Source organism: Leguminivora glycinivorella, chromosome 18 (genome assembly GCF_023078275.1).
Source record: "Leguminivora glycinivorella isolate SPB_JAAS2020 chromosome 18, LegGlyc_1.1, whole genome shotgun sequence".
Taxonomy (NCBI): domain Eukaryota; kingdom Metazoa; phylum Arthropoda; class Insecta; order Lepidoptera; family Tortricidae; genus Leguminivora; species Leguminivora glycinivorella.
Genome location: NC_062988.1, coordinates 14008921 through 14081009, shown reverse-complemented (window position 1 = coordinate 14081009; position 72089 = coordinate 14008921). Strand labels below are relative to the sequence as shown.

Here is a 72089-nt window from a genome sequence, read left to right as displayed (position 1 = left end):
TATTTAAGTGTCGTGCCGGAGGCGGACATAGTTGGTATTCCGAAGACCAGCTTAAGGCTGAAGACATATTGGCGTAGCTAGAAACGGCATGCTAACTTAACAAAAGGCGGAATGAATCGGTCAACAAGTCTAAGCTACCAGAACTAAGCCTGCCTTCCTTCTCCGGTGACCAGTTAAAGTAGAGCGAATTCTGGGACCAATTTGTCGCAAATGTGGACTAGAGGAATCTACAGGAATCCGAAAAGCTTGCGTAAGTTATGTATGTACCTCTTGAGCAGCCTTAAGGATTCTGCGTTAGAGACCGTGTTAGAATTAGCGGCAACCAATGCTGACTACCCTGTTGCAGTTGAAACCTTGAAGAAACGATACGGGTCAACGCACACCCTCATCGATGCTCACAATTCAGTCCTTAACAGGCTCCGGAAGGCAGATCCCACTAGTGCGAGTTGCCGGAGCGTGCTGGATAGCATAGAGCACAACATCCGGGTGTTGGAAAAACTCGGAGAGCTGATTGGGGGGAACCACGTAAGATCTTACTAATCCACGTAAGGTATTATCGAAGTTTACTAATAGTACTTAGTCAAGTGGCCCTGGATTGAATACCCATCAGATCTACCATCAAACTTTGGTTTGGCCTTTGGTCGGTTGAAGAGTATCCTGAAAAGTATGACTCTTAGAAGGAACAACTTGACCGAAGAATTATTGAGGTTGTTGCGATCAGACTTGGACAGAGACCACCCACCCAGTGCACTCCCTCGCTCATCATAAGGGAAACAAGATGGCAAGGGCAATATAGTCTACTCTTGTGTCGACACGTTCCTAAATTTGTCCGATTCTGCTTTCGTCAGCCTTCATTCGACAACTTAGTCTGCACTTCATAACCAACCACATACATGCTATTTTAGATTATACTCCAATAACTGAAGGCTCTGCCAGCAGCCTAAGGGAAATTGTTTTAAATACGCGTCAACACCTAGGCTCTCTTCAGGCCTTAGGTCAACCAGTTGAAAACAGATTTGATAGTTTTAACTATTATTATAAAAAAAAAATATATTATTATTAAAAAGGTGGATCAATGCACAGTCAAATGTAAAAATACGGGTGCGTACAACTTATCAAAAATATGTCCCATAGCACTTTATGTCGGCGGAATAAGGTCTCGGTACATATTTTTGAGCGGATAAAATCGATACGTATTTTTGCACTTGACTGCACGTGCATGGCTGGAGGGCTTCTTGTCATTTGTAGAGAGAAGAGCAAGCAGCTTTAAAGAGAGCCAAAAAAGTGAGAGTAAGTCACATTCAACTACGGGGTTTCGTGCCATCACCCACGAAATCATTTTCCGACCGGAGACGATTAATAAAGTCAAGAAACCAGTACTAACTAAACATTTTCTTGATATTTAAGACTATTCCACCAAAACACTGATTTAAACTTTCACGATTATTACACATCATTATTTTTAAAATCGGGACTTAATCGCGTATAACTACATATTAAACTGACCTCCAACGTTTCAAGGACGGCGTTGTCCCCGTGGTCTCGGAGAAGACTGGCTTGAAATGACATCAACACCTTCTGACAGCCGCGCGAGTTTTCGAACTACCCGCACTTGGTTTTGATTGACCAAGTGCGGGTAGTTCGAAAAACTCGCGCGGCTGTCAGAAGGTGTTGATGTCATTTCAAGCCAGTCTTCTCCGAGACCACGGGGACAACGCCGTCCTTGAAACGTTGGAGATCAGTTTAATATGTAGTTATACGCGATTAAGTCCCGATTTTAAAAATAATGACTATTCCACCATCTGCACCTACTTTTTAGGGTTCCGTAGTCAACTAGGAACCCTTATAGTTTCGCCATGTCTGTCTGTCCGTCCGTCCGTCCGTCCGTCCGTCCGTCCGTCCGTCCGTCCGTCCGTCCGTCCGTCCGTCCGTCCGCGGATAATCTCAGTAACCGTTAGCACTAGACAGCTGAAATTTGGTACCAATATGTATATCAATCACGCCAACAAAGTGCAAAAATAAAAAATGGAAAAAAATGTTTCATTAGGGTACCCCCCCTACATGTAAAGTGGGGGCTGAATTTTTTTTTATTCCAACCCCAACGTGTGATATATTGTTGGATAGGTATTTAAAAATGAATAAGGGTTTACTAAGATCGTTTTTTGATAATATTAATATTTTCGGAAATAATCGCTCCTAAAGGAAAAAAAAGTGCGTCCCCCCCCCCTCTAACTTTTGAACCATATGTTTAAAAAATATGAAAAAAATTACAAAAGTAGAACTTTATACAGACTTTCTAGGAAAATTGTTTTGAACTTTATAGGTTCAGTAGTTTTTGAGAAAAATACGGAAAACTACGGAACCCTACACTGAGCGTGGCCCGACACGCTCTTGGCCGGTTTTTTTATGTGCTGTCACTGCTATGATATGTCATTTTCATAGGCTAATTTTATTATAAATATCATTTACAGGGTACAGGGTTCAATGGTAAAATAAAAACAAACACTACTAAATTATAATAACTTTTAATAATATTAAACTTGTTTCGTTTACTTAAAAATATTGGTGGATTACCAGGGGCCCGTTTCTCGAAAGGTACAAGCCTTGTATTACAAGTGTGTTTCCATGACAACCCATACGATTTGACAGTTCGCGCACTTGCACAAGGCTTGTACCTTTCGAGAAACGGGCCCCAGATCGCATCAAATACGTAATCATCAATGTGATGAAATAAGTTCTCAGGAATTTTATTTAAAATATGATAAACCTTCAGCAAGCGAAACTGCCGATTTAATAAAAGCATTTTTTGGTCACCAAACTTGCATGAAGTGATATTATTAGGTATTAATTTATACCGATCTACCAACCTTTTATGTTGTTTTACATTAAATGCCTAAGGTGTGGTACCTACCTATGTATACTTTTAGTTAACTTTCTAGACTTTAAAGCTAATAAAATAAATTGATTACCTAATTGTTGTTGTATAGATAACGTGCAATGTTTGCAGATAAAGAAGAATATGGGTGATTCCATAAAATTCGGTTAACTTTGTGTTTAGGGCATTTTAATGGATTTATAATAAATATATTAGGTATCTTATGTTATAAATATAAACGCCGTTTGATTAGGTCGTCCGATTTGGTATGATACTGCATTATTTATTACAGAAAATAATTATCAAACGTCTTAAAACTCAGTCCCTACCATGTCACATTTCCAAATTTCAGATTAAGTTTCTTCAGTATTCATGAGTTTTAATGTTATCATTAGATTTTTTGTGTTTAAATTAAACCAATGTACTTATATTACACAATGCAACACCCTGTAACATTTTTATGGAAGAAAATTACGTTTATTATAATATTTTTTATTCTATAATATTGTTATACGTAATTAGCGTCCGTACCTAGCCACTTAGAAATTTTAAAAATACGCGGCACTCGAGCGAAAGCCGTTCTGTTACACTACGTCATACAAATAACACTATTGAAAAATTTATATATTTGCTGCGACTGTCATACAGATACATACACATAGAGACTTGCTCACACTAACACAACATGTACACAGACACTTACATGAACGTACTTATAATAAAGCGTTGCACAAACTTTTATAAAAGGTTCTGGCAGAATATCAGCGATGTGGCTTGCCATGGGCTTGCCGCATCATCATGCTGAGCCAGCGCCAATTCTCTGCCACGACACATGGTCGTATCATTATTAGTTTAGATTTTTTAGAATAGATTGTTTTTTCTTAATTTTAAGTTGCATGTACTTAATTGTTTTGTAATTTAAACCATGTATGTTGTGGAAATGAATAAAGTTTTTATCTATCTATCATTCTAAAGGTCACAGCTCATTAGAGCCACCCGGCATCCGACCCTCACCGCCTTGCCACGACCGGTTAGTATTCTTCGTATGGGCTTGCGCTCACTACATCAACTCCGTACCAACACAGCAGAGCAGGTTCGCCTCGCTCACGAGGTGTCCACGCGCGGGCTGCGAGTAGACTACTCGACGGTCGCAAGTAACACTGTCGGATCTACAAAATCGTCATTTTCGTTTTATTGCATTAATGATCATAAAACATCCAAATTTATAATATGACATTTTCAGAATTTTACATTTCTCTCTATTTTCCGTTTATGTCACAAGAACGTCGCATCTTACACAGCGTCCAGTGTACAATGTCGGATGTCGCGTTGTAACAATGTTAGCGGGAGCGCGGGTAGGGCGACGCGGTCGTTTGTGCCAGTACCCAAAATATTGTATGGATAACCGCCGACTTCGCGAGCTCCTCAGCACATATTTAAAAAGACAAGATTTTTGATTTTTTAAATCATTATGGCAAGTAATCGGTCCAAACGGATGTTACAATCAGTCTTGGCTGGAGGCAGTGATAATATTCCACGAAAAAAGAAGAAACAAAATGCTGTGAATTCAAGTCACATCGTTTTTCCTGAAGCTAATATGGGTAAGTACAATGTCACTAAAGTAAAAATATTACAATATTTGTTTATTGTTTAAAAATACCATACGTAGTGCTTCTCGTGGTTTATTTAGTTTTTTTTTGACTAGGTTGGTATGCCCATACTATAATGTTGGTTGTGGTAGTTGCGACAATAATCATTGGATTATGAAAATTTATTGTGTTGTATGTGGCATTTCCGACATTGTTTAGTGGAACAAAATTATAACTTAGGTCGTAAATAGCATATCCGACGTTATTTTATGGATATAGAGTTACTGCTTATGTTTTATGTTACACTACCTTCATTATTTACGGAAAATGAATTATTATTTAGGTCGTAAGTGACACATCCGACAATTTTGTATGGATTCTATCAGATTATTTCTAGTTTTAAGTGGCATAACTGACTACTTACTTTAAAGAGACTTTGTATTATTTATACCTGCTGAATGTTTCACACTTATCTAAACTTATCATTTGTAATGAAGTAGTTAGTACTGAGCATTTGCCATTGCACTTGTATAACGGCTTTAGATAGGCGTATGCCTTAGAGTAAGCTACTATTTAGTTTATTACTTTTTATATACTGTGATGTTTTTAATCACATCAGTGAAAATTTATAATTTACGTGTTTTAAGGTGCACCAGAATCGCCGATTCCAGAGCACAATGAAGATGATTTAATCCAGTTACAAGATTTACTCGGAGATGTTTTTAATGACGAAAATGAAAATGGCAATTGTGACAAATTAATAAATGACGAGGATGTTTCACCGATTCTAGATGAAGAAGAAATTATACCACCATCATCATCAGATTTAGAAAACTACGAAAGTTCTACTTTAAGAAAATATATTGCTTGTTCAAGTTCAGAAAATAATCCACAAAATGCGTCGGATACACCTGTTCCTTCTCCTATTCACTCATCGCATCATAATTGCAATAGCCAATTCTGCTCGAATTGTTTGCCTATTCAGAATGATTCTCCATATCCAAATTTTGATGCTCCAACGCCATCAACGGTTGCATCTATCGGCAGTCCTTACACGCCTTCTAGAAGCAAACCACGTAAAAAAACTTATAAAACTGACGAGAGCAAAAAAAGAAAAGTCCATAAAGAAAATTGGCAATCGACGCAAAGAAAAAAAAATAAAAATGAGGGTAAAAGTTTTACGACTGCGAAAGGTAAGCTAGTAGATGAAAAAACTATAAAAGATCCTTGTACTTTAAAATGTCGTATGAAATGCTTTGAAAAATTTTCCAAAGAACAACGATTAAAGATTTTCAAAAAATTTTGGTCAATTGGTGATCGCACTCTTCAATGGAAATATGTTCTCAAATACACAGAGAAAGTCAAAAAAGCTCGTCACACTATAAAAGAGACAAAACACAATCGTCAATTTACCTACTCTTACTATCTGCCATCTGAGGAAAAGAAAACAGTAAAAGTGTGTAAAACTATGTTTTTAAATACAATATCTTCAGGCGAAAGGATTGTCAGCACTGCGTGGAAAAAAGATCGGGGATATGATATAATTGAGCCAGATAACCGTGGTAAACACCATCACAAAAAAACAGTAATAGATGAGGAGATGATCAGGAGCGTCTGCGATCATGTAAATTCTTTTCCTTTGGTAGAATCTCATCGCATTCGAAAAGATTCTAAAAAAAATATTTAGACGGAATCGACAGTGTTTCCCAAATGTTTAAGTTATATTGTGAGTGGGGTGATCTTAAAATTTATTCTAATAGAGCATCGACTAAAAGGCAGTACCGAGATATTGTCAACGAAAAGTTTAATTTAGCGATTCATCGTCCAAAAAAAGATGTGTGTGACGTGTGCCATTCTTTTATGGGCAAGAAAACCCCTACTGATATTGAAATAAAAAAACAGGAGGTACACTTACAACATAAAGAGACTGCTCATTTACAAAAAATGGAAGACAAAAAAGAGGCGTTAGAAAACCAGAAGCTAGTAGTTGCCACATTTGACTTCCAAAAAATTTTGACCACTCCGCATGGAGAGGTTAGTATTTTGTACTATAAACGTAAATTACCTACTCTTAATTTTACTGTCTATAATTGCGGTGATAAAACAGCGAAATGCTATATGTGGCACGAAGGCATTGCGAAACGTGGATCCAATGAAGTGTCTAGTTGTCTGTACAATTTTATAAAAGAACATGCTCAAAAAGGTGTCGAGGAATTTCGCTTTTGGTCTGACAACTGTGGCGGTCAAAACCGAAATCGCATTGTTTTTACGTTGTATATGCTGGCAGCCAGAGAATTTAATGTCACTATCACTCACCGATTTTTAGAAAAAGGTCATACTCAAAACGAGGGTGATAGCGTCCACTCCGTGATAGAAAGAGCTAGTGTGCGTAAAATGATCTATGTTCCTGAGGAGTGGTACTGCTTAGTTCGTTGGGCGAAGTCAGAAGGTGAGCCATATGTTGTTCAAGAAATGGGCACTAGTGATTTTTATGATATCAAAAAGTTGTTGAAAACTAAATATTGGGCAAAGAACACATCTAATGAAAAAGTGCAATGGAGTCGTCTTAGGGAAGTGAAGGTGAATAAAACAGAATTCGACAGGCTTGAATATAAATATCAAATCGGCAAATTGCCAAAAACAATTGTGGTTGTTAAGTGTCCAACTCGCAACAATACACAGCGATTAGCAAAAGAATTTCAACTCATGAATGCTTATGATGGACCACTTCCCTTGACCTATGCTAAGCATAAAGATTTAGTCGATTTGTGCAATAGTGGTATAATCCCGGAAAAATACCATCAATTTTATAAGGCTCTCCCTCACCAGGAGAAAGGCCAAAAGAAAAAAAGAAACGTGCCAGGTGATTTGTATACTGATAGTGATACTGATTAAAGGTCGCGTTTCTTGAAGGTATTTTAACTTACAGTCCTTTTTGCTAATTAGTTACCTACATATTTTGTTGAATACTCGTTTAATAGTAATTTGCGATTTAATGTTGATTTGAATCGATAATATATGTAATATATTTATTTTTTATTTTTTCTAAATCAATATAGTTCTCATATTTTCGAATAAATCATATATAAATTAAAATTATTGTCATTTGTTTTATTTTAAACACAAACCACAACATCTAGCTGTCGTATCTCACCACTAGAAGAAATGCACAACACAGATAATTTTGTCGTAAATGACACATGCGACCCATAATATTATCTATTTTCCAATAAAAAAAGGCGTTAGTGACACATACGACCATTTTATATGAACCATGTCCAAACAAAAAAGTAGTATGTGACACATCCAACAAAATACTTTAATAATCTCCAGGCAAAAATGTCGGTTGTACTATTTCTGAGGTTTCCTCAAGTATTTTCTTATTTTTACTTATACACATTTTAAGAGTATCTAAAAATAGTAACTATTCCCAAATTTTATAATTTAATATCATAATTTGACAATTTTATAGAGCAAAAACCTGTTTGCAAAACTTTGATTGGCTGTGCTGGAAAGTAGTCATTTCGCAGATCCGACAGTGTGACTTGGGACCGTCGTAGTGCGAGTGCACGTGTGCGTGTGGATTGAGTGAGCACCTTCCGAAAATAAAAAAAAATATGCTGATCATTTAGTAAAAGTTCTAAAACAATTGTAAAACGAATCTCTGAATTTGTAAAAAGATACAGTCATTAACATGTGCTCACTCAGTTCTCACAAACTACCAACGCACATACGGGTATATGAGCCATCTACGCGGCCAAAAGTCAATTTTACAAAGTGTTTCGGGAGTTTCGGGGCCCACTCGGACCGCAACAGAATGTCAACGAGTGGGCTCAATTGAAAGCAATGCTTGCGGATTTTGGCCCAGACAAGTCCGTGGACCAATGGAAGCACGTAAGTTTACGTATATTATCGAACAAACCTTTGTGCTTACTTACACACAAGTCCGTCGTTTATTCCCTGCCTAAGCTTTTTTTCACAAAAGTGAATTTTGAACATAAAATTTACCTAATAATATTTTTCAGACGTGGCGTGATTTAAAAAAAAGGTTCGTGCTGATGGGGGGCGCCTCCGCCTCTCGTTTCAAAGAACGGGGAACGTGGAGGTCGTCCCCAAACTCAGCACCACGACCCAAAAAATACTTGGCCCAATGGGGTCGGAGTGCGCCACAGGCATTGGCGTGGAGCACGAGACGGGGATTGGTACTGCGCACACGTTGCGACGCAACTTTTTTGTCGCAGGGTTCGGCGACAGGCCTGCGACGCAACTGTCTCCTTCCCTATTGGTTTCAATGCAAGTGCGCACACGGCGACAAAACAGTCGCCGGTCGGTTGTCATTTTGACAGTTATCACTGGCCTGGCTTGAGCGAACGTATGTTATTAGTCGAAATAAATATAATTTTAAATGCAGATTGTTGAAGACGACATTGATATCTGTCGTTTAATTGAAGAAGTAGAAGAAAGACCGATTTTATATGACAAGAATATAAAAGAATATTCCGACAATATTGAGAAAATACGATGCCGAGTTGTAAAATTCTAACCAGTTCATCAAAACTTTTACGGTCGCCTTAGTCACGAAAATCGTGACTCAGAAGACTTTTTACGTGACTCAAGAGACTTTTTCAGTTATTAACCCTAAATACTTGTATACTGCTGTAAATTTAACAATTTGATAATTAGTGTTTCACTTGCAGGGTTCGAAAGGATAATTATCAACGATAATTATCACGATAATTATCACGATAATTATCGTGATAATAACAGGTGGATAATTATCAATTGATAATAACAAAAAATTGCGTCTGTGAAATAAACTATATTCTAACCCAAGTAACAATTTCTGGTCCTATAGTGGTCGAGAGCACCAAATTAAATCACATTAAATAGTCCTATAAATAGTCTATATTGGTACTGTAGAGCCGATTTGGCGCAATTATGCAGCCATTTAGTGATATAATAGGGCTATAGCAGTATCATCCGTGACGTTTAAGGTCTATAATGGTGATGTGATGATGACTATTGTGCTAATTTGTTGACATAGAGGACACAGTAACGCTATTATAGTATCAATTTATGCTATAGTAGCATTTGAGATTCCGTTATACAGGTTTTTTGTTCTGTAATAGCAGTTGCCGTCCCTTTTAATGCGAATGAATGAAATTTCTAAAATTTTATGTGTGTAATATTTAACAAAAACTGTTCTAAACGAGGAACTTTATGAAAAGTGGCGTGTGAACTTGTGAAGTTTAGTGTCAATCAAAATAATTTGGATTTCGTATAATTCCACCATTACTGCAAAAAGGTATGCGATGGAAATTTTACCGTTAAAAGAATATTAGTTTAATGGAGTATTTTAAGTGCGCCCTCGATTTATACCTGTTTTGAATAAAATAAATAAATATAATTTAATACAATAAAATTATTGGCACCATAGTTTCTACTATGAATCCAAGAAAAAAAAAAAATAAAAAAAATAAATAAAACGTTTATTCAGAACGTAAAGCTTAACCCTATTACATATCTTCTGCCAAACCACTTTGTGGTTTGTTGGCAGACGAGGCTCCCATACACTTATCAAGCTAAAATACCTCGTAGTTTTTAGATATATGTATAATATTTATATATATATATATATATAAGTTTTTGCTACGCATACACACACACATGTACATATACGTATACGATGCATGTATGCGTAGCCAAAACCTAGCTTACCTTAACCCTTTACTTCATGCGCTTTATGAGCGATTACCTCTTAATCTAGCAATTATGCGTTTCAGCGTTTACCTTACACTTACAGCGTTTACTTTACAGTTCAAACTAATATTTTCTTATCTATTATGACATGAAGTAGGGAGTTAATTCTCTTATTTAAGAAGTAAAACATACGCTTTTATAGTTCGACTATGTCACTTATCATACGCATTCACTGCCATAAGCCCGCCATTGTGGATTCAATTAGGGTTGCATGAGACTTTAACTATGATCCAGTTTAACTTATAAGTTCTTTATATAGAAAACAATACTTGTTTTCAATGTTTTACTATAGAAAGATCTTCTAAACAGTTTTTTTTTTATAAAACATATAGTAAACTCAGCTATAACGCTATTGTGTTTTAAAAGAGATACCGAAACCATTATTCCACAGTTCTGTGATATAAAAGAGTAATTGTGACGTATACGGCGATGAGATATAAAAGGCATTAGAAAACGACTATTAACGCTTTTCAAAGCTATATAAACGTATCCTGAAAACTTCATTATACAGCAAAATAGCTCTATAATGGTATTTCATATCACTACTACAGTGTTAAATACTGTAGCAGTGTTTTCCAAAGCCACTATATCCCAAAATAGTGGTATAGTTAGGTTTTAATTTCTGTTAAAATACGACTACTAAAAATACTATAAGCGGCTTGTTGGGAACCTTAATAGCGCAAATTGATAGCATAACAGTGATTTCTAACACCATTATATAATAATATTGTTATATAGTAGTCATATTTGATCCTGTTATAGACCAGGCCTATAGCGGCTGTATAAAATGGTGATATAAACGTTTACATCACTTCCTAATAACACCTTTTAGCTGTATAACGCAACAACTATAGCGGCTTGTCGGGAACCTTAATAGCGCAAATTGATTGCATAACAGTGATTTCTAACACCATTATATAATAATATTGTTATATAGTAGTCATATTTGATCCTGTTATAGACCAGGCCTATAGCGGCTCTATAAAATGGTGATATAAACGTTTACATCACTTCCTAATAACACCTTTTAGCTGTATAACGCAACAACTAAAGCGGCTTGTCGGGAACCTTAATAGCGCAAATTGATTGCATAACAGTGATTTCTAACACCATTATATAATAATATTGTTCTATAGTAGTCATATTTAATCCTGTTATAGACCAGGCCTATAGCGGCTCTATAAAATGGTGATATAAACGTTTACATCACTTCCTAATAACACCTTTTAGCTGTATAACGCAACAACTATAGCGGCTTGTCGGGAACCTTAATAGCGCAAATTGATTGCATAGCAGTGATTCCTAACACTATTATACAATAATATAGATCTATAGTAGTCATATTTGATCCTGTTATAGACCAGGCCTATAGCGGGTCTATAAAATGGTGATATAAACGTTTACATCACTTCCTAATAACACCTTTTAGCGGTATAAGCTTATAGAGCTAAAAGGTGTTACTGGAGGCTTTTATACGACAAGCGGTCACGCCGAAAACCTTTATACGACATCTATAGTAGCTTTTGGCGTCGAAAACCAAAATTATAGCACTAAAATGTTACTTGGGAAGTATCCAAACGTGTATTTCTGCGCTTGTTGCGTCTATCCGAACGCACGTCTAGCCGCGACACGGGGATTCCCCCAATTCACAAAAAATGTCAGTTGGTGTTATGTAAAGTCAAGTGAACTCGAATGTCATTGGTTTATTAAGTTAAATATTGTTTAGTGTGTTGAATTTGAACAATGCCGCGCGAGAAAGATCCAGTGTGGTCATTCTTTAGTTGCACGAAGACAAAAAATACTGGGTTATGGGCTCGGTGCAAAAAATGTGACAAAGAGATGCAAGGAATACTAAATAGAATGAAATCTCACGTAAAAGTATGTCAGCCGCAAGTACACATAGCAGAACCAGATCCACAGCCATCATTGCCATCAACCAGTTCCAGTTCAGTTCAGTCTCAGTCACATCTGACTGGGCAAAACACAGGTTTGGCATTTCATGTTTCTTTATGAACAGTTATATTTACAATCATAAATTATAATAATTAATCTCAAATTGTTGATACACGAGAACGAGAACAAAGATCAGTTTATTAAGTCAGTTCAAAGCTCACACGCAGACGCAATAAGAGGCCAGTAGTTTCAAGCAGCAGCAGCGCGACTCCGCGCGGCAATTTCAAATTCTAGTACCTAAATAAATTTGTATTTTGTATCGCTAATAAGAGTGATAAGAGTAATAAGACTTGTACGCGCGACGGGTCGCGTGATTATGTGAAATAACTGTCTCTAAGTAACCTCAACCTCAGTTTTTTTTTAAGAATACCTAAATAAATTAGTTTTTTTTTTGTTTAGGCAAAACAATAGAAGCTAGTGAAGAAACTGGAAGTAGCCGAAAGCAGTTATCTACACAATCGAAAATACTATGTCTTAAAAATTCCGAAGTCATAACAACAACCAAGGAATATAAGCAAAAAATTGATATGCAGGTCGGAAAATACTTTTACGCGACTAACACTCCATTCAATCATGTTGAACACGAAGAGTTTAAAAAATTATGCGCCCTTTTACGTCCTGGGTATAGACCTCCATCAGCATATGAAATAGGCAATCCCATATTAGAAAAAAATTATGCTGAGACAATGACTATATGTAAAGAAAAACTTACGAATCAAACAGTTTGCATGTCTCAGGATGGCTGGAGCAATGTTCATACTGAACCTCTGGTTTGCAGCAACATTGTTACTGCTCAAGGCGACTCAATTTTTGTTGATTGTGCGGATACAAAAGAAAATCCACACACAGCTCTTAATTTGAAGGACATCGCACTAAAATCAATCGCTAAAGCTAAGCAGGAATTAGGCGTTACTGTTAGAAGTTTTGTCACAGACAGTGCTGCTAATGAGCGATTAATGCGGAGTCATCTTGAGAAAACTGAAGACGTGGACATAATACAATATGGATGTTCAGCTCACATCTTAAATCTACTGGCTAAAGATTTGGAGATCCCTGCCGTTACCGCATCGATAATGAAAGTAATAAAATACTTTCGCAACCATCACATTCCAGCAGCTCTATACAAACAAGCAGGTGGTAAAAAGTTAGTCCTCCCTCTAGAAGTACGTTGGAACACGATGAACGACGCTATTCGCTCGTATCTGGATAACAGAGGAATTTTAGTTCAAGTTAGCCAAGACCATAAAGACAAAATCGATAGGGAGGTTATAAAAATTGTGAATGACTGTCAGATTACAATGAATGCTGTAGATTTCCTTAAAACATTGTCACCCATTGCAACAGCTCTCGACAGGATGCAACGTAATACTACCACAATAGCTATAGCTGTTGAAATATGGAATAAACTCGAGTTTGACCTGTTGGGTAACAGTGCATACCAAAATGCAAAAACAAAGAAAATCTTTTTGAGTCGTAGAGCAATGGCACTGCAAGGCTTACATTACGCTGCAAATATGGTAGATCATAGGTTCCTTGGTCGAAACCTAAACAATGAACAGAAAAAACAAGCGTATAACTTCATAACTGCTGGAGAAGTTGATGAAAACTTTGCTCCTTTCATAATGGCACTAACAGCAAAAGCTTACCCTTTTCCCAAATTCATGTTTGGCGAAACGTTCAAGAACACCTGCCCTATTTTGTGGTGGACTTCCGTGACTCTAGAAGATGAAGAGAGATGGCCACAAAAAGAAAAGTTCGTAAAGTTTTGTGAACAGTTATTAACCGCAATAGCTTCAACTGCACCATTAGAGAGATGTTTTTCATCATTTGGGCTAGTGCAGTCAAAGCTAAAAACAGACTGGGCAATGAAAAGGCTGCAAAGCTGGTATTCTTGTTTAAATATTATAACCAAGAGGATAAAACCAAGAAGCAAGATCTTAGTTGGATTTTAGAGGAACAAATAAGTTCTACTGAAGCTGTAGCAACGACAATGCCAATGGAAATAGAATCACCATCGGATGAAGATATTCCTTTGGCTTCTTTGGTCAAGTAATTTATGTTCAAATCTGACGAACACAGATTTTCATTAAATCTACTGTTAATTATTAGTGTTGATTTGTGTAGTATGTTATGTAAGAAAAATTAACAATTTTTTGTTTTTAAACAATAAACCACTGATATTTCTTCTGAAACAATTTTACAAATGATCTTTTAATACTGGTGATAATAATCGATAATTATCCGATAATTATCGGATAATTATCGGATAATTATCCGATAATTATCACGGGTCGTTATTATCTTGATAATTTCGAACCCTGTTCACTTGCTGAACTAGTACTAAAGCAGGATACTTTTATTTCTTGTCTGCAACCTCCAATCTCAAAGTTTTTATACACGTATCCCAGTCGCGGATGTAATGCCACCCTGCCACTATAATTTTTAAATTTATATTTGAATTACATTAACAACATTTTAACTTTATTATCAAGTTAATTGTATAAATATTTAAAGAAATCGAAATTATCTAGGTTAAAAGTAGATTCGTTTGTTTCAGTAGCAATGCCCCTTACAGTGGCAGAAAGACAAAAACGCTATAAAGAAAAACTAAAACTTGACCTTGAAAAGTATGAAAATTACAAAAAAAAAACAACGAGGACATTATCATGCAAGAAAGAGACTAGTCAATGATTTAACTCCACAAGAAAAATACAATGCACGGGTAATTTGGAAACTAAGGCAGCAAAATTTAAGACGGACGGGAATAGGAAAAATTTAAACAGAGTTCTTACTAACACCCCTCCAAGCTCTCCAACGAGGATGGAACTAGGGTATGCAAAAACCGGTTAACTTAAAAAACCGGTTAATAACCGAGACTTTTCCTTCAAAACCGGTTAACCGGTTATTAACCGGTTTTGAGGATTTTTAGTAAATGGCCTTACTACGCAATAATTACCATTATCTTTAAAAATTCTGACGTTTATGATATCGTAGCAGGTATTACTTGCACGATGAAGATCATTTTTATCCACTTTTTGGAAATTTTGTAAAATGCGGAAATTGCTAAAAAAGGCTTGTGTGGTTTGAATGTGATTCGTCAGTTTTGCGTTTTCTAAGCATGTCGCGAAGGTCTACAGCTCCCAGAGCCCCTAGTAATACAAGCAATTGATGTAAGAAAACCAAGATCTCCATTTTACCTTTCTTTTATTTATTTATTTATTGGAAAACCAACAGCACATGAAACATGTTAACAGAAACAATTGAAAAAATATAGTTTGAAATATACGGTAGACTCCCGTTACAACGACGCTCAAGGGACCGCTGATATTACGTCGTACTAACCGGATGTCGTACAAAACCAATTTCATTTCTTTCAATTAAAAGTAATATCTACATCTCTATTACTAAAACATTTCAATCAATAGGTTTATTTACAGGGTATTATTATCATAGTATTAAATACCTTATTTTATTGTGAAAAAGTCATTTTTAGTATGCGTGCTTGCTCATCATTTGTAAACTAGTAAAGCTAGTTTATATGCAATCGAAAAATACAAATTGTGTTCTATTTAGCTTATAAGATTAGACCCGAGGCGAACAAATTGTTAAAATTTTAAAAGCAATACTCCAAAAAGTTACATGGCCACAATGTAATCTTGCTACTTGTTGTAGGCAAGACAGGGGGCCGTGCTTGGTGGAAATAGCTTTGTTTCCTCAATTTACTAGTAAAACTAAAAACGTTGTCGCTCGTCGTTGCAACCGGACTTGATGGATGGATTCTGTGTAAAATGTGTCGTAAAAAGCGGCTGTTCGTTAAAATCGGAGTCGTAATAAACGGATGTACTTTCATACTATCACATACGAAAACCAAATAAATACCTGTGCTTATGTCGTTGTAAGAGGTTGGACGTTAGGTCTATGCGGAGTCGTAATATACTAACCGGACTCTACTGTATTGTATAAAATGTATACTCGGTAGTAGACTTGGGACTAATTTTTAAAATAAAATCATTACAAATAATAATTTTGTCAATGAAAAGTAATCAATAAATCTTTATTATTACAAAACATTAAATAATTACGTATTTTGGAACCTTTTTATGCTTAATTTCCCAAATTTTGAGAAATAAATATAGTTTCGGTTATTAACCGGTTAGAGACTATAAAAACCGGTTTTTAACAGAGGCCAAAAAGTCTCGGTTAACCGGTTTTTCGGTTAACCGGTTAACCGGTTTGCACACCCTAGATGGAACCTAATGTCCCCCAGCCAGATAATTTAGAGCATATCAATATTATCAATATGGTACCGGAAGATGTTTCTGGCGTCGACAGTTCTCAACGCTACAACGAGCGATGTAGCGTTTTGAGGGAAGATATATTTGCGATCTTTGAAAGTGTTATTATCAATATCAAATAATATTGTGAGGAAAAACGCACATTTTTCTTTTTGCAAAAAAAGTTGATTAGGTACAAGAAATAGTTGATCCGCCCATTTACGCCGTCGTCGTCTTCACTTTTTTCCCAGCATGAAACTGTACAAGAGAATGGAGATACAAGAGAATCTGCGAAAACGGAAAGGATGAAAGTGCAAATATCTGCATACACTGCAGGGTATTTATGCACAAAACTCACGAAAAAAATTAATTGTGATGCTTACTCCAAATCTTAAACCACCAAAGAACACCAGGGGATCTATGAATATATACAACACAGGGAATATAAAAGATTTAAAAAAATCATAATTTAAGTTATCCCAATGGAAAATGTTTTGATACTATATAGGGAATGTGCCCAAATCATTCATAATTATTTAAATAAGGTTGAGGAAAAATATGTATCAAAAATGCATCCATTCCATATGGCCGCATTAAAGAATATAAAGCTCGCCGCCTGAAAATTAAATGTACCAAAACAGACGAATAAATATTTAAAAAATCTTTTGTATTTTTTTTCTTACCTTTAGTAAAATAATATTTCCTTGTGAATATGGCCGTTTACCATGCTATTCTATTGTAGGTACAGTCAGCTGCAGAGAAAAGGGGACCTCAGTCGAATATCCAGGATTCGAACCCGCATTCACCATGCGCAGACCCATCATTTTACCGACCCTTTTGCCTCTAGGCTATCGGTACAATTGGCAATCACTGCGAAATCTTGATTACCAATTTACATTCAATTCTCAGCAATACACAAAAAATAGGTGTTATAATGACACCACCCCTTATCGGATTTTTCTGAATTATAAAATTTTTCAGTACACCTGGATCTACATATACTATTGACGACGACACGACTCTACTGAATATATTTCGCAAAACTTTTTGATGACGAACTTTTAGACCTCATAGTAAGACATAAGAACAAATATTCCAATTTATTTGGACCAAATTACGACAGAACACTCACGACTCATAAAATGGTCAAATACCGACAAGGATACTTGTTTTCCTTGCAATACTGATCGCTTGATCGCTTTTTCTTTGGTGTATGGTATCTTTGGTATCTATTTCAGGTTTTGCACTTACCTATATATAAACACTATTATGTACTTTAGCATGTAGTTGCGCTCTCTCGGAAGGGTTTCCACGGAAGACCAGCGTCGAGATTCTTAAGTGGTATCTTGACATTAAGCTGAGTGGAGACCCTTTCAGTGACGCTTAATAATAAACTAGTACTGTCTATGTAATTCCTAAATTTAAGCGTTTTCTGAATAAATTTCTTCTATTCTATTCTATTCTATTCAATACTCATGCTTCAAGGACTAGAACCCTTGAGCGTAGAAGCTGACTACTTCAAGGAGTATCTTACCCTTATTTCAAAAATTTTATAACATACAATAGATTTACACTACTTAAGCGACTGTTACATTTTACTGACAACACACTGACACGACATGACTGACACACGGACAAAAAACTTCGGAAGATACAGCCTGTACTGGATTCAAGTGGTGAGAAACTCAGCAGGATGTATATAAAAAAAAAATAGCGGTCGACAAATCGCTCCTGAAATTGTACGGTCGGCTCTAGTTCGTTCGCTAAAAAGTTGCCACCAAAGCCGCTTTTTCGTGTATAAATAGATTTAGATTACTTAAGCGACTGTTACATTTTACTGACAATACGACTGACACGACATAACTGACACACGGACAAAAAAACTTCGGAAGATACAGTCTGTACTGGATCACCTGAATGAGAAAGTCAGCAGGATGTATATATATTCCCAACCAAAATATAGCGGTTGACGTATCGCTCCTCAAATGGCACGGTCGGGTCTAGTTCGCTGAAAAAATGCCACCAAAGCCGATAAAGTTGGCGTTGAGAGGGTAGCATACTTGAGGGAAGACAATTGAGGAGGAGTGTTAGAGCAAAGAGGTTTGGGCAATTGTTGACAGGCTGGCTGGTTTGAATGTTGAAGGATATTTGAATAGAATGTTATGACAAATATCATACTATAAACAACATTGTCAGCGGAGGCTGTTTTATAGATTAATTATTGTTTTGTGTTTGTACATTAAGTATTTATTAAAGAATTTTCAGTATATCTAGTGTTTTCTGTGAGTGCACAGCTACCCTAGCTACACTAGCTACCATTCAGTAGGTATTTCAAAAATTTAATGTCATACAATAGATTTACATTACTTAAGCGACTGTTACATTTTACTGACAACACGACTGACACACGAACAAAAAAAACTTCATAAGATCAGCATGGATCACTTGAATACGAAATTCAGTAGGCTGTAGGTATATTCCGCTTTTTTGTATACTGGAAAGGCGGACAAGGGAACTGACAACAGCGCAGACAAAGGCGTACAGAGAGAGGCGACTCGACATGTTGACGAACCGACCGCCCGACCAACGAATTCACCGCCGTTCGTTGCCGCCAATAAAAATAAATGCAACTGCACAAATCGTGCATGACCTGGCAAAGCCATTGTTTGGGTTGGGTACGCTCTATACCTTATCCGCGATAACGATTCGAGGTAATACTAGAAAACTCTGCACGTGATTGGTCAACGATAAACGCGATGCACGAGAGTTTACGTGACAGTCAACTTATTGTACCGTGCGGGTATCCAGAACATTCGACATGAGGCTAATGGAGCTGTCAGTGAAAAGGAGTTCACAGGACTCCACTTAAAATTAAAACAGTGTTTGGACAACATTGAAAGGGAGATATTTCAGTATTTAAGTGTCGTGCCGGAGGCGGACATAGTTGGCATTCCGAAGACCAGCTTAAGGCTGAAGACACATTGGCGTAGCTAGAAACGGCATGCTAACTTAACAAAAGGCGGAATGAATCGGTCAACAAGTCTAAGCTACCAGAACTAAGCCTGCCTTCCTTCTCCGGTGACCAGTTAAAGTAGAGCGAATTCTGGGACCAATTTGTCGCAAATGTGGAGAGGAATCTACAGGAATCCGAAAAGCTTGCGTAAGTTATGTACCTCTTGAGCAGCCTTAAGGATTCTGCCTTAGAGACCGTTTCAGGATTAGCGGCAACCAATGCTGACTACCCTGTTGCAGTTGAAACCTTGAAGAAACGATACGGGTCAACGCACACCCTCATCGATGCTCACAATTTAGCCCTTAACAGGCTCCGGAAGGCAGATCCCACTAGTGCGAGTTGACGGAGCGTGCTGGATAACATAGAGCACAACAACCGGGTGTTGGAAAAACTCGGAGAGCTGATTGGAGGGAACCACGTAAGATCTTTGGTATTATCGAAGTTTACTAATAGTACTTGGTCAAGTGGCCCTGGATTGAATACCCATCAGATCTATCATCAAACTTTGGTTTGGCCTATGGTCGGTTGAAGAGTATCCTGAAAAGTATGACTCTTGAGAAGGAACAACTTGACCTAGGAATTATTGAGGCGATCAGACTTGGACAGAGACCATCAGACCACACAGTCCACTCACTCGCTCATCATATGGGAAACAAGATGGCAAGGGCAGTATAGTCTACTCTTGGTCCATTCTTCTTCATTCGACAACTTAGTCTGCACTTCATAACCAACCACATACAGGCTATTTTAGATTATACTCCAATAACTGGAGGCTCTGCCAGCAGCCTAAGGGAAATTGTTTCAAATACGCGTCAACACCTAGGCTCTCTTAAGGCGTTAGGTCAACCAGTTGAAAACTGACATTTGATAGTTTTAACTATTATTATCAAAAAGGTGGATCAATACACGAGCAGGGCTGGAGGGCTTCTTGTCATTTGTAGAGAGAAGAGCAAGCAGCTTTGAAGAGAGCCAACAAAGTGAGGGTAAGTGGTAAGTAAACTAAGTCCATGTAGTTTAATTTGGACAGGACAAGTGCTTCAACTAATTGAGTGCGCAGGGATTCATTAACAAATGGTCTTATGTTATACAGTATTTTTAGCGTATAGAAACAATGTCTGACAGATTCAGCAACATGTTTTTCATATCGTAGTGCGCTGTCCATTGTCAACCCTAGATTTCGTGCCTCACATACTCTCTCTATGGGTTCACCTGACAGAATAACATCTTTAGTAGGTCTTATGTTGTTAAGCTGGTTTTTAATGCCAAATATTAGATTTTGTTTTGGAAGCATTTAACCATGTCTGGATTTAGACAAATATTTTTATTGTATATTTCAAATTTTTGGTACAATATTCCAAATGCATCTTCGACTACTTTACGTGCACGTGACTGGCGATTGTTAAATTCTTTTTGGTCCTGAGATGGATGTCGAGAACGAGGATATGGCCTCATCCAGGGATCGGAACCCGTTCCCAAATACCATTTGATATCGTTCTTAAACCGTTACCAATAAATTTTGTTCAATGGGAACAAAATAATTTCGGTTACGGTTCTTATATCGTTCCCTAAAAGAACGGTTCATTATAAATTTTGTTCAGTGGGAACAAAATAATTTCGGTTTCGGTTCTTATTTCGTTCCCTCAATTTATATTTCTGTTTCGGTTAGCCGGCCGGCCGCGGCCGGCAATGAAAGCCGGCCGCGGCCGCGCGGCGCGCGGCGCGGCCGGTAGGTTGTTTGTTTTGTTTACTTCATTTACTTGAGTTGCAACTTTCGGCGTATAAACAGTGAACGTGCAGTGTAGTTGGGGAGTTTATTGCAAAACCTAAAATTTTTTGACCAAAGCATGAAACTTGGCACAGTTGTTCCTTATATCAAAATAAGCCGATTAAGATCGGGAGCCTTCGAGAGCCTCCCCCCTGGGGCCCGGGAGGGGGGGTCAAAGTACCGCTTCACCCGGCTTGGTTTGAAAAATTCTAACTTACCCCGTTTAGTTAATAGGTCATGTTTGGTATCGTTTTCGAGTAAATCAATAACGTAGAATTCGTTTTAAGTACTAAAATTATAATTTAATGGTAAATAAAATAAAATAAAAAAAATGAAATTTTCATCCATGATTTACAAATTCAAGTCATCATAAATGACAAACTGTTTGCTTTTTCTATAAATAAAAAATATGATATGAAAGCTTATTTAATATAGATTATAAAAAATATAACTTTTATCCAAATTTACAAACGTTAAGTTCCACAAAAAAATTACTTTAAGACGCGCGGCGTCGGGACGCCGCGAGCGTAATTTTAAAATGCCTCTATTTTAAAAACTCTATTAGACCCCGTTTAGCTATTAGGTCATGTTTGATATAGTTTTCGAGTAAATTAATAACAAAGAATTTATTTTTGGTACTATAATTATAATTTAATGGTAAATAAATTAAAAAAAAATATTCATTTATGATTTGCAAACTCAAGTCAACAAAAATGTCAACTGTTTGCTTTTTCTTTAAATAAAAAATATGATGTAAAAGCCTATGCGTATGTCACCAAACACCAAGACAAGTTTGGTGGAAACTTTCTTCACGAACTGCTTGGTGTCTGATGACCATGGTCCAAATGTTTCAAATGCAATTGCCGCAAATATGTAGTTGTTTTTTAAAAATGCATATTTGCGCGTTTAAACTGGGCGTTTTGCAGCAGCAGTCCCTGGTTTCTGGACCGAGCGTTAGACGTTGGACGGAGCCAAGGTATCCACACAGGTCACGCCCCACGCCAAGGGTCGTCCCAGAAACCAAGGCAAAAGCGAGCAACCATCAGGCCGCTTACCGTCTGCTGCTGACAAGCCGACAGGTTCGAGGGTTGTCGGTATGTTCGATGTGCCGAGAGCCTTGCGGATTAAATCGTTAAGTGCAGCGTGTCACAAAATTCGGCCAGCACTAGACTGGCAGTGGAGTCCGTGGTGTCCTAATGCGTCGGCAACAAGGGTGTGGTTGGCATGTCTTTAGCCCCAGTCTTAGACAAATGGCAGTATATGATGAAGTAAGGCAGCCTCGGAAGGAGGTATGTTCTCCAAGTGTCGATCTTTTCTAGTAAAGAGGTTCTTCCGGCACTCATTCACTGTTGCGTAAAGACCCTTGATCTGAAACAATATGTGCATTAGACTTATATTGACCGGGATATAGACCGTGATTACCTTTTTGATTTTTGTCGAGCTCCCGATATTTCGACGCAGTTGCATGCATCATGATCACGGAAAACGAAACGAACGAATGAAACGGGACACGGTCTATATCCCGGTCAATATAAGTCTAATGAAAATAACCGTGAATCATTCAAAACTCTTAATATGTGCATTGTCATTTTATTTAAACAGATTCTGCAACTATCAAATTACAACATTTTGGTGGATCACGTACCTAACCTTCACTATTACACACTTACCTATCATACAAAATAATTACAAAATTTAGTAGAATCTGATTAGCCTATCTATGTGTTGTATTCAGGCTTAATTTAGAATTAAAACACTTGGATTAGCAACGTAACGGTTATGTATTTTACGGCAAACTGACAGTAGACATGTTTTTATGAGCTACCTACATTACCAAAATACTACAATCCCTCCACCAATATTTAACCAAACAATGCAACATTTCATTTACCTACATTTGAAAATAAAGTTACCAACATTAATGTTTCCAATAAACTAAAAAGTTAACAAATATACAAGAACAGTATCCTTTACCCCTCCCCAAAAATTATGACGCTAGTTTAACTTCTCAATCCTATGCAATTTTAAACCCTATTGAACGTTAATGTGGTTCAATTTCGGTTAACAGGATTTAAGTAACAACGTAGAACTACATAAACAGAAAGAAAAAAAATAAACAAGTTTCAAATAGGTACTTGAACAAAAAAAAAATACAGTTATATACAGCTTATTTCACACGGCAGTTCTATTCCTACAATTTGGGGGTTTATTAAATTTTATAATTCACGTCCCTGTTCCTGGTACTTGTTGCGAACGCAACCTTTTATTTGTATAGTTATCGCTCGGCTAGTTCCGTAAGATTTATAAACAGCGAATAGGAGCGTACCACCTATGATGTATCGCGGCCAATGAGAGCACGGAAACTTAACTAACCTTTTTAACAGCTCAAATATTGCAAATGACTCTTTCATCATCTTCGCTACCTTAAACACCACTTCCATACTTAACCGTTTAGTCAAATCACCCTTGTAAACCAGCACCTATTTGGAATATAATATTGTCTACTTATATTGAAGTTTTTATAAGTCGTCGGCTCCTGATCCTGCACGGCGGCTACATATGGTCCTTCGAAGCCTTTAAGACAAGGGCTGGTTTGACCATCTACGGGTTCATCGTGGAAGTGGCCTTTCATCATACTTCGCAACGCAGCCATCACCGTTGTCTTCAGTTTCTTCGGCATAGGAAGAACACGCAGCGGGCGTTGCAGTCAAGGGTCCCAGCGTCTACCGGCATAAGGCAGGCGTTCGTCGGCATCCACCACATCAAGGACATCAGTTCCAGTACATCGCATCACCCTGAATACGTAGGACTAGACAGAGTGAGTTCGTTCCAATATCCTTCATTTCCCTTCTATACCTACTTTTCTTGGAATTTAGAATAGCTCTTTACGTATCAGGCACAAATAATTCATATTTCATACAATCAATTTCTTATTACATTTTAAATCTTAATTCGTCAAAATAAAATAGCTTAGCTTCACAACATTGCATTCCCTATAATTCGTAATACATATTAAAAAGCCATATCCATAAATTATTATCATCGCCTCAGTAACGTATTTTTGCTAGATCATCATATTCCGCGCGCAACTGCTTATCTTAATCCGCTTCCTTTGTTCGCATCAGTTGCATTTAAACTCGTTAGTGTTCACACCTCTCGTACGCATATTAGGTAAATTTAATTTTTAAAGTTACGTTTAAATCAAAATGGCTGACACATTAAAAGAGTTAGTTAAGAAACGTGGCAGTCTTAAGGCTAAATTAACTCTCTTTAATACTTATATTAACGTAGCTAAATCGTGTGAAAGATTAAGTGAGTTACAAATAACGGAGTTGCAGTGTCGTTTAGATAAAATAGAATCGGTATATCCAGAGTTTGACGCTTTACAGATGGAGATCGAAGCGTTATCTGAGAAGCCCGAGGAGGCGTACGCGGAGCGGGAGCAGTTTGAAAGCCAGTTCTTTGTGTTGGTCTCGACTGCTCGACTTCTTTTGAGTCCGACGGTGCAGGCGAGCGGCGACCGGGCCGGCTCCGGCTGCGGAGCGGTTTCCACGTCATGCTGCGCCGGCGCCGGCCGGCAGGACTTTGTTCGTTTGCCCAAGATCGACCTGCCTCACTTCGATGGGAACTATCAGCATTGGCTCGGATTTAGAGATACGTATATTTCCCTTATTCATAATAATCCCTCAATAAACGACATTAGCAAATTTCATTATCTTCGTGCATCTTTAAAAGGCAGTGCCGCCCTTGTTATTCAAAGTCTTGATTTTAGCAGTGATAATTATCATAAAGCATGGCAATTAGTGTCGGAGCGGTTTGATAACCCGCGCCTCTTAATAAATAATCATATCAAGGCCCTGTTTAACCTTGAACCTATGCAACGTGAGTCGAGCTGTTTGTTACGTGGCATGGTGGACGTGACAAACAAAAACTTGCGTGCGCTCAGTACTTTAGGAGAACCTACCGATCATTGGGACACGTTAGTTATTTATATAATGTCTAAGAAGTTAGATGCAGTAACTAAGCGTGAATGGGAAGAGCACAGGAACCTGTTAACAGGTTCGCCGACGTTGCAACAATACGTAGCATTTTTAAATAACAGGGCCGACTTATTAGAGTCTCTTGGCACTGATAACTTTAATAAAGTTAGTGACAATTGTGACAAAACATCGAAACATAAATTGCAGTCTCATAACGAGCCGCAAAAAATACATACTTATCTTACAACTACTAACAAGTCTTATCGCAAACCCATTGTTTGTCCTTATTGTTCACAGGATCATTTCTTATTTACCTGTGAATCTTTTCGCAAATTAGATGTGGATAGTAGAATAAATAAAGTGAACGGTTACGCAGTATGTAAAAACTGTCTTCGGCCGGGACACTTAGAAAAACAATGTGTATTATCTCATTGTAAATACTGTAAACATAAACATAATACTCTTTTACATAAGGACATTGAAAAAGAGCCTTCTAGCACTGACGTTCCGATGCCAGCAGTTCATTTTAGCGGCCACATACAAACTAAACTGTTCAACCCTACTGAGACTTCCGGACTACTGTCCACAGCGTTGGTGCACGTGAGTGACGCGAATGGGGTGCTGCATGAGGCGCGTCTGCTCCTGGACAACGGTGCTTCCCCCAACTTTGTGACGCGTGATCTGTGCGGGCAGCTCGGCCTAGCGACACACTGCGCTGGAGCTACGATCACAGGTATCAATGAGCAGTCTTCACATTGTCCGGAGTCTTGTGATATTACTATTCATTCACTTCATAACAAATATAAGACTACCTTAAACACCACTTCCATACTTAACCGTTTTTAGTTCAAGTCACCCTTGTAAACCAGCACCTATTTGAAATATAATATAGTCTACTTATATTGAAGTTTTTATAAGTCGTCGGCTCCTGATCCTGCACGGCGGCTACAGTACTCCTTATCGGCCGTTGCCGCCTGTTGTCAGGGCCGTGACCTTCGGCCGGAGCATCTGGCTCCACGCCGTTGTCGTCCGCCTCCACGACCTCCAACGGACAATCTGACGTATCCTCTTCCACCGACTGCCTCTGTGGAGAGCTGACCGATGAACCGACACTCTCGAAAGACATGTCCGGAGATGACTCACGAGGATTTAGAACGTCGGTGCCGCCCTCTGCGAGCTCTTGGGGCGGAGGTACGTCGGTCGGTACCAACTCGACGTCGTCGTCGTGCTCGATGTGTACAGTCGGGACGTCGCTATCTGACTCGTTGGAGTCGCCTTTGTAATGCAGCAATTGATCGACGTGTTTCTTTACTTTTACATTCAGGTCCGTTATTTTTATAATAAACATTCTGGATCCAATTTTATTCTCAATAGTACCTCTTTTCCATGTATACTTTGTACCATTCTTAAAAAACGATTTTACTAAAACGTTATCCCCCTTTTTGAAATTACATTTCCTCTGTCCGCCGTATTGTTTACATTGTGAGATCTGTTTGGAAATAACATTTTGATTAGCCGAGGAAGCCAATGACAACGGACGGTGCGGAGAGGGCGCGTTGGCGTCGCCGTCGGCGTCGGCGTGATTACCGGCGTCGGCGTCGGCGTCAGCGCCGGGAGCGCTCGGCGCGCGCAGCAAGTCGTGTCGAGAGCGTAACGATCGGCCCAGCAATAGTTGAGCGGGAGAGAATCCAGTGGTACAATGAACCGAATTTCTATAATCGAATAATAATTTACTTAATTTAATATTGAAACTTGACTGAGAGGGATTTTGTGCAAGAATTGCCTTTATGCCTTTTTTAAAAAAATTAATACTTTTCTCTGCCTGGCCATTCGAATTTGGGTGATAAGGTGCAATAGTTATATGTTTTATTTCATTCAACATACAAAATTCTGCAAACAACGTCGAACAAAAATTTGTGGCATTATCTGTAACGAGGGTGCGAACGAGTCCAAATCTACTAAACATGTCAGCTAATTTCATAATTACACTAGCGGTGTCGGTCTGTGTCATTATGTAACACTCGACCCACTTGGAATGCGCGTCCACGGCGATAAGGAACTGCCGCGTCTGCACGGCGCACATGTCCAGGTGCACGCGCTCCCAGCGCGCCGGGTATGGCCACGGAGCGAGCGGAGAACGCGCGGGAGCGTTTCTTAGTGGAATGCACACGCTGCATGACCCAATCTTTTGTTCAATGTGCTGGTCTATATTAGGCCACCACATTCGTTTCCTAGCTTCCGATTTAGTTTTTACTACCCCCAAATGAGAATCATGCAACTCATTTAAAAGTTGCTCCCGGAAAATTGAAGGTATGACTACTTTATGGCCACGCAAAATGCAGCCTTCTTCCAAGGTCAATTCTGTACGACAGTTAAAAAATACTTTTAAATCAGTGTCGTTCAATTTTCGTGGCCAACCATTTTCTATATATGACTTGACGCGCAATAATACCTTATCTTTTTTTGTTTCTAAACAAACATCTTTTGCCGTAATAGGTTTTAATGAATGAGATATAAAGTTTATGTATGTGGCCCGGTCAACTATATCTCCTTCGGGACAACCTTGCGTTTCGTCAACTGTGGCCCTAGACAAGTAATCTGCAACGTTGTGTTCGCTTTTTACGTACTCGATTTGATAGTTATAAGCCGACAGAAATATTGCATAACGCTGCAACCGATTAGCTGCTAATTCCGGAACACCTTTTTTGGATCCGAAAATTGATACTAGGGGTTTGTGGTCCGTTCTTAAAACAAAAGGTACCGATCTGCCGTATAAATAATAATGGAATTTTTTTATTCCAAAAATTAGCGATGCCGCTTCTTTTTGTATCTGAGCGTAATTTTTTCGCTGGGCGTGAGCGAGCGGGAGGCATAAGCGACGACGCGTTCGGAGCCGTCCGGTTGTTTTTGAGCCAATATAGCCCCTAAAGCCGCCGGTCCGGCATCCGTGGTTAAAATCGTGACGTAATCGGGGTTGTAGTGCGCTAACACTCGCTCACTTGCTAACTCATCCTTTATTTTCACAAATGACTCCTCTTGCTCCACGCCCCAATGCCATTTACAATCCTTTTTAAGCAACGCATACAACGGGTTTAAAATACCCGAAGCGTTAGGTACGAATGCCCGGTAGTAATTAAGCAAACCTAAAAAAGATTGCAGTTCAGATACATTTTTCGGACTTTTAGCATTAAGAATCGCCTGCACTTTATTTTTTGATTTATGTAACCCATGTTTATCGATTACAAACCCCAAGTATTCCACAGAACTCTTAAATAACTCGCATTTGTCCTGTTTTAAACATAAACCGGCATCACTAAGTCGACTCAGAACTTGTTCGAGCCTCTCGACGTGTATTTTCCGATTCGGTCCAGTTATAAGTACATCGTCTAGAAATATGCAAATTCCGTCTATGCCTGACAATAATTTTTCGATAGTTTGCTGGAAAATACACGGTGCAGAGGACAAGCCGAACACAAGACGTGTATAACAATAAAGCCCTTTGTGCGTATTTATACATGTCAATTTCTTTGATGCGTCATCCAGTTCACACTGGTTATATGCCCTAGATAAATCTAATTTCGAGAATTCTTCCCCCCCGTGTAACCTAGAAAATAGGTCTTCGATACGCGGTAGTGGATAGCTATCGATAAACAATGATTTATTCAAGGTCACGGAATAGTCACCGCAAATTCGAATATTGCCGTCGGGCCGCAAAACAGGCACAATAGGTGTAGCCATATCGGAATGGCTAACCTTTTCCAAAATACCTAAATCAACTAATCTATTCAACTCCTCCTCGACTTTAGGTTTTAAAGCCAAAGGCACGGTTCGAGGCTTAAAAAATTTAAATTGCGCATCGTCTTTCAGTTTAAGATTTATTTTATATTTATTGAACCTGCCCAACTCATTAGAAAACACTTTCGAATATCTATTCTTTAACGACCGAATGACGTCATCCTCGCAATTCAATTTATTACAATTTTTATTACTGCACAGATGTAATTCGAATTTGCTAATGAAATCCCTTCCTAACAAAATTGGCTGATCTGCTGTATCCTCTATAATAAACATGTCAATTTCCTCCGTTCTATTCTCAAAAGTAACCGGTAATAAAACTCGGCCTAAAGGAAATATTTTGGTACCATTATAACAGTTTAATCGTACATTAGATCTTTTTAAGGCATATTTTCCTTTAAATAACGGGTTGTAAACACTAACAGGTAGCACTGAAACAGCGCTTCCGCTATCTACCTCGCATAGCACACTCTCGTTAGCCATCGACACTACCTGCTGCATAGGTTCACCGTTATCACAGCTGATACTATATAAGTAAACATCTACAATACCTTCATGTATGTCATCGGTTTCCTCAGCAATGAAGTTCAACTTTTTAACACTCGTTTTACACATCCTACTTAGGTGTCCTTTAGTGTTGCACTTTTTACACGTATAATTAATGTAACGGCACTTGTCCTTGGTGTGGTTTTTATATCCGCATACGGCACAGGCTAGTCTATTATTGTTTGTTAGGGGCGGCGCGGCGCCCCCCGCGCCCGCGCGCACCGCGAACACCTCGCCGCTGCCGACTCCCGCCGCCTGCCTGGACGAGCTGGTTTCCTGCAGGCCCTGCCGGGCGCTGCGAGTAGCCTGCGCCAGATGTAACGCATTACTAAAAGTCAGCTTATCGACGCTCTCCGCAAACAGCTTCTCTCGTTCTTTAGCGTTCTCGAGCCCGAGAACGAAACGATCCCGTAACGCGGTATCGAGCTCCGTCGTAAACCCGCAGAACTGTGCCAAACTACGCACTCGCGCTGCCCACTCCCCCAAATCCTCGCCGGCTCGTTGCTCCGCTTTATAAAATTTGTATCGTTCTGCAAACGAACACCTGGGTGACTCAAAATGAGTATCCAGCTTTTCAAGGAGGGTAGAATATTCAATGGTATTCAACGTTTTTGGATATACCAAATCTTTTGCAACGCGGTAAGTTTCTTCCACAAACGTCGTAAGGAGTATAGAACGCCGCTTTGTGCCCGCTTTGTCGGTGGTGTCCGTTAAATCATTAGCAAAACACATCGCTTCAAACCGCTCCTTAAAAATCCTCCATTCTTGCGCGTTGTGGTCGAAGGTGAGATTGCCGCCATAAATCACGTTAGCGCTCGCCGCCATCGTATTTAACAATGAATACACTAGTTTATCACTTAATTTAACGCGTTAGGTACTTCTCGTCGCCAAATGTTGTATTCAGGCTTAATTTAGAATTAAAACACTTGGATTAGCAACGTAACGGTTATGTATTTTAAGGCAAACTGACAGTAGACATGTTTTTATGAGCTACCTACATTACCAAAATACTACACTATGATATTGATCCATCTCGTAATAGTTTGAAGCCTTGGGTGGCCATGTTTCTCCCATGTTGATCGTTTCAAGCTGCGTTTATCGTACCTATCCCATACTATGTCTAATCTAGAAACTTTTTCTTTTGGCTTTGTAGCTTAGCCAGGCCACCCAAGGTGTCAAACTATTACAAGATGGAGCAATATCAGAGGCAAATCAGATTCTACTAAAGTTTGTAATAATTTTGGGCATATAATTAACCGAGCAACTATAATATTAAACGGGAAGTTATTTTTGAGGCCCCATTTTAGTCGCCAACTATTATTTTTGATACCCATTTCTATGGTTATTCAGTCGCCCGGTTAAATACGTGCCATAATTTTGTATGATACGTAACGTAAGTGGGTAATACTGAAGGTTACGTGATCCACCAAAAAGTTGTAATTTGATAGTTGTAGAATCTAAAATGATAATGCACATATTATTTCAGACCAAGTCGTTGCGCAACGGTGAATGAGTAGTCTTTAGGTACCATAAAAGATCGACAATTGGAGAACATACCTCCTTCAGAGGCTGCCTAATTGCCTATCAGCATATACTGCGCACAGTGTACCAGGAGCCCATTTCTCGAAGCTACAAGTTACAATTTACAAGTGGTTTTCAATGTCTAATATGACAAGTTGGAAAGAGACTTCCGCTTGTAACTTGTAACTTTCAGTTTTGAGAAATGGGACTCAGGGCGTTCTTGTTTGAAGTCAGGCGTTGGTGCCACACCAAAATTTACCAAGTCCGTCTTCTTGGGGATGGAAGGAAGAAGGAGACGAATGGGTACCACACTGGTCAGACAACACTGAAGTGGCCAGTATATGCTTAGAAGTTACAAGATGTTAATGTAAATCAGGTTGCAAAAACCGATGGCACTGCAAAAAGAGGGTAGAGCCCTCTTTATGCAGTTGCATATGTAGTATATGTACCCAGCTATGTCTCTGTGAAGGGAATGTATAGTATGAGTAATCTGTCAATTAGGACACCACAAACTAAACTATAAGTGCTAACTTTTCAGTGTTGGATACTCTATGGCAGTTCCGACTCAATTATAATAAGCTCATTATAATTGACTTTAGTTAACTATAATAATTTCAAAAATAGAACTTCATACAATTTCTATACTAATTTGCAGTACCTGACAAATTTTCCTGCATCTGAAACACATTTTTTTTATCTGTCGCGTTGTCGGCCAATCAGAGACGGTTATTACAAACAATTGATTGCTAGGTAATTCGATGTTGATACAACGGTGAAAGACTCTATTGACATTAATTTTAACTTGCATGAATGATGATATTTCCGTCCATTGATGATGAAGATGATGACTCGTAGAAAAAGTATTGTATACAATAGTGATATAATTAAACTTTTCACTCTCGTACCGTACTACACATGGTACTCGACTGAAAAGTTTTGTATTATATCACGATTGTATAAAATACTATTATATAAATTTCTTTCAGTAGGTCTAGCACATGATGGCCGCGGGAGTATGTCGCCGCGAGATAGATGCCACGTCTTCTTCTAACTGTATTAATGACATAAGGACGGGTAGTCTATCTCGCGGCGACATACTCCCGCGGCCATCATGTGCTAGGCCTACAGGATTCACTACAATGAATAAATAACAGGTACAGTCGGTCTTTAGAGTGTGTGGTGTGGTCCGACCCGAGTGTTGCCGTTGTCGACACCGGAGTCCATAATAATGAATCTTTTTCTATTTATGCATTAACACACCTCTGACACTGGAGATCAAATATATGAAAGAGGCGCGTTCCCCGCACACAGTCTAAGCTCGCGTAGGTGAACGCGTACTATCCTTTGTGAATAGGCTTTAATATCATATTTTTATATTTATAGAAAAAGCAAACCGTTTGACATTTATGGTGACTTGAATTTGTAACTCACAGAAGAAAATTAAAAAAAAAAATTTAATTTCATTTAACATTAAATGGTCATTTTAGTACCAAAACTAAATTCTACGTTATTTATTTACTCGAAAACGATACTAAACATGACCTTATAGCTAAACGGGTTCTAATAGAGTTTTTTAAAATAAAGGCATTTTAAAATTACGCTCGCGGCGTCCCGACGCCGCGCGGCTTAAAGTTTTTTTTATGAAACTTAACGTTAGTAAAGGTGGGTAAAAGTTATATTTTTCATAATCTATATTAAATAGGCTTTCATATCATATTTTTTATTTGTAGAAAAAGCAAACAGTTTGACATTTATGATGACTTGAATTTGTAAATCATAGATGAAAATTTCAAACTTTTCATTTTTTTTTTATTTACCATTAAATTATAATTTTAGTACCAAAAATGAATTCTACGTTATTGATTTACTCGAAAACGATACCAAACATGACCTATGAACTAAACGGGGTATGTTAGAATTTTTCAAAGCAAGCCGGGTGAAGCGGTACTTTGACCCCCCTCCCGAGCCCCAGGGGGGAGGCTCCTGAAGGCTCCCGATCTTAATCGGCTTATTTTGATATAAGGAACAACTGTGCCAAGTTTCATGCTTTGGTCAAGAAAAAAAGGTTTGGCCTCTTTTTGTCGATAAACGTCCCCACTAAGTGATAGTGTATGCTGGATATTGAAACTATTGAAAGTGATAACGTGAACATAATAACATTAAGATGGGAAGGAAGAAACAGCATAGAATATACACCATGTATATGTATGACGAGGCTACAAAAAAATCAAAATGTTTAATGGAAAACTGTGACATAAACATAAGTTTGTTATTTTTTACTTTGAGCTATTGAGCTAGGTTTGGATAATTTTACATTAATATTAAATAAATAACTTGTCAATGTTAACCTGATAAACATAACAGTCCCAAACTATGTGTACGTTGTACGTAATTTGTGTATGCTTATAGCGTAACTAGCGAATAAGTGTAGGTACATATACAACCTTGGAGGACTACACATTTATTTTATTGTCACCATACCAACTGGTAAAGGCTCTCTTGATTTTCTTTCTTTCTTCTTTCAGAGCTTGTGTATGTTTTTAAAGGTTTCATTTTGTAAGTCTTTCTTCTTCGATGTCAATATTAGAGATGTGTTTCATTTCATCACTCATCAGGACAGGAATGACACACTTTTATATGAACTAGGTATAAATATACGTATCGTTTTTAGGGTTCCCTAGTAAACAATAGACGGCCAAGCAAATTTTGTCACTAAAAAGGGCGGCAAATTTTAAAATTGTAGGGCTCACCGGCCAATTGTCTTCATAAAGCCTGTCTACTTAAAGTTTCACGTTAACGGAATCATTAAAGGATTAAGACTATACAGGAGGCAAGCACGAATTCAGATTTTTAGGTCTTTATCGCCGTCGCGCTGACGGGGGCGGAACCCACAGAGAGGCCCTGTATAGTTGTGTGTGCGCGTGGCGCACGCACACAGACGCGTACGCCGGCGGCGCAAGTACTCGCGCTCGAGCCGACCGACCGGCGCCCGCAATCGCTCTCTATCTATTTTTTCGTGTTTTGCTGCAACCATATAGCTCTGGAACCCCACTCTGGACGGCCGGTTAAGAGGGGGTAGAGCAGGGAGAATTTTCAGAATCTGTCAAATTACCCCATTACACACACAAACACCCTTCACTCACACTACCTCAATTTACTGTGAAAGGTCAGTGACCCTTAATTTTTTTCAAGAGTGTTATTTTGAGTTTGTAGTCAACTACGGACCTCCTTTGAGAAATTAAAACTGTAAAAAAGGTAGCATACAAGAAGACAGAGAAAAAATACGCGTCATCTAGCTTTCCTTCTCTGTCCATGTCTCATGTGACTTTAATTTACCTAAATATGTAGATAACGTTCCTTACTCAGTTGATTGTTTACCTAGGTGTATTTCAAATTACTTTGCACTTCATTTTGCGTTACTTTTCTATACTTAGATTAAAAATCGTCAGCCTGCCTATCCCCTCAAACATTTTTCAAAGACGTGTGTGAAGGCCGATACCTCCAGGCAAACAATTATAGTCGCGTGCTAAATGATAAAACATCAGCCCTATCGCTTTATTTGTAAGTGCGATAGGGACGGTCCGATGTTTTATCATTTATCGCGCGACCATGATTGCCCTGCTGGTCTTCAGAGGCCTGCACGGAAAGCATGGTCGCGCGATAGACGATAAAATATCAGGCCGTCCCTATCGCACTTACGTATAGTGCGATAGGGACGGCCTGCTATTTTATCGTCTATCGCGCGACCATGCTTCCCGTGCTGAGCTGTGCATTACGTATATGCGGGTTGTATTAAAAACTATCAGATATTTTCTTTATTCTTTTTGGTCGTTTTAGCTTCGTTTTTTTATCATTTAGTTTATACAAAAATAAAGCATGTGTATAAAATAAAAACCTAATGAATAGAGTACAGCTAGCAGCAGTCAAGTCAGAGGAAGGAAAGACCCAAAGGAAGACAGGGAATATCGACGCATATCTTATCATATCCAATACCGCCATCGCTATCTGCATCAGACTCTTGATCTTACCCAATTTCCTAGTCTCTTCTCTTAATTTCAGTTTCTTGAGTTGAAAATGTTGAAACTCATACTTAGCATTAAATAAAACACAAATACATATAAAATCACAATATAATTTTAAATTATGGCTTAGGCCCTGTACCAGTTGCAGTCGCCACGTCTGTAAAGCCACTTGTAGTTTCTTTTAAATGGCTAAATACCTAGATGTTATGTCATAAACATCTGTGACGTGACTGAAAATTAAAAAACATCGCTCAGAGATAAGGTTCAAATTAGCATGGCAAAAAATACAACAGTGCAGTCAAAATACCATCAAAATACGAAAAAGCAAATATCAATGTCGCCGTATTTCAGGCAATAAGGGCTGTTTTCTCAAATATGAAAAAATCTCAAAAGCAGAACTTTATTAAGACTTTCTAGGAAAATTATTTTGAACTTGATAGGTAGAACAATTTATAAAAGTTTTACAGAAAAAAATTCTGAACTAAGTTTGTAACTATATGAAAAGCATTTTTTTATCTCAGATTGCATATTTTAGTATCGTAACGATTTTTCTTTCAAATAAAAAGAGAATTTTTAGAAAAGGTTCACGGTGTCTGCCGTAAACTGGGGTTACATTGACCAATTTGGGAATTTAAACTTCTCTAGCTTCTACATTTAATGGGTATTTTTACCCATTAAATGTAGAAGTTAGAGAAGTATAAATTCCATAATTGGTCAATGTAACGTAACAAAGAAAGAAGAAAATGGGACCATCAACTCTTTTAGTCTTTTCCTGCTAAAAATATAGAAAGGTAACAAAATAATGTACGCAAAAAAACGATGTTATCAAACTTAAACTGACATTGGGGTTACTTTGATACCCTATGTATTTTTTTAATGGTAATCGAATGTAATCCCTTACAAAAGTATTTTATCTCAAGAAAAGATAAAAAACGGTTCGCAGAGTCAAATATTACAACTCTTTAACGCTATTTTGGGGTTACTTTGATTAAAAATAAAAATTACCATCTTCGAAAAACCAACTTTATTTGCAATTGTTTCAATATTTATCACAAGAAGAGATCAAATTATCAGTCTCAACAAGTACCGTGACATAATCAGACAATAATCAACTATGTGTCATTATGGTCAATGTTACCCCATGCAAGTGATCAAAGACACCCCACATAGTAAATAATTAGTAATAAATGCCTAGTTTGACTTTATGATACAACACTCAATACAATGGTATAGCTAAACACATGTCTGGCAAGCTAATGTTCACTGTGAACCTTTTACTTTAATACCCACTACGTTAGTTTAGAAGTTATTTAAACATGAAAAATAGCAACAAACTATGCTTATATTTTGTCACGTTATCCGCACTGCCCACGACCATACTTACTTGTTCACTGCGTCAGAGCACCATATAACTATAAAGGTTGGTTTAGGGTTATCATATGTCTAGATTTCGATAAATTTATTTTATTAATACATTACCGACTACTCATAACTAGGGTTTGCAAAAACCGGTTAACTTAAAAAACCGGTTAATAACCGAGACTTTTCCTTCAAAACCGGTTAACCGGTTATTAACCGGTTTTGAGGATTTTTAGTAAATGGCCGTACTACGTAACAATTACCATTACCTTTAAAAATTCTGATGTTGATGATATCGTAGCAGGTATTACTTGCACGATGAAGATCATTTTTATCCAGTTTTTGGAAATTTTGTAAAATGAGGAAATTGCAAAAAAAGGCTTGTGTGGTTTGAATGTGACGTCAGTTTTGCGTTTTCTAGGCATGTGGCGAAGGTCTACAGCTCCCAGAGCCCCTAGTAATACAAGCAATAGGCTACTTGACCCTTTTTCAAAGTATGTCTTATATTATTAATTACTGTCTAATTAAACGAAAAAAAAATAGTACCATATTTTATTACGACTTAAAAACCCGCAAAAAAATTATTCAAAGTTTACTTTTACGTGATCAGGCAAAAACAACATCAGCCATATTAATCTATAGAATATCTATGACATGACGTCAGTCTATTCAGAAAAAAAAATTTCACATTGTCACACGCGTCAACGACTATGAATTTTAATACAATAGAGGTTGCTTCTGTGGAGATCTGATTACTACCTCTAATTTCCATAGTTGATCTGAATTATGTGACGTCACTCCATTGGCCAACACCGTTTTCGGAGTCCATAATTAAAAAACAACATACACACATCTTTAATTAAAAATACGCAGTCATCACGCACTTTTAATGCCCGCAAGCTATAAATATTGATTTCTTGAGTCAAATACTACAGAAAACAATAACTTGATGTGCTAAATTCGATACGAGTCTAGTAGCCTATTGATGTAAGAAAACCAAGATCTCCATTTTACCTTTCTTTTAAAAAATATAGTTTGAAATATACGGTAGACTCCGGTTACAACGACGCTCAAGGGACAGCTGATATTACGTCGTACTAACCGGATGTCGCGTGTCGTACAAAACGAATTTCATTTCTTTTAATTAAAAATAATATTCTCATCTCTATTACTAAAACATTTCAATCAATAGGTTTATTTACAGGGTATTATTATCAAAGTATTAATACCTTATTTTATTGTGACTAGATTAGTTAGAAAAAGTCATTTTTAGTATGTGTGCTTGCTCATCATTTGTAAGTAAAGCTAGTTTTTACGCAATCGAAAAATACAAACTGGGTTCTATTTAGCTAATAAGATTAGACCCGAGGCGAACAAAATGTTAAAATTTTAAAAGCAAAACTCCAAAAAGTTACATGGCCACAATGTAATCTTGCTACTTGTTGTAGGCAAGACAGGGGGCCGTGCTCGTGTGGAACTGGTGGAAGTAGCTTTTTTTCCTCAATTAACTAGTAAAACTAAAAACTTTGTCGCTCGTCGTTGCAACCGGACTTGACGAACGGATTCTGTATAAAATGTGTCGTAAAAAGCGGCTGGTCGTTAAAATCGGAGTTGTAATAAACGGATGTACTTTCATACTATCACATACGAAAACCAAATAAATACCTGTGCTTATGTCGTTGTAAGAGGTTGGACGTTAGGTCTATGCGGAGTCGTCGTAATAAACTAACCGGACTCTACTGTATTGTATAAAATGTATAATTCAGTAGACTCGGGACTAATTTTTAAAATAAAATCATTACAGATAATAATGTTGTCAATGAAAAGTAATAAATAAACTTGATTAATACAAATCATTAAATAATTACGTAATTTTGAACCTTTTTATGGCAAATTTTCCAAATTTTGAGAAATAAATACGGTTTCGGTTATTAACCGGTTAGAGATTATAAAAACCGGTTTTTAACAGAGGCCAAAAAGTCTCGGTTAACCGGTTTTTCGGTTAACCGGTTAACCGGTTTGCACACCCTACTCATAACATATTAGTTCCTTATTTTTTGATAAAATAAATATAATATGCTCGTGACAGGTCAGGTTTTGTTCGTAATCCAAAAAAGTCAACCCTAGCACTTTTCCCTATTCACCCCCTTCCCGACCCCATTCACCCCAACGTTAGGGTGAGCGAAAATTACTAAATAAAACGACATATTTTCAAAGACAACCCGGAGTTCACACCGCTGGAAGATTTTTTGTGTAAAAAATTATCATGGCACATATAAAAAAACTGCTATCGACGTTCAAAAGTCGGTTTTGGCCCTATTCACCACAAATTAAGTTAGTTCATACCCGTTCCGACCCCATGAACCCAAAATCTTCAGAAAATGATGTACTAAGTAGCCCAAAGTACAGCGCCATCCTAGGTGAATTGGGTAACTAATTTATGCAAACTACTTAAGTCGCAATAGATGTCATTTCATTTAGTATTTTGGAGGTAACTAGTAAAGATAATTTAGTTTTACAATTGTGCGAAAATAGATTCTCATTTGGCCGGATTTTTTAACCGAATTCCAAAATTCAAAAGGTTATAAATGTATAGTTTTTTTTAAATATCACTCCTGGTCCAATTTAATATCCCACAAATATTAACGGCAAACTGATAATGACTTAAGTATTTTTGAAATAAATTTGTGACAAATGTGGGTAGTTTAGTAATTAGGCGCCGACTGATTGTGGGTAGGTTATATTTTCGCTCTCTGCTAATAAATCTTGTATGGAACGGACGTGTTTTCTTTGGTGCCTCTTCATCAGCGCTGATCTTCGGCTGGGAGCATACCTTACAAAATTGAATGCCGAAAAAAAAGTTTATCAGCAAAAATTACTTACTTGAAAATAAAGTCATAACGTTTTCATACTTATGCATTGAAATAGATATCACGCACGAAAGTAAGAACGACAAGGCCTCCTGGTGGCTGAGCCGGGAATCGAACCCGCCATCTCTCTCGCTATACCCTAATCCTCTAAGTGCCACTTGCACCAACGAATATGGAGGGTTAACCTGAGGGTTAACCCACCATTTTACATGGAATTTGACAGTTGACAGCCCACTAACCCTGAGTTAAGTGGTTGGTGCAAAAGGGCCTTAAAGATTCATATACGAGGTGGTCAAAATGTGCCTATCAGAGATAACATACACTAGAGAAATTTCGTCGGGTACCACACGGCGGGCGGGTGGCCTAGTGGTAATGACGTTAGCTGCGTAAGCTGAAGACCCGGGTTCGATTCCCGGCTCGGCCACCAGTGGGCCTTATCGTTTTTTCTTTCGTGTATGATATCTATTTCAATTTATGTATGTATGTATGTGAACACTTTATTGTACATAAGACAAGTTAGGACATAAAAATACAGTATAGTTATGGTGTACAAAGGCGAACTTATACCTATAAGGGATCTCTTCCAACCTTTGAGCGAATTGAGAATTTATTATTTATATAAACTTGAAAATAACAAATCAAAAATTATTCAATAAAATAATTTTATTTCTTCCCTAGATGTATAGTTTCATACTTATGATTTTTATTTTAAAGTAATCCGTTTATATTATAGCAACCATGGGTGATTTTTGTGGACTTAAGTAGAAACGTTGACTTGTGGTTGACAGAAGTGTGATTAACATTTCTAAATGTTAATTTATTGTATCTAGTCTAACTACGAAGCAATACATTGACGTATAAATTGCGTCCATATACAGAGAGGTCATTCATAAAAACATCACTTTAGGTAAGTTATATATCTTTTATACAATTTGACAACCATTGACTACACATCCCAATTCACCCCTCTTCCGACCCTAATCACCCCCTTCGTAAACCTATTCACCCCCTTTACGACCCGTTTCCCCCCATTATTGATCCTATTCACCCCTCAGGCCGCGGATATTTGTTCATCCCGTAAAAGTTCCCCAACACAGTTGCATCGCTTTCTTCATGAAAACCATTATAAAAATGAAAATATGTCTTATGATTTTCTGTTAAACATAAACTTTAGAAGTATAGGTATACACTACATTCAAAAGGATAATGAACAAATTCTTAGCAAAATTTCACACAAAAATGAAGTTAAAATGAGTAAAAAATCCAATAAATTTGAATGCCTACTTTGACAGACATTTTCATGTCTGTAAATATATTATTTACATAAATCATAAAATATATTATTTAAATATATTAGCATTATATACCCCGGGAACCCTATTCACCCCAAATTACGGTATTTATTAAATTGTCAATATGTAAAATGTCGGAAAGTACGGAACGGAACCCTACACTGACCGTGGTCCGATGCGTTCTTGGCCGGTTTTTCTTATATAAAATAATATAAAAATTTACCTCCCAATTTATAATAAGTTTTTTTGCAAAAAAATCATTTTTGGCACAGGCTTTACCTTAGCCGACTGTACCTTTCTTTCAAAAATCATCTATTGCTCTCCGAGATGTCTCTAAATACCACTTACTCAATGGGGATACGACGTTTCATAACAGAGTTCCTCTGACCACCTTTCTGCTCCATCATCAGATCACCTCCATGATACCAGAATATTGCATTGTCACGTGATTTACATAAGTGTGCAAAATTTCAGCTCAATCGCAAATCGGAAAGCGGGTCAAATTTAGCTTCTACGTTTTGGCCCAAACTAAGATAAATACTAACAAGGCAAGTTGAATAAAAGCTTGTAAAAAGGCTTCTGATATCAGATTTGTAATAAGTTTACTTGTCATAGTTTATCAACAGATGCGACAGACATATGCACTGACAATACTTCACGTGTTTCGTGAGATGTCAAATCACCTCATACAATTTACCGCTCTAAGGCAACTAAGGTAGGGTTTGTTATTGCACTTTAATTACATATTAATGATTTCTAGCCCGTAAGATATATATTTGGATGGATAGATATTTATGCGAGTGAGAGTGTAATTTAGATTTTTATTTATAAGGAATCAAATATTTTTAAGCTACCCGATCAGATATTTCTGCGGATAAGGACACTCCCCACATCTGCCGTCTAGCAATCGTAGCGTCGGGCTAACTGTATGGCTAAGCCGCGCCGACGCGGCGTCTTTTTCCATACAGTTGGCCCGACGCTACGCTCGCGAGACGCTAGAAAGAGAGACGATGTTTTTGCCGGTCACGGAGCATCACAAATTTTTGCCGGGAATATGTCGTCATATACTTATGGTCCCTTATAGAAAATTAGATATTTTTGCACGGCCGTTCATAGTCATATAATTATGCTGGTGACTGTTCCATGAATATTTGGTCTAGTCTAGTTGAGTGGAGAAGTACCATTCAAAACGAGCGTTAACTTTCTAAACAACAATATATTTAGGTACTTTATAATTATTATTGTTTTCAACTTACGGTTACGTGTTCGTGGTATGCACAGAGTAAATCTTTAATGAAATTGAGACATTTTTTTATATATACAATTAAATTTGAACTAGAACCACTAAACCTATACCCGCTCGCATTCCCCTTTTTTCTATTCTAAGTAAGAATCAGTTAATAAGTATCTGAATATATGTATGAATAAATTAAATTGTAATTGTTTACATACAACCTGTGAAGTTTGGTTGACAAAATTTGACGTAGGTGCTGTCATATATATTTTTAAAATGACGTACTGTTAATACCAGCGTAATGAAAATGTATTCCGATGAGTAAAAGAAAACATGAAACTTTTTTCAATTTAACCGAACTAGAATGAAATCATTTATACTCATTCGGTTGTGTTCGTTATTTTCTTTAATAATGTGATATATTTTTATTTATTTTTTATGCACAAGCCATGCACCTTTAAACTTTAAATGAGATTGGATCTCCACCTGACATTATTGATTTACCCTATTTATTTTGAGCACAGTTTTACACTGGTATGGTTTTTCGTGTACGTACACTATTTTCTGTCAAAATATTTGTCAAATTTAAACGTCAACGCGGAGCGACCGGCGACACGTCTGCCTCCGATGAGCCGCTCAGGGCGTCTAATCGAAAGGAGAATTCTGACAGCAATGGCGAATGTATGGAAATTTTACGATAGTTTAAATTTAAGGTAAAATTTCTTTGTTGCCTTTGAGAGGAAAAATATAAAAAACCTCAAAACTTCTAGTCCATTTATCTGGCTTTTAGAATCACTTAATGTTATAACTAAAGTATTGAATTTTTTTAACAAAGTTTACTAAACGGCGACATACGTTTTTCTCATTTTAGGTCAACTTTGTGTGGGTTTAGTTATTACACCGTTAATAATTGGAGATTGTGAATAGTCAAAAGTTGTAGACACACTCTTTAAGATAATAACTACATTTACTTTATTTCATTTAATTTAGAAATGTGAGCAGCATTTGTTAAACGCCGAATGCACTTTTCGAGGATTTCGTACGACCCCAAGTCTTAAGTGGATTCAGCGATCCAAAAAGAACATTGGAATTTTCCAAACACCATTCAGCCTTGTTCTTTCTCACTTCCTATCTTTCATGTGCATGAGATCATTTACAAATATTCATGACAAAATAGATTAGTAGCGGTCATTCAAGGAGTAATATTTAATATTATTAATATTAATCGCTTTAATAACCTTTTTTATCTTAAAATTCAACGTTTTTCACATGATTTTCTTAAATAATGCAATGGTATTTTTGTCTTAAACAATATTCGAATTATTCGTTTTATCCGAATTTCAACTTACAAAAAATCCGAATTTCAACTTACAAAAAATCCGGATTTTAAAATTGGCGGATATCCGGATAAAATGAATATCCGGATTGCAAGCCCTAGTAGAACTGGAACTAATTAAGTACTATGGACAGGGACCTTTATTCTGAAAACGTCATAATTACTATTAGCAAGGATGATTCATATAGGATTGATAATGTTCATACTAAGAATCTTACCTGAATTTTTTAGCGCCACCTATTAAATAGTATCATAACTACACTGATGATGCCTACAAATATCTTTTCTAGGGTTCCGTAGTCAACTAGGAACCCTTATCGCCATGTCTGTCTGTCCGTCCGTCCGTCCGCGGATAATCTCAGTGACCGTTAGCACTAGAAAGCTGAAATTTGGTGTCAATATGTATATCAATCACGCCAACAAAGTGCAAAAATAAAAAGTGGAAAAAAATATTTTATTAGGGTGCCCCTACACGTAAAGTGGGGAGAGATTTTTTTTATTTCAACCCTGACGTGATATACCTATTGTTAGATAGGTATTAAAAAATGAATAGGGGTTTACTACTAACATTTTTTGATATTGTTAATTTTTTCGGATATAATCGCTCGGAAATGTATGGGACATTTCAGGGGTAAACTTTTTTGTATGGGCGGCCCATCATAAAAAGTGTGACTTTCGTAACTTCTGGAAACTTACAAAGAAAGTGGAAGTGAAGACTGGGCTTTCTGTTAGTGTCAACGGCGTCTCTGACGCCAAGGGTATCGCTGACACGTTTAAGGACCATTTTAAAAGTCATTTTAATGACAAGTCTGTACCTGCAGGGTCGGTTCAACTGGTGGTGCCTGACGATGAGGTAGGGAGTGACTTGCAGATTCGTTATAGTGCAAGAGATATAACTAAGGCACTGAAGGATATGAAAAGGGGAAAGTCTCCCGGTCATGATTGCCTGAGCGTTGAGCACCTGCAGTTTGCTGGCCCTCACTTGCCTAGAATCCTAGCAATGTTTTTTAACCTATGTATCGGTCACTCTTATTTACCCAATCATATGACAAAAACTATAGTGGTACCTATTGTTAAAAACAAAACTGGCGATATATCTGATGTGACGAATTACAGACCTATTTCTCTGGCAAAAATCGTAGCCAGAGTACTTGATAGTTTACTTAACATGCAATTGGACAAGTGCTTGCAGCTACATGACGCACAGTTTGGCTTCCGAGCCGGCCTGTCGACGGAAAGCGCGATCATTTGTCTTAAGAACACTGTTGAGTACTATACCCGGCGTAGGACACCTATTTATGCGTGTTTTCTAGACCTTTCCAAGGCTTTTGACCTGGTAAATTACGATTTGCTATGGCGGAAGCTGGGAGAGACCAGTTTTCCTAAAGAATTAACACGCATATTTAGATACTGGTACGCCAGCCAGAGAAATTGTGTCCGATGGGGAAATGTTTTGTCAGATGAGTATGGATTAAATTGTGGAGTCAGGCAAGGCGGATTGAGCTCACCAAAATTATTTAATCTGTATGTTAACGATCTCATCGATGAGCTCAGCAGCATGCATGTCGGATGCCATGTTAACAGGGTAGCATTTAACAACATAAGCTATGCAGATGATATGGTGTTGTTGAGCCCATCGGTTGGAGGACTTCGAACCCTTATCGAAAAGTGTGAGTCATATGCTTTAAGACATAGCTTAAAATATAATGTATCGAAAAGTGAGTATATGGTTTTCAAGGCGGGAACCAAGTGCCCGTCTCATGTCCCGCCGATTCTCTTGAACGGTGAGCAGCTCAGGAGAGTAAATTCATTTAAATACCTTGGGCACTTGGTTACCGATGATTTGCGTGATGATTCTGATATCGAGAGGGAGCGAAGGGCTCTTGCTGTTAGAGCCAATATGATAGCTCGCAGGTTCAGTCGGTGCACAGCTCAAGTTAAGATTACCCTGTTCCGTGCGTACTGTACATCGCTGTATACCTGCAGCTTGTGGACAAATTTTACGCAACGCTCGCTAAATACATTGCGGGTTCAATATAATGATGCATTCAGGGTGCTGTTGCGGCTGCCGCGGCACTGCAGCGCATCCGGCATGTTCGCGGACGCGCACGTAGATGGTTTTCACGCGACGCTGCGCAAGCGCTGCGCCGCAGTGCTCCGCAGAGTCCGCGACAGCCGCCACAGCCTCCTGAGCGTAGTGGCTGAGAGGTGGGACAGTGGCCTAATCAGGCATTGGTCCTCACTTCATTTAGGATTAGGTACTAATATAGTTATTTAAGATGTTCTTGTTATTGTTACTAACAAACTATGGACACATGTTAGTCTGAAATAAACGCATTTTATTTTATTTTATTTTATTTTATTTATTTATTTTGTCAGTCCCGGTATATATCGTCCTTGCTATTAGGCAACTACTGAAATAATATTTGTGTGCTCTAATTCAATGTGCACCTCTAACGACTCTTACGCAGTGGCCACTGAGGCCAATCAATTAAAGGTGAGGAAACAGTCTCAGCTGTTGCCATTAGATTTCGTGAAAATAACATTGATCGCGTTGGATATGGTAAGTATGATTAAGAAACTAAAGCCTGACCAGAAATATATAACTATTGTCAAGAGTGCGCTGTTATTCTGATGTATGGAGTGACAGTTCAGTATAGTATGATGACTATGAAGAAAATAGTTTTAATGAAATTCCGCTACATGGCGCGTAGTCATATATTTCTGGTCAGGCTTTACATGTGTATAAAATAAAACAAAACTTATGAATCTTATGATATAATCTTTCCAGTAATTGCCTATATGTTTCCAGTAATTGCCACAAAAAATTTGTTAAAGTTAGTGGTATTCCCAGTAGTTACTAGGAGTAAAAGCTGGGAAAATAACATTGTAGTTACCACTGGTAACAACTTAGTGGTAACTCTAACTAGTGGAATAACCCTTATTTTATAACGATACTAGCTTTTACCCGCGGCTTCGCCCGCGTAATAAAAGTATTCATTAAGATTTTCATTTGGATCCGTAGGGACCGTAGGTTTCTCTGTAGGTATATTTATCTGCGATTATTTCGATTGCACATAATACTTTTGCTTGCAATGATTGTAGAAATATTACACATCGACCACAGCGTAGGTAATTCTATATACGCTGGGGAAACCTTTATAAACATCCCACATAGCCCGTATTTCGACACTATGATCGGTGGGTAAAAAGTACTTTTTTCTATTATCCCTTACAATTTTTTACATTTTGCTTATACTTATCGCAAACGTAATCTTCAAGCAAGCAAACAACGATCGTCTTAGAGCACATTGATTGTAAGAGACCGCCGACCGATTATCCGTATCCCGCTAACGATACCCATATTATCCGTATTCGTATCCGTATCCGTATCGCTATCCCTATCGCTATCCCTATCGCTATCCCTATCGCTTTCTCTATCGCTATCCCTATCGCTATCCCTATCGCTATCCCTATCCCTATCCCTTATCAAGATGTTTAACACTTTAAGTTCTCGCGCTTTGTACACATATTTAAAGTCACATACAGGTCGAACGCGATTAATTAACATTATTTTTACCTTTTTTCCCAACGTTTCGGCCAGGTTGCACTGGCCGTGGTCGCGGAAGACTGACGTCCCAGCAAAATGTCACCGGAGATGTAAACAACACAAAACTACCCGATATTAATTTATATAAATGTTCGGGGTAGACAAATAAATATAATCTACCCGCTTTTAGTTAATGTTTATTTCCCACCATGTTTATTTTAAAGGTAAAAATAATGTTAATTAATCGCGTTCGACCTGTATGTGACTTTAAATATATGTTTAATGATTTCTTATCAAGTGCTAAAATATAAAGTTTCATGGTTTTATCATTTAAAATTAAGAAATCCCATACAAACTTTCAACCTCTTTTTCAACCCCTTCATCCCTTTTTTTCGAAATAAAAAGTAGCCTATGTTCTGTCTCAGGGTCTAAAGATTGTCTGTTCCAAATTTCATCAAAATCGGTTGCGTGGTTTAAGCGGGAAAGCGTAACAGACAGACAGACAGAGTTACTTTCGCATTTATAATATTAGTATGGATAGTATGGATGGATATGGATAGTATGGATTTCACTAACGAATGTACCAAAATATGATTGACTTTTACACTGAAGCTATAATTATGATAGAGTACACATAATCTTGATACACATTTAATAATATTTTTCTATTGTATTTTCGAGATCTTCTAAACAAGCCAGTAAATTCTCTTCGGGAACTTGTTCTAACTTTTTTCTTATAACGACTGCAACTATATTACGCTTGCATGAATAAGGGCACATCGCGTCCGGTTCCGGTTCACTATAAATAGTATAAATGGATTGCATGGGTTGTGCTCTCTCAAGGACTGCATCTTGGTCCTTAAAAACATTTAAAAACATATCACTATTACAAATTCACACAGATTAAGTAACACACATATTTATACAAATTAGTGCAGATTATATTTTATACAGCTTTCTCACACTATAAGCACTTACATCCACCTCAAGGTCATCAGAATAGCTTGGATATGGGGTAGTTTTTTCTCTCTATATATATATATTTTGAAGACTAGATCTTCATCATCTATGTCAAAGCTTTTATCTGCAATAAAAATATTTTATTTATTTTGCATACTTACATTTCTAGATAATTATTACAATAAGTTACAATCTTTTGAGAATTGGGCCCTTGGTGTATCTACATGGAATACACAACTGTAGTTGGCGAGTGTATTAGTGTCTACACTGTCTACAGACGACCAAACCGACCAAGGTCAACAAGTACGGGATTGTAAGAGCGGGAGAGCTACGTCAACCGGGGTGGCTTTAGGAAAATTTGGGGTTACTTTGATGGTATTTGAACGGCTTTAAAATTAACATCATTCATTATTTACTGAAACTGATGTTCATGTAACTAGTAGCTGGATAATAGATCAATAAATATTCTTGTAAATCTACCATAGAAAATCGCGAATTTACTTACAGTATGACTTTAAAACTAAATTTTCAAAGTCACCCCTGCGTTTTAAAGCCACCCCGGTTGACCGTATAAGGCTTTCTCATTTTTTACAAATAACAGCGTCCCTAAGTGACCTATGTCGGTACGGTCACCTGTAAGTACCTACTTTAGGAGTGACACCGAATAGGGCTTGTAATCCGAATATCCGCTGATTTTGAAATTCGGATAATTTACACGTTAAAATCCGGATAAAACGAATAATTCGAATATTGTGAATGACAGAAATACCATTGCAATTTTTAAGAAACTCATTTGGAAAACAAATTTTAAAGTAAAATTAACACATTTACGATATTAAAGCGATTTATATCAAAAATTACTCCTTGAGTGGCACTACTACCTTATTTTATAAGTAAATAAATAATAAATAAATATTGGGGGACATCTTACATAGATCAACCTAGCCCCAAACTAAGCAAAGCTTGTACTATGTGTGCTAGGCGACGATATAAATACATACTTATATACACAGAAAACATCCATGACTCAGAACCAAATATCTATGCTCATCACACAAATAAATGCCCTTACCGGGATTCGAACCCGGGACCGCGGCTTAGCAGGCAGGGTTTTTTTCATGAATATTTGTGGATAATCTCATGTATATCAGTTTAACTCAATCAATCAAGTGACACTGAGTACCGTATCAAACGCTGCACTTTCATTATTGTTAGCATCCGAATACATTATAAATAAATAAATAAATTGCTAACAGAACTAAAACTGTTCAAATTTTCTGACAAAAAGAAGTCTTCTATGTATCCCGCGGCGGAAGACCTGTTTAGTATTGAACTGCAGAACAAGATGAAGTAGTTAAGCAGATACGCTTTTACATTTTATCCTTTCAAAATAGGTTGCAAGTGTTGCAACACCAAAACTTTTTCGCTGTATACATAACGTAAGGCCCTCTGGCTAAGAACGTCTACCCGAGAGTCCCAAGTGTAACTGGAATGGAGTCACGAAGTCATCAAAGATAAGAGGTGAAAATTATTAGAGAGAAAGATCATTCAGCCTTGTTATTTGACAAAGCTAAATGGTGTTTGTAATATGTCATAGTTCTTTTTGCATTTGAATAAATCGGCAATGAAAACCTCGTAAATGCAAATGTCTCTAGCATTAAAATTCATTAATATCAAATATTAGTCAAAATTACATAAAAATAAAATCATATATCTTATGAGCAACTGAAGTCATTTCATAAAAAAGGCAAGAATGAAATAACTAAGTAACCTAACCTAACATTAAGGTTACGAACAACAGCTGAAGCCTGATTATAAAATAACAATTTCCTACGGCGTTTTTTTCGTATCGTAGTACATAATTATGTTACTAAATATGAGATTTATTAAATAAAATAAAAAATATTCGAAATATCCGTTTTATCCGAATATCCGAATTTTCAAATATCGAGTCGAATCATCCGGATTTCGAATTGGACGGATAATTGCAAGCCCTAACACCGAACCGAACCACTGGGCAGAGTTTCAGTATTTAGGTTTATGAAGGTTTAGTATAGGTAAGTAAGTTTTACTCAGTGGCTCATTCTGTGCATCGATCAAGTCATAAATATCATCATTAGTGCCCCTTTCACTCGCAGCAGTATAAGAACATTGAATGAATTGGGATTCTTCGAGTTCTGGGACACGGGAGTCTTGAATACTAAAAACAATTTATTTTTGTGACTAATTGCACATTGTCTTATCTTTAATTGTGACGTTTTTAGACTAAAGGTCCATTGTTGATAGTAGCTGATGTAATTTCTATGGTAATTGACTATCTACAGTACCAACAATGAGAGTCCTTTTAATTTAAAACGTCACAATTAATGGGAAAGTAGTGTATATTACACACACACACACACACACGCACGCACGCACACACACACACACACACACACACACACACACACACACACACACACACACACACATTATATATATATGCTGTAGAAATGTAGTCTGGCTGTGAGCGTTTGTGCATTCAACTACGCACACAGATGAGATGACCGTACCAAGGTCAAATAAGGACGCTGCTATTTGTTAGAAATGTTAGAATGAGAAAGTTATTTAACTCTAACGCTCTTGCTAATAGCGGCGTCGCGTCCTTATTTGACCTTGAAAGGTACGGCCATTGCAACAGAACCGCTTTGCTCGGAAGTCCATCTCACAAAAGTGCTTACAGATGGGATGACCGTACCAAACCAAGGTCAAATAAGGACGCTGATGTTTGTTAGAATGAGAAAGTTATTCAGCTCTCTCGCTCTTGCTAATAGCGGCGTCGCGTCCTTATTTGACCTTGGACTGTACGATTGCCTGTAAATAAATAAATACTTAAGCGTCGTGACATTACTTAAATTTTAAAATCGGTAAAATTGAAAGCACTAAATTAAAAAAAAAACAAACTTACTTCATTGTGGTTGTGGTGCAGAATGTTTTCGACGTATTAGTTTCGTTCGACGCCACGTTTACTCACCGCTAGTCTCAAATCAAACAAGTTACTAAAGTGATGGCCGTGGCCGACACCGCTTGCGCATGGTTCCCCCCCCACTGTTCGTTCAAATTCTTGGAAATAGAAAAACCGAAATAATTTCGTTCCTGCGAACTGTTCTTTAAAGAACGTATCATTTAATTCCGTTCCCGCGAACTGTTCTTTAAAGAACGTATCATTTAATTTGGCCTCATCACATGGTGGGGTCCACACTGAGGCGTCTCGCATCAAAAATTGCGGTTAGACACGATAGATCCAAATTGCAATCTCTTTTTGAGCCTATTCAGCTTGAATTTGGCACGAAAGGTGGGTGCGAGGCAGCCGTCCATGCCCTTCGGAACCTACCTTTCACTAGACGACTGTGAAATTTTAGTCAAAATTGATGTTAAAAATGCATTCAATTCAGTTAGTAGAGACACTTTGCTGACAGAAGTCAAAGATAAAATTCCAAAACTATACAATTACCTTTTCTATTGCTATTCAGAGTCATCCAAATTAATGTATAAGACACACGAAATTTCGTCTGAAGTTGGCTGTCAGCAAGGTGACCCTCTCGGCCCAGCTATTTTCAGTTTGGCGATAAATCCAATAATTAAAAACTTAAAAATCAAAATTTAATGTTTGGTATTTAGATGACGGTAGTAGACGGTACCCTAGGAGGCGACGTGAATACTGTACTTCACACAGTGAAAAAATTTAATGAATACAAAAGAGCATTGATAAAATCTCAAGTATTTAATATTGTTTCACAAATGGAATTGCAAGAAGTTAATGAAAAAATAAATGATTACTTCGGACCTAATAATTATACAACTGCTGGGCCTCCTGGATCTGGATACACTACTACAACCAACTATGACTCACAAAGTAATGCCACACAATCAAACAAAGAACAATTGCCAGATTTTTAGAAGATTTTCAGAAATTGATTATTTATTTATTTAGAAATTGATTAGTTTGTTTTGTAACGAATGGCAAAGTAAAAATAAAGGTTGATTTTAATTGCTTTTACTTGTTCTTTACAAGCTTTTATTTACCTCAAATTCACTACGCTTATTTACATCAGTGCACTTATAGGTAGGATATGTCTCGACCAACGGCGGAGTCTTCAGACGTCCTACGACGATGCTGGCTGTCCTCCCAGTACGGACAGGCTGACCACGTCGCGACTACGTGCTCAGCGAGGGGAGAATGTTACGGACACCCAGCTACTTACTACGAGGACTACGAGGTCGGTTAGATTTAGGTTTTACTACTAGTTTAGTGATAGGCTTGTTTTATTGTATAGAATCACAAGCTTAAGCTTATAAATAATAGGCCATTTTCATCTAGAATTGTATGTAATTATTCTGAGGGCATAAAATACCTCTAGGTTCATACCTCTAAGGGTCCGCCACATCTAGCGTCTCGCGAGCGACGCGTCGGCCAACTGTATGGAAAAAGACGTCGCGTCGACGCGGCGTCAGGCTTTGCCCATACAGTTGGCCCGAAGCGACGCTCGCGAGACGCTAGATGTGGGGGGACCATTCATGTCTGAGTGACTAGATAGAATTTAATTTAGCATTCAGAATATTCCACAAAGGATGTAATTATTAAAACTTTCCAGTACTACCTACTATCTAGAACAAGAAAGGAATAAAAGATATATTAGTTACTCGTAGAGTAGAATAGCAACTCCCGCGCATCTAATGTCGCTTCCGAATATTCTAGAATTCCACTATCTGCTTGGTCGGTGTTTTCCATCATTTTATCCCCAATTTGGGATCAAGTGGCGCATTTAAGTTTCGCCCTAGGCGTAGTGTGGGGCATTAGGGTGTGCAAACCGGTTAACCGGTTAACCGAAAAACCGGTTAACCGAGACTTTTTGGCCTCTGTTAAAAACCGGTTTTTATAGTCTCTAACCGGTTAATAACCGAAACTATATTTATTTCTCAAAATTTGGGAAATTAAGCATAAAAAGGTTCCAAAATACGTAATTATTTAATGTTTTGTAATAATAAAGATTTATTGATTACTTTTCATTGACAAAATTATTATTTGTAATGATTTTATTTTAAAAATTAGTCCCAAGTCTACTACCGAGTATACATTTTATACAATACAGTAGAGTCCGGTTAGTATATTACGACTCCGCATAGACCTAACGTCCAACCTCTTACAACGACATAAGCACAGGTATTTATTTGGTTTTCGTATGTGATAGTATGAAAGTACATCCGTTTATTACGACTCCGATTTTAACGAACAGCCGCTTTTTACGACACATTTTACACAGAATCCATCCATCAAGTCCGGTTGCAACGACGAGCGACAACGTTTTTAGTTTTACTAGTAAATTGAGGAAACAAAGCTATTTCCACCAAGCACGGCCCCCTGTCTTGCCTACAACAAGTAGCAAGATTACATTGTGGCCATGTAACTTTTTGGAGTATTGCTTTTAAAATTTTAACAATTTGTTCGCCTCGGGTCTAATCTTATAAGCTAAATAGAACACAATTTGTATTTTTCGATTGCATATAAACTAGCTTTACTAGTTTACAAATGATGAGCAAGCACGCATACTAAAAATGACTTTTTCACAATAAAATAAGGTATTTAATACTATGATAATAATACCCTGTAAATAAACCTATTGATTGAAATGTTTTAGTAATAGAGATGTAGATATTACTTTTAATTGAAAGAAATGAAATTGGTTTTGTACGACATCCGGTTAGTACGACGTAATATCAGCGGTCCCTTGAGCGTCGTTGTAACGGGAGTCTACCGTATATTTCAAACTATATTTTTTCAATTGTTTCTGTTAACATGTTTCATGTGCTGTTGGTTTTCCAATAAATAAATAAATAAAAGAAAGGTAAAATGGAGATCTTGGTTTTCTTACATCAATTGCTTGTATTACTAGGGGCTCTGGGAGCTGTAGACCTTCGCGACATGCTTAGAAAACGCAAAACTGACGAATCACATTCAAACCACACAAGCCTTTTTTAGCAATTTCCGCATTTTACAAAATTTCCAAAAAGTGGATAAAAATGATCTTCATCGTGCAAGTAATACCTGCTACGATATCATAAACGTCAGAATTTTTAAAGATAATGGTAATTATTGCGTAGTAAGGCCATTTACTAAAAATCCTCAAAACCGGTTAATAACCGGTTAACCGGTTTTGAAGGAAAAGTCTCGATTATTAACCGGTTTTTTAAGTTAACCGGTTTTTGCATACCCTATGGGGCATTAGTAGTTACTGTCGATTTCGAACAAAAATTAAAGTAAGTCTTGACAAGGTTAAGAAAAGCTGAGTCTGTCATTACAAGTAAAAATGAAACTGTTGATAAACATGGTGATAATAATTCTGCAAAATTACCTTCAATTGTGAAACCATTTGATGGCTCGTTGCACAGTTGGTTGTCATTTAGTAAATTAAACCGCAAATATTATACCAAACAATACGAGACATATTATTGGCTTACGGGTTGCGTCCATAGTAATAGATTGTTCTGTTTCCTTTCCCTTGCTTATTGTTTTCAAACATCAAATCTGTATGGAATGATGTGGGGTACATTGACGTTCATAAATTTCATAATTTTTCTACTGCGGCGAAAAAACACGACCAATCAGATAAACATTTAGAAGCCTCATTAAAATTTCACACCTTTGGAAAAAACCGTATAGAGACGCGATTGAACTCTCAGGTCCAAATTGACATCGACAGATAACGCGAAAGCCGATCGGAACAGAAAGAAATATTTTTCAACGGTTTATAGACATTGTTTGCTTATTGGGCAAACAAGAACTTTCTTTTTTGGGAGTAGTAGGTATATAACGGGGTCTGTATCACTGTCGCTCAGTTGGCAAATGGAGGGACAAATTATATAGCTTCTCGCATAGCCGACGTTTCTAAGGTCACTCATCTCTTAAAAATTGACGTCTACGATATGAAAAAGTTGCGGGGTGTTCCAAACGACCAACACTAGAAACATGCAAATGTATGGCAATTTTCACCCAATCCATTGAACAATTTAGAGCTTGGAAGAAGCTTATGAAGAAAGGGTACTATACATTCCCCACAGACGACGAAAGGGGCATCCGCGCGGTAATTAAGGGTCTCCCTGCTGAAATAGACGTACAAGAGGTTATTGATAGCATCCTCCTCCGCGGACTGCCCATCCTATCTTGTCATAGGATGTACAGGCCCCGCACAAACCCCAGGCAACCCTACGATATGGTAGTGGTCACAATGGAATATTCCGAATTAGGAGACAAGATTTTCAAACTGGACACGGTGTGCGGAATCTCTGACTTAGTCATTGAGCCCCCCCACCCAAGGAAAAGAATTCCCCAGTGCCACAACTGCCAACTGTATGGCCACGTCCAGAAATATTGTGAACTGTACCCAATCTGCGTGAAGTGTGCTGGTGACCATCATACCAAGCAATGTAACAGGGTCAAAGAAAAAGACGGTGACCCTAAGTGCCGTTGTGGTGGTAATCACACGTGCAACTATGGGGGCTGTCCTCTGGCCCCTAAGAACAAATTCTACCCAGTGAAAAATCCATGGAAAAAGATCAGTCCTGCCAATGAAAACACTCCCCCCGTGGATAACTCAAACAGGACTAAAAGTAAGCCTGTCCCGCAATCTAACTCTCAAAATTTCCCCGCTCTGGGTAGTAAGAAGAAGAAGCCGCCAGCAGCTACCCAAGGCCCTGGCGCTGCCTCCCAAGAAGATCTTCCTGATATACCAGCTACTCTCTCTCAGCTGGCCAGAGAGTTAGCCTCAATTCCAGTTGCGGAGCCCCCCGCACCCTCAGAAATAATAAGACCCCCGCTGCGGCACCAAACAGAGCCCTCAGCCTCGCAGAAGCCCCCTACCGCTAAACAAACCGGTAACTCCGAAAAACAAAAGAAGGCCCAAAAGGCATTCATAAATATTTAAGACTATGGTTCATTAGTGGAAAACTAGATCATAGTATAACTCACGATCGTGATGTTAAACCCTATATTACCCCTTGTAATGGTCACGTAACTGTTATGCGATCATCGAATTCACCTTATGATGAGATAGATGGCGTACTAACAATGGAGGCATATTGTTCTCTTTGTCAATTAAAATGAATGTCAGGTATTACAAAATAGATACTTTTGCCCTGTATAGATCAACATCTATTCTTGTGCATATTTTTGATAATTTTATCTTTTATTTATAGAACTGCAACACGAGGAGTAAAAAGAAAAAGAGTGTCGGAAGAAACGTCCACATCACGAAAATTACCAAGCCAGCACCCAGCAGTCACCGTGGGGCCGCAACAGCCATCAACGTCAGGGATTGTCGAGTCGTCGTGCACCCCTGCTGTTGATACAATTGATTGTAAAACATGTAAGAAAAACGTTTCCAGGAGGTTCTATGCCCAACATTTACGAAGCAATTTACATTAAAATAATAGTTTAAAATTCCAGCATTTACATCCCAACGTTCAGCTTATTGAAACGGCATTTGGTAATAGATTATTGACATATAGGATAGAATCATTTAGGGAAAAAACTAACCTTGAATTTGAAACACCAGAAATATTTTTTGAAAATATTAAAAGTTCCATAAATAAATTAATAGATGACGCCATAAAACAACTCACAATTTTCAAGGTTAGTTTTATATTGCATGCAGAATTCGTACAAGAAACTAAGGGAACAAATATTTTTTTTTATTTTAACGTTATAAGTTGGACGATATGTAAAGGAGACAATAGAGAAGAGTCCGTAGGAAGTTTAAAAAATGCGCTTATAAATAAAATTTCTAACTTTGAAAAAAAAATACAGTGGGTGGACACTTAAAGAAATAAAATAAGATTTTAACTTAAATAAATTTAATTCTTTGCGCGGGTCTTCCTACATTGATTTACCACATGATATTAAAACAAAAAAGCAATCATTAACGTTCAAAACTATGATCATGAGTGTATGAGATGGGCAATTCTATCAGCATTATATCCGGTTAGGGACAATTCACAAAGAGTATCACCTATACCTATGTTACACATAAACCAATTAAATTTTTCAAATATACCATTCCCAGTCAAAATAACAGATGTGCATAAAGTAGAGAAATTAAATAATATAAGTATTAATATTTTTGGATTGTATTACAATGAAAGTTCAAAATCGCACGAAGTTAACGGGCCACTTTACTTTACCAAATGCCGTAAACCAACACACATTAACTTACTATATATATGTAAGGGTAGCCAGGGACATTACTGTTACATCAGAAATCTATCTCGACTAGTAAGCAGACAGATTACAACTACCAAATCTAGTTATCACATTTGTGATGGATGTTTACTAGCGTTTACCTCAAATGAACAACTAATAAATCATCAAAATAATGATTGTAGCCACGTTGTTGTTGATCTACCAAGCCACGAAAAGAAGAAAAAACGTACGGTAATATCATTTCAAACGATTATATTGTTTTTGATAAATATCACCGAAAGCTTAAATTACCGTTTATTGTTTACGCAGATTTTGAGGCATTTTTAAGTCCTGTACCACTTCCAGCATCGAGTCATTCTGACCCGTCTTCATCATCCGATTGTTCTAATCCATCTACATTATACGATTGTCCTCAACCATCTACATCATCTGAGTGTCCTAATCCTAAGCCCTCTAAATCGTACACAAAAAATGTTCAACAACAAGTAGCTTACAGTTTTGGTTATTTTATTAAGAGTTCATTTGATGATGCCCTTTCATGTTACCGTTCATATACAGGTCCGGACTGTGCTAATGTATTTATGAATACTCTATATAAAGACTTAGAAAAATTAATAAAATATATTAATTTTAGAAAACAGCCTATTCAATTAACTCAGAGTGATTTAGATAAAATCGGAGAAGGTAATGTCAAATGTTTTGTATGTAATAACGCGCTAGAATCAGAAAACGTATTCTGTTACGATTGGAACACAGGGAAATTCCAAGGCGTAACCCATAAAATTTGTAATAATAAATTCAAACCTCCACCGTTTGTACCAATATTCTTTCATAATCTAAGTAATTACGATGCACATTTTATTGTACAGATATTAAATTTTCGTGACGGGCTTACTGAAATTATACCCCAAAATAAAGAAAAATATATTTCGTTCAGCAAAAATATTAAAATTGATGGGAAATGTTTAGAGCTTAGATTTGTCGATTCTTTTAGATTCATGTCTAGCAATTTTTAGATAAATTAGCCCGAAACCTTCAGGAACGTCAATTCCATGAATTAAGGAAACAATACTAGATATGAAGATATGAAAATTTTAAGCTTTTAAAGCAGAAGGGTATATTTCCATATGAGTTTATGAAATCTACTAAATCACTTGATGCAACATCGTTACCTAAAATAGATGATTTTTACAGTTCCTTAACAGATAGCTCTATAACAGATGAGGATTATAAACATGCACAAAGCGTATGGTCTCATTTCGACTGCAAGACAATGTTGGATTATTCAAGTTTATATCTAAAAATTTTAACAGCAACGTCAGAATTCCTCCCTCTGTCGCTGCTGGGATGATTGAACCAGTTACAGGCAACGTGACGCATTTCTGGTCACCAGAAAGGATGACCGAAGATCAGCGAAAGCTAGGAGTATTGGGCCTCTACACACGAGAGGATACCGGTCCAGGCGATTGCCCACTTTCGCGTTACCAGAATTCGCGAACGTCTAAGCAGCTTGTCAGTGCTGATTACCATGGGAGTATATGGGAGTATAATTTTTGTACATGTATTCTTGCATCCGCAACAAACTTCGTCCAAACTACATCATCAGTCATACCTAATTATAATTCACCACAGTCTTCGTCAAACGTGATAAAGGTAAAATTTACAACAAGCATTAAAAAAAATATTTCGGGCAATTAAAATCCATATCACATTACATTAAATTAAAATTTACAGTCTACATTTGGTCTACATCACATTACATTACTTATATTATAGTTATAAATTAAATTAAATGTATTAATTTGGCTCACATGCATGGAGCACCAATGCCTCAAAAGGCAACTGTCACACCGACTGGCTACTACACTGGCACAGGTATACAGCGATGTACAGTACAATCCAAACAGTGTTATTTTCTAATGGCATTCTCTATCAGTCAACCATTAGGCCACACAAAGGTATACGATCTAGAGGTATACGAAGAAATGGTGCAATGGGAGAATTAAGTAATGTTACCTATTCTGTTTAAGTAAGTATTCCATCGCGTGGTACCTACAGTAATCACCTGGTTTTAACTAAATAAATGATATCTAAAAACAGATGTTCTCCTTTTGACTGATATCTTTGAAAATTTTCGTTCTGTGTGTCTTGAAACATATAACTGGGATCCAACTCATGCCACTCATGGTCTCAGTTGGGATGCTATGTTAAAAATGACAGAAATTAAACTTGAACTTTTAACAGATTTCTATAAAATAGCATTTATTAAAAAAGGGTTACGAGGTGGAATATCACAATGTAGCAATCGTTATGGCAAGTCAAATAATTATTATATGTCAGAATTTAATCCAAATGAACCGTCATCTTATCTTATTTACCTCGATGCTAATAACTTGTATGGTTGGGCGATGTCGCAACACCTTCCTGTTGGTGAATTTGAATGGGTTGATCCACATACGGACTTCAAAGTTCCAAACAATTCTGATTATGGGTATATTTTATAGTCGATGTGGAGTATCCAGATTCATTACATGATTTACACTCGGATCTACCGTTTTGTGCCGAACATATAATAGACGAAAGTAAACAAAAAAAAAATAATTCCTAATTTAAACAATAAAATAAAATATATTATCCACTATAGAAATCTTGAACAATGTTTATTTACACAGTAATGTATGTTTGTTCACAGCAAAAGGGAGTGTACAAGTTTCTAATAGGGTGGCAACGCGCTTGTGACACTGTTTGAGTTGCAGGCGTCCATAGGTTACGGTGACCGCTTTACATCAGGCGGGCCGTATGCTTGTTTGCCACCGACGTAGTATTTAAAAAAAAAAACCAATGGATTAAATCTAACTAAAGTTCATAGAATATTAAAATTCAAACAAACTAACTGGCTCAAAAAGTATATTGACCTAAACACTTCGTTGAGAACATTAGCAGAAACCGATTTTGAAAAAGACTTTTACAAATTAATGAACAATGCTGTTTTTGGAAAGACTATGGAAAATATTGAAAAAAGGGTTGATGTGAAATTGCTAACACACTGGAAAGATAAAGGTCATATGAAAGGAGTGGAAAGCTATATCGCAAGACCTGAATTTCATAGTATTTCAATTTTTTCTGAAAATCTAGCTGCGGTTCAGTTAAAAAAGACTACGGTGTTATACGATAAGCCCATATACTTAGGATTTTGTATATTGGACTTATCAAAAACATTAATGTATACATTTCATTATGAATATATGCAGCAAAAATTCAAGAACAATGTGAAATTGTTGTATACTGATACAGATAGTTTTATATATCAAATTTTTGCAGAAGACTTTTACTCTGACATTAAAAATGACCTGACATATTTCGATACTTCAGACTAGAGTCTGGCTAATGAAAGTTGAGACTGGGATATATTTAAAACTTTTTAAATGGCAACAATCGCTCAAATGTCAGTTGTGAAAAATATTACGGTTTTCTTCAACGTAATTTGTTTATCATGAACAAAACTATTAAATCTAGTACTCGACATTTACTATTTACCATGATGAGTAAATATAAAGAAAAACGAGACGAGCGGGATGAGATTTCGGATCTGAAAACAGTGCATTTACGTACGATATCGGATTTCATAGGTTAGTAAGACATGGTAATTTTGATACTTTCTTTGTATAAAATATCTTCTAACGGAACTGTTCCCAAAATAGGCATCCATTAAAATATTATTGTACTTCTTTCAGCGGCAAACATGGAATTTGCAGAAGGTTTGGAGGAGGTACAGAATGCCGTTCAAAGTCTGAAGGACCTAGAGGAACAGTCGCGTATTAGTATTTGAAATTGGAATGCTGAAACAAGTTTACCTAAGCAACAAAAGAATCTATCAGTTGATTGTCAAAGTTGTTGTGAAAAAGTGTACATGAAAAGAAAATTAACTCCCCTCCGACCGCCGAAATAACGCACTCGTAAGTATTAGAAATCAAAATGAATACCTTGAAGAGCTGTCATCTCTAACCGGTAAATATTGCCATGAATGGATAGATAATAAATCCATTTGGTAACATTCTTACACAGTTCAACTTACTCTTACTTAATCTATATAAACAGAGTATATACTTCCACTAATAGACAAATATACACTAGTGCATTATTTAATTACATAGAAATTTTCACTTAGCACATGTGTCTCAAAAAGTGGTTTTACTCTTTTAAGTTTACATATATACTTTGCTTATACATATATATTACTTTGAATTTTTCTACTGTATAGTTGTATAATTTTTCGTGTCTCCATACAATACCTAACTAAATTATTTATGTTCTTTGCAGAAGTTAGTGTCAGTACTCTCAAGAGAATAAAATATGAAGGTGGAATAAACAATGGTGTCTGGGATACTCCAGGAAAATAGCGACCACATAAGCCTACAGTATCAGATTTGGATAACTTTGATATTGACGCTATTAAAAACAAGATCAGTGAATTTTATGCGGTAAAAAAAGAAGTACCAACACTACGGAGCCTCTTGGCAGAGTTGAGGACTAGCATAAATTTCCTTGGCTGTAAAGAAACACTCAGACGGATTTTAAAAGCCAATGGGTATGAGTTTGAAAAAAACCAAAATGAGCGGTACGTTCTAATGGAACGATATGATATTGCTGCATGGAGGCATCGATTTCTTAGGGAAATTGCAGAAAAACGTGCTGCGGGAAAACAAATTGTGTATTTGGATGAAACCTATGTGCACAAAAACTACAAGCCTAAAAAATCATGGCAAGGTCCGGGCACAAGTGGTGCAATTGAGAGCATCTCCTCTGGGAAAAGGCACATTGTTGTGCACGCTGGACATGACGATGGTTTTGTCCCAAATGCTCTTTTAGTTTTCAGCACAAAATCCAAACTGGCTGATTACCACCATGACATGAACACCAGTAACTTCAATAAATGGTTAAAACAGAAACTCATACCAAATTTGGATAAACCTAGTGTGATAGTTATGGACAATGCCAGTTATAACAGTGTTGTTAAGAATAAAGCCCCTACAACTCAGATTAACAAACCGCAGATCAAAGAGTGGCTCACTGCTAATAATATTCAGTTTGAAGAATATCACTCAAAAGAGTAATTGTTAGTACTTGTTAACAAATACAAGCCAGATCCAGTGTATGAAGCCGATCTCATACTTCAGGAACATGGCCATGAAGTTTTAAGACTGCCACCATATCACTGTGATTTGAATCCTATTGAGCTGATTTGGAGCCTAGCAAAAAGGAAAATTGCCAAAAAAGATATAGGGTTATCTGCACAAGACACAGAAAAACTGATCCACGAATCTTTTGCTAGCATAACAGCAGATGATTGAAAAAAAAATATCCATCACGTCATTGGCATTGAAGAAAAGTATAAAGAAAGGGACCATATCAAAGAAGCCATTATAGACAAATTTATCATTCATGTGGGAAGTAGCAGCTCGACCACATCATCGGAGACTTCATTGGAAGTTGAGTTTTTGGAGAGTGATTTTGATTATTCCTCTTAAATACAAAGTATAACGGTTTACCGACTTTAATTTCTTTACCTGTATTTATATTTACCTACCCTAAAATAAAGGTGAAGTATGATGACCGAAGGAATTTTTGTTTTGTAGACATTTTTACCTTTGAGGTTTCCTTTAATGACCAATACTTGTTCCATGTTCGATTTACTCTTCTTTCAATTTCTTTTTCTAAGTCTTGTTTAAATGAAATTAAAGTGTCCTCAGGTAGATGTAGTCCTCTATGGTCCTCTACATACTCTAGGGGTGTCTAGGAGTCCAGCATAATTCTGCAGCAGCAGTACGAAGTAGTTATTTTGTCCTTTTCCATTCTGTGCCAAACTAGTCTAGAATTTCAGAGGCGTCGTCGCTGACCGGCATGGTGTCCTCGTGTTGCAGAAGCGAGCTATAAGAATAATAGCCAATTCGCCCTCCGGTTTGCCAGCTCGACAACTATTTATATATCATTATGAACCATGACATTACCATCGCAATATATTTTTAACATTTTAAAGCTCGTAAGAACCCACATTGACATATTTCCACACAGAGTCGTCAACTTGAGACGCTTAAGGAACAGGAATAGGGGCGTGGCAAAAACATCCAACTTCAGACTGACCAAATCTACCAAAAGGACATATTATACCGTTGGCCCAAAAATTTACAATTGGATTCCCGAACAAATAACTGCTTTATCCAATGAAAATGCATCACACAATAAATTGAAATACGGAACCCTACAAATGACTAATTGATCATGCCATGATATTAATGAATTGTTTGAAATGTAACACAACATTGTCAGCGCGACAATCTAAATATGAAAATTGAATAGTATGATAGAGTTATCAACTTATCAAGATATTCGAATGCATCGCCATCTATTATTAAGGTTCCTTATAACACACAAAGCATGTGCACCCTTTAGACATGGAATGTCACATATTTATGACGGGACTTTTAATTAGGTTTATTTTTCACTCAGAATCCGAGCCTAATACAACCAAATTACAATCATCATGTGTAAAAGCCTCCAGGCGCGAACACCATCCAGAACATTAGCATATTAAAAGATCAAATGCAATTTTTCAACCTCTATGTGATCTGTGTAAGAATGTCCTATAATATTTATTTATTTATTTATTATTATTTATCAACACCCTAGTAGAAAGCCTTTCGCTAGTTTGCAGATGGTACAGCGACATCTAGCGAAATACTTACACCCAGCCAACCAGTTTGCAGTGGTAAATGGTAATAGTGACGTCTAGTAACAACTTGCACCACGGTATATATTTGTACGCGTCAGTTTTGCGTTCAATTGCCCTTCACGCCCTCTATCGTTCACTTTCCTAAACATATCCTAAGTACATTGGACTTACTATTTCCTTTGACTGAAATCACCGCGAGCACCGATTCTGACACCTTACAAATTTCACAAATACGTCCTATCACTAGTAGTTGTTTGAGTTTCATTCCTTTAATCAGTGTTTTTATTTCAAGATATCCTATCTTTTCACATGATGTTTTACTTTCCTTACTAAAATTACATATATGAAAGAAGTTTATCATAGTCTTCTCGACAAGGAAAGGATTCTATAAATTTCTCTCTCCATCCCATGTAAATAAAAAGGTGGATAATCCTTGATAACAAGTCTTAGCTACCCTATAGGATAACTTATGTTTGTCTGAACTCTTGACCTTGTCAAGAATACTAAGGAATTGATTTAATATAACACTATACTTGATCCGCAACATCATTTCCTAAGTTGAGGTGATGAACTGCCACCAGACCCAGATGATGTTGAAAAATAGTCCCTCAACCTCCAGTGCTCACTTCTCCAACCTTCCTTATAAGAGTTGCTCCAAACAAAACCAAGAAACCACTCGTCCTAAAATCTTGAAACCATTTGTGTTCTCCGTCCTTGAACCCAAAGCAGTCCTTAAATCATGGCCGTGTCCTCAACCTGCCTGATGTCTCAGCCTAACACCACAGCTAAGACCTACAGCATTAATCTGTGCCGGGTTCTCCATCCCTGAACCCAACACACTCCTTAAATCATGACCGTATCCTTGACCTCCCTGATGCCATAGCCTAACACCACAGCTAAGACAATCAGCATTAATTTGTGCCGGGTTCTCCATCCTTGAACCCAATGCACTCCTTAAATCATGACCGTATCCTTGACCTCCCTGATGTCTTAGCCTAAAGCCTCAGCTAAGACCATCATCAGCATTAATTTGTGCCGGGTTCTTCATCCTTGATTCATGGCCATATCCTGGACCTCTCTGCTGTTTTATCCTAGTGCAGCAGCTAAGTTCATCAGCATTAATTGCTAGCTGTACTGATCCTCCTCCTCGATCAGTACCACCATCCAATCTGCAAATTATAATTATATGTTAGATAAGCTTTATTTTAATTCCCCTTTTATTACCTCTTCCTCCTTCTTATTTATAGTACCTAAATATTCACTTCCTCCTTTAACCACATTACCTATGTAAAACAATTTTATGTAGAATTACAAGTATATTAGATGTGTAATATACAGGAAAACTTTTTCAATATGTTTTTGTACATGTAACAAAAACACATGGATCACTAGTGTTGAGACAAACAACACGTCACCGGCCACCTCCTTAGTCCAGAGCTGTCACTATTATGGTTTGTTTTTCTTTATTTATATACGACACCCTGATCCTTAGCTTAACATCCTCATAATTTACCATCATTGATTTCTTGCTATACCTTGTAGTCATACTTTAAATGTAGTAGCTTAGACAGAAATCCAACACCAATGACTAAATAAACTGTCAATGTCAAAAAAGATTAATACATTCCTAGTCTGATACACAAAAACAACAATGTTGAACTTAATGTTAATTAAAGTTCATCCCCATCAACTTCATCCTGAATAGATGAGCTCCAAAAAGGCATGTGACTTTCAAGCAACTGGCATTTGAGCACACTAGACAAAAGTAAACGGTAAAAGAATTGAAAGCCAATAAAATGATTATGATGTCACTTAACTTCAAAGCACAAAATGAAATATTTACACTAAACTGAAATATGGCAGTGAAACTAGTTCTGAAATAATTATCATTACTGAATAAGTTAGACATCATTAGTATTTATCCCAAAAAGAAATTATCCCATGTGTTTATAAAACATTGTTCAGTTTATATTTCACTAGCTATTTCCTGTGGCTTCGCTCGCGTTAGAAAGAGACAAAAAGTAGCCTATGTCACCCTCCATCCCTCCAACCATCTTCACTTAAAAAAAACATGTCAATTTGTCGCTCCGTTTTGCCATGAAAGACAGACAAACAAACAGACACACACACTTTCCCATTTATAATATTAAGTATGGATGTTTGTTTCTTTGACCTGAAGTCTATGAAAGCAATAAAATATACTGATTACTGATGCTCATTCATTCCTGAATTAAAACAGGTCATTCAGAGAGTAATACTATTTGATGCAATCCTTTGCTATCTCAAGTAATTAGAATAAGTATTCTGTATAAACACGAAAACTTAAGTACTTTCGAGTGTCTGTGGTGCTACAAATCTTAAGATATTTACATTTTTAACTTTCTCAAAACGTGTGGACTGAGTGAGCACTTACAAAAAATTATTATAAAAAAACCTGACACGTTAGTAGTTCGTTTTGTATTTTACAAATTCCCATTTCACTTTTACTAAACTATACACATATAATAGCGGTCTAAATCTTATGTTTTTCATCAAAATTTGGCTTTTCAAAAGTGTGAGGATTGAGTGAGCATAAGAAACTATTTGTAAAAAATTAAATACGTAACTAGGTAATCTAAAATTTATAGAGGTAGGTTGGCATAATTTTTACTAAATGTTAGTATATAAATATTATATGTTAAATGAATACATTCACTGTTTTCGTTGGTAGTTTGTGAGAACTGAGTGAGCACATGTTAATGACTGTATCTTTTTACAAATTCAGAGATTCGTTTTACAATTGTTTTAGAACTTTTACTAAATGATCAGCATATTTTTTTTTATTGTCGGAAGGTGCTCACTCAATCCACACGCACACCGAGTGCACCACTCGATGATAGCGAGCTGTTAGCATGCTTGCCTCGCGTGATGGCCGCTGTACACACATGGCCAACAGTTCCACCAACCCCCTTGGCCATGTGTGTAGAGGGCTACTTGGCCGTAAGTTGGCAGTTGGCGCTTGCGCTTGCCGGCCAACCGATTCGTGTCGGTTTTTTGTCCACACATCAAAGGATCTTGGCGCCAATGGCCAACTGCGTTTACACGTTGGCGCTTCATTCAGTTGGTCGTCAGCCGTCAGAGAGGACAGTAGTGATATATTTACGAAAATAATAAGTTTATCTATGCCAATAATAGTGTAGATTTTAGGAAATAAAATAACCTTGCAAATGTTTAATGTATTTCCTAAAAAAGATAAATGTTCTTATCAGAATATTCAAAAAATTGTTAATATTGAAATAATTTAATTTTACTACGGGGTTATTATTTTTTAATATTTTTTTCTGACAACGTCTATGACCAAGAATTTCCTAGATTTTTTCATTACACGTCCATCTTTCATGAAGAGCAAATGCCAACAATGTGTAAACAGCGGCTCTTATCTTGGCCAAGGGGTTTCAAAAGGGCTAACCGTTGAAGATGAACCGCGAGCTGGCAACGCGCGATCCACGCGAGTATGATACGGCGCTCTCCACCAACCACCAATCCGTCATTCCCAGCCTTTCTTTCGAACGTGTCGCACGCATTTGACGCATTGTTGTTTGTTTTGACTGTTCGGAAGCATAATTTAGTTTTTAGTGACTGTACAAAAAATAAAATATAGGATGAAGCGTGGACGGAAATAAGCAAGTCTTTAGCAGTACCTGGTAATATTTCTTACTAATATTTTTAACATAAAGTAAAAGTACAATGAATTGGCATACAATTTGGTTCTCATGTCATCATTATTATGAACATTATTATTTTGGTGTAATGAAAAATTTAATTATGAAAATGAAAAATGCCGGTAAGTAGGTAAGTTTTTTTTTTTCAAGAGATGTTATAACAATTAGAACCTTCTAGCTTAGTCTGTAAAATCGCAATTATCGAACGGATTATTTTGTTACAACTCGGTCAGCTTAAAAAAAAACAACTTATTACTTGTTGCTATCTTATTTAAACCTATGAATGCACGATTGCTTCGTGCGTAATAAAATGTATATGATAACAATAATGAATTAATTATTCCATGGAAGCTGTCCAGCAGGTGATTTAAAATAAGTTGTAAAAGCATCACGTACGTTAAAAGCGGTACCGTTTCCACCTATGTGACGTAGATCACTGAATGCCGCCGTCGCTGGCCTGCGACTGGGACGATACTCGTTGCGTTCGATATTATAGGTTCGCATTAAAAACCAACGCAATGAATATACAGGTTGTCAATACAACATCAACATCATCAACCATGTCTGGATTTAGACGAATATTTATGTTGTTTATTGTATATTTCAAATTTTTGGTACGATATTCCAAATGCATCTTCGACTACTTTACGTGCACGTGACTGGCGATTGTTTAATTCTTTTTGGTCCTGAGATGGATGTCGAGAACGAGGATATGGCCTCATCACATGGGACCTAATAATTATACAACTGCTGGGCCTCCTGGATCTGGATACACTACTACAATCAACTATGACTCACAAAGTAATGCCACACAGTCAAACAAAGAACAGTTGCCAGATTTTTAGAAGTGATCTTATTACTACTATTACTACTCTTATTCCTTTCAGAAATTGATTATTTATTTAGAAATTGATTAGTTTGTTTTGTAACGAATGGCAAAGTAAAAATAAAGGTTGATTTAAATTGCTTTTACTTGTTCTTTACAAGCTTTTATTTACCTCAAATTCACTACGCTTATTTACATCAGTGCACTTATAGGTAGGATATGTCTCGACCAACGGCGGAGTCTTCAGACGTCCTACGACGATGCTGGCTGTCCTCCCAGTACGGACAGGCTGACCACGTCGCGACTACGTGCTCATCGAGGGGAGGATGTTACGGACACCCAGCTACTTACTACGAGGAGTACGAGGTCATCGGTTAGTAGTTAGTACATAACGGGGTCTGTATCACTCCGCGGCTACATAAGCGGGGAAATTTTTGATAATTTTGTACTTAAAAGATACCTTATATGTAATAGCGGCTTCTGCGTTAATTGGCGCCCGTCCCACGGCTACGCGGGCAGGTATATATTTTTTTGGTAGTTTTTTTGTTCAAACCTTAGCTTATATAATAACGGATTCTGCGTTAATCGACGCCCTTCCCGCGGCTACGTGAGGGTACATTTTTTTTGGTAGTATTTATTCAAACCTTATAGTCCATTTCTAATACGAAGGCCCGATGGCACTTGAGACGGTCAATTAGCGTTAACAATAGGATTAGTGATAACAAAAGATACCTGGCCAGACCCTTTTGCGGCGTGGTGTTTTTCTCGCAACCTAATGATCTTGATCGTTTAACCTAGTAGTCTTTATTAGTGTAAATATGTAATATTTAATGTTAGTTTTCATCTGACTTCTTTTGTGAATACACGTATACTCTGTCAATAAATAGTTATGTTTTTTCGTCCTTGGGAAGGTGAAGTTAGTTTGCGGAAATCTAAGAAAAGATTTTTAAGCAAGGACGCTCAAGACGTAGTGAAAAGTGTTCATAAAACTTTGTTGAATCGAATGGGCGAAAAAGGTGTAATTAAAGAGACATCAATATTCACCAGTGTTCCGGAAAGGACTGTTAAAAGGATTGTCTCATCCCAGTCATCAAAAAAGATTCTTTTAAAAAAATTGATAATTTTACAGAGGAGGTTGCGAAGAGGACTGTGTACGAATTTTATAGAAAACATGAAGTTCCAACGCTCACAGAGATTCATCAATCATTATTAACAAGCGAAGTGGGATTCCCGTATTCAGAAACGACACTGTGGAGACTTTTACGAAAACTTGGGTTTAAATATGGAAAGTTAAACGAACGAAGAATCATAATGGAAACTTCAAGACTTAAAAAATTAAGAGAAGAATTCATAACCACTATACGATTAAAGAGGTCTGCTGGAAAAAGTATCGTACGTATATTTAGACGAGACCTGGTTTGATACCCACGACACGCTGAAAAAAGGATACAGGGACGATTCTCAACATTGTTCGACAAATACTCCATGTTCAAGAGGAAAACGCTTAATTATATTGCACGCAGGCACTGAAAATGGTTGGATGCCAAGGGCTCTTCTTGTTTCAAGCAAACATTTAAAAAACTCCAGTGCAGATTATCACGAAGATATGTGTTCGGAGTTATTTGAAAAATGGTTCGTGGGGCAGCTTTTACCGAATATCCCTGCCAACAGCGTCATTGTAATGGATAATGCATCATACCATAGCCGTCAAGACGAAAAAATACCCAACAGAAATACAAGAAAAGCTGACATAGTAGCGTTTTTGAGAAGGCGTCATATTGCTGTACCTGAAAAAATAACTATTAACAACCTGATGAAAATTGTAGACAGTCATACTTTTGAAAAGCTTAACCTGCTTCTACGCCGGCTGATATCGGTTTTTACTTAGGGTCATAAATTACATCCTTGTGAGCGTAATAATTTTAAAGCAGGTGTGTGACTGTGTGATCTTTTTTTTATCTATAATAGATATGGGAATCATTTCTTTGGAAACGATTTATAAAAGTTTTTGCGATGTAGGTATTCTCCCAGGCAATAAAGATTAGGACTTATGAGACAAGGGTTGTGAGAATTACAAAACAATAAATTAAAGGCACTTTTTAGCGCACATGTGGATAGTAATAACGTTGAAATGGGTCAAACGCATAGGATCTGTTTTTGTGTATATTTTTTGTTGTTTTTAATTACAAAATATTTTAAAAAAACCTGGTCTGGTTGATACAAAACGCGTTGCAACGTGTCGTGTCTTTACAACGCACAGGTGTCTCTTTTTTATAAATAGTTTTGTAACTATAATAGTAACAGGCGTTTAAAGGAGGTCAAAAAAGACGAGTGGCGTGGGTAACAATTTGAGGCGAAGCCGAAAATTGTTATTAAGACGCCACGAGTATTTTTTGACTCAGTTAAGACGTGGTAGCGTATATATTAGCGGCAGATATACCAATGTATCTCAGTAATTACACAACCGCTTAGAATATTGAATGACAATTTTACTATTGAGGATATTTACTACATTATTGTAATCGTCGTTACACGATTATTTAACTTTCATAGCAGAGATTTTCGGCTCAAAGATGACTCTTTTTTTACAAAGATTTGGTTGGTACAGACAAATGGGACGGATTTAAAGCTTTAAACTTACCATGTAGATTAGTCGCAACACACACTTCAATAATATCACTGTGATTTATCGAATCATTGTTGTTTTCTATACTATAAGCGGTAAAAACCGTTTTTCCGCATACGTCCTTATAGAATAAGCTAGCGCGCAAGCATTTTTGTATGAGATCGCTGCCCCTTCACTCCGCCGTCACCGGCCACAAGCGTAGGACGTTAGTCGTTTTGCTTCTAAAAACAAAGTCCACAAAAAGCTCATCCGTGAGAAAAACACTACATAAAATGGCGAATAAACCAGGTAAAATCAGAAAAAGGAAGGCTATGATGATTGAACGTGCTAAGAATATGGTAAAGAAAAGGTAAATATTATCATTTAACTTACTATTTGTCACATCGTCTAATCAAATGAGTTTTTTTAAAGTATTTGTCAAAGAGTTTAGATATCTAGACAAAATTTCATCTGATTGAAATAGTTCTAACGTCCTGGAATATGGAGATATAAATAAATAAATAAAATAAAAAACTAACAAGTACCTATACCTTTCTATATAATTAAATTTAACATCATACAACGTATATTTAATAATTAACAGTATTAAAAAGGTTTTATTAAACAAAATTTATTTCAATATTTGGTAATGAACACATATTTCAGAAAATTAGAACAGAGTTTGAAAATCAAACCATTGGAGTCGTCATTGGACCAAATGTCATGTGATTCGGAAGAGTATGTATCTTTTTATGATTTTCTGAAGCATTAAGGTATTGTGACTATTGAGATGCAAACAAATTATTTTATTTTATAGGAAACGCGACAATGCTCCACTGAAATACACCGAATTAGAAAATGTGACTGTTTAGTTTTAATACCAGTTTCAGAACGTTTCTAAATTGTTTACATGTCATGTCTCACTCGCACATCATTTTATCATATATATTTATTTCGTATGGGGAATGGGGCATGCGCAAAAGACGCTACTTATATTTGGAACTAAGTTTAAAAATTTTATGACAAGAGAAAAAAATAATGTCAGTGGAAGAAAGAAAATTGACGTCCACGGCGGTGGTGGACTGCGGATAAAATTAAAGAAAATTTGTGTTTAATATACGGCGAGCGGAAAAGCCGTACCATATTACGCGGCGACCTACAACACGAAGCGCGGGTGAGTGTAGGGCTTATTTATATATATATATATATTTCCTTTAAGTTCTCTTCATTTTTGTTTTGCACCCCGAAACGGTGAAAATCTTCCTTAGGTGCCGATTTCCGGACAGAACCAGCGCCCT

The 72089-nt window shown here is 37.1% G+C and overlaps 3 protein-coding genes across 3 annotated transcripts; 2 read left to right on the top strand and 1 right to left on the bottom strand.

Moving 5' to 3' along the window:
- Window positions 1–4346: 4346 nt before the first annotated feature.
- LOC125235971 lies at window positions 4347–6151 on the top strand. Its single transcript, XM_048142635.1, has 2 exons — window positions 4347–4476; window positions 5112–6151. Exons 1-2 carry the CDS (start codon window positions 4347–4349, stop codon window positions 6149–6151), a joined length of 1170 nt encoding a protein of 389 aa, XP_047998592.1.
- Window positions 6152–11801: 5650 nt separating this feature from the next.
- On the top strand, window positions 11802–14129 carry LOC125235777. The gene is made up of 2 exons (XM_048142363.1): window positions 11802–12211; window positions 12577–14129. The coding sequence occupies exons 1-2, from the start codon at window positions 11968–11970 to the stop codon at window positions 14127–14129; spliced, it is 1797 nt and encodes a 598-aa protein (XP_047998320.1). The 5' UTR covers window positions 11802–11967.
- Window positions 14130–26446: 12317 nt separating this feature from the next.
- LOC125235997 lies at window positions 26447–30479 on the bottom strand. Its single transcript, XM_048142674.1, has 2 exons — window positions 29556–30479; window positions 26447–26698 (listed from the first exon to the last, which is right to left on the bottom strand). The coding sequence occupies exons 1-2, from the start codon at window positions 30373–30375 to the stop codon at window positions 26685–26687; spliced, it is 834 nt and encodes a 277-aa protein (XP_047998631.1). The 5' UTR covers window positions 30376–30479; the 3' UTR covers window positions 26447–26684.
- Between the last annotated feature and the right edge of the window lie 41610 nt (window positions 30480–72089).

What these genes read in the sequence shown, in the direction of transcription:
- LOC125235971 (XM_048142635.1), top strand. Translation starts at nt 4,347, where the DNA reads ATGGCAAGTAATCGGTCCAAACGGATGTTACAATCAGTCTTGGCTGGA. An exon ending in TTTTCCTGAAGCTAATATGG is followed by an intron (nt 4,477 to 5,111) that starts GTAAGTACAATG and finishes ACGTGTTTTAAG; the next exon opens with GTGCACCAGAATCGCCGATT.
- LOC125235777 (XM_048142363.1), top strand. Translation starts at nt 11,968, where the DNA reads ATGCCGCGCGAGAAAGATCCAGTGTGGTCATTCTTTAGTTGCACGAAG. An exon ending in TCTGACTGGGCAAAACACAG is followed by an intron (nt 12,212 to 12,576) that starts GTTTGGCATTTC and finishes TTTTTTGTTTAG; the next exon opens with GCAAAACAATAGAAGCTAGT.
- LOC125235997 (XM_048142674.1), bottom strand. Translation starts at nt 30,375, where the DNA reads ATGGCGGCGAGCGCTAACGTGATTTATGGCGGCAATCTCACCTTCGAC.